The sequence below is a fragment of the Gopherus evgoodei genome, unplaced genomic scaffold (assembly GCF_007399415.2).
Source record: "Gopherus evgoodei ecotype Sinaloan lineage unplaced genomic scaffold, rGopEvg1_v1.p scaffold_36_arrow_ctg1, whole genome shotgun sequence".
NCBI classification, from domain to species: domain Eukaryota; kingdom Metazoa; phylum Chordata; order Testudines; family Testudinidae; genus Gopherus; species Gopherus evgoodei.
Genome location: NW_022060038.1, coordinates 1149846 through 1221934, shown reverse-complemented (window position 1 = coordinate 1221934; position 72089 = coordinate 1149846). Strand labels below are relative to the sequence as shown.

At 45.3% G+C, this 72089-nt stretch overlaps 2 protein-coding genes and 1 pseudogene across 2 annotated transcripts; all 3 read left to right on the top strand.

The window, feature by feature from the left end:
* The first annotated feature begins 3526 nt into the window (after positions 1 to 3526).
* Positions 3527 to 4498, top strand: LOC115641886 (olfactory receptor 52N2-like). The gene has a single exon (XM_030545245.1). The coding sequence runs from the start codon at positions 3527 to 3529 to the stop codon at positions 4496 to 4498; it is 972 nt and encodes a 323-aa protein (XP_030401105.1).
* A 34689-nt stretch (positions 4499 to 39187) lies between these two features.
* LOC115641885 (olfactory receptor 52E2-like) lies at positions 39188 to 40126 on the top strand. The gene has a single exon (XM_030545244.1). The coding sequence runs from the start codon at positions 39188 to 39190 to the stop codon at positions 40124 to 40126; it is 939 nt and encodes a 312-aa protein (XP_030401104.1).
* Positions 40127 to 67979: 27853 nt separating this feature from the next.
* LOC115641884 lies at positions 67980 to 68926 on the top strand (annotated as a pseudogene).
* The last annotated feature ends 3163 nt before the right edge of the window (positions 68927 to 72089 follow it).

Genomic DNA, 72089 nt, shown 5'->3' with positions numbered 1-72089 from the left:
TTGTTGTGGAGGAGACGTGTCATTATTCCACCACCACTTAGATCACAGATGTTAGAACAGCAACATTCTGGTCACTGTGGAATAGTGCGCATGAAGGAAATTGCACGAAGCTATTTTTGGCGGCCTGGATTGGACAGTGCTATTGAAGAGAAGGCAAAAGCTTGCATGTCATGTCAGTGTGTGAGGAATGCACCCCAGTGGGCACCCCTACACCCATGAGACTGGCGTGAAAACCCGTGGCAACGTATTCACATTGACTTTGCTGGCCCCCTTGAAGGAAACATGTTCTTGGTGGCAGTAGATGCCCATTCTAAATGGCCAGAAATCTCTATAATGCAGTCCACTACTGCAGAGTACTATCCAAAAACTACAGGGACTCTTTAGTCGTTTGGGTCTGCCAGAACAACTTGTGAGCGACAATGGACCGCAGTTCGTCTCTCACGAGTTTCAAAATTTTATGAAGGCAAATGGGATACACCACATCACGTCAGCATCCATCCACCAATGGATTAGCTGAAGGATTTGTGCAGACAATGAAACACGCTTTGAAATCAGCAAGGGGACAACATTCCATTCAAAAGCATCTCGATACCTTCTTACTTTCCTACAGAAACACACCTCATGCTGCAACCCAGGCATCCCCGGCCTTTCTAATGATGAGACGACAGCTGCGCACTTGCTTTGATCTGCTGAAACCTTCTGAACCCCGACAAATTGTGCAACATCAGCAGCAATATCAAGTCATCAGATAGGCACCCAGAGCAAAAGACCAAACCTTTAGCCCGGGACAGCCAGTTTTGGCTCGGAATTATACTTCCAGAGCTAAATGGGTCCCTGCTATGATCATCACTCAAACAGGACCTGTTTCCTACACAGTCCAAACTGCAGAGAATCTTACCTGGCGGCGACATGTAGATCAGCTGTTGGCAGGTCATGCCAGTCCTCAGGACACATCTGCAGTTGAGTGGTCTGACTTCATCTCTTCCGGTGAGACACTGAATCACCAATCACCTGTTCCTGACTGTTCTCCTCCATTATTGCCAGCGGCTGAGATACCCCTTTGCCCAGCACAAGCTGATACCACCTCCTCACCTGTTTGTGCTGCGGACCCTGAGCCCATGGTACTTACGGGTGCAACAACACCAGAAGTTCGCCATAATCCACCTAGAGACAGAAGGCCTCCTCATCGGCTGGATCTTTAGCTAGGATGAACCCACGGTTATGGGGCAAAATAATCCCCAGGGTTTAGCCGGGAATGGAGGCAGTCTAGCCACCTTCTCTAGTCTAGTGTGTGTTTTATTTAGGGGATGTTCTTATTGGGGTGGGAGGAATATGTTGTGTATTTGGGTGTCATGGTTTTTGTTCCTATGGCAACTGAGTTAGATTATTAGGGGATAGCCCAGCCAGCTCCGGCTAGTTAGGCGAGCTCTGTGTCTGTAAATAAATGGTAGTTTTACTAGCTGTCTGCTGTCTGGCCTCAAGTGATTTCTTCCTAAACTGGCTGCCCCCAAGGGTATAACACCCCTTACACGACAACCTTTATACAATATTTGCTCAAAATATATAACAGATGTCACAACAGAGATCTACACAGTTACAGATTATGTCAATAACATCACACCGGGAAACTAGACAAAGGCTGGAGGAGGAGCTGCGGTGTGTCTGGGGTAGACTGCTGGAGGGAGTTTCAGTTTGGAGCTGGCTGGGGAAATGGAGAGAGGCCCACGATGGACCTGACTGAGGGGGTCCTGTTGTCTTACCTAAAAGCTCTATATTAGACTCTGTTCCTGTCATCTAATAAACCTTCTGTTTTATTGGCTGACTGAGAGTCACGGTGAATGGCAGGAAGTGGCGGGTGTAGGGCCCTAACTCCCAAACACTCCATGACAACCAGTCATCTCCATAAGGAGTGATGCTGGTGGCAATAATGGGAAACTGGATCTGACTGCCCCGCTCTAAGCAATTTGTCCCGAATTGATACTTTGAGTTATGTCCTGCCAGAGGCAGCATTGTTGCACCTGGATCCTGCAATCTCAGACACACCCCACGTTCCCCACAGTTCTTCCTCTGCAGGGGGTGAGGTGCCTTCTGTCACACCTGCTCCCTTGGCTGAGGAGTAATCAGTGAATGTGTCTCACCAGTGAGAAATCTCACACACAAGGGGCAAATGCTAAGATAGGCACCTGTACGGCTTCTCTTGTTACAGAAAGTGCCTCACCAAATGAAACAGGAAGTAACAGAGGTTCAAACCCATAGCCCTAAATACCAGGACCCTTGTGCCCTTCATGCCCATTCTGTGGAGCACAACATTATAACCCAGCATGACAATGTCTGTTTCCATGGGGGAAACTTCGCTCATTTCCAATGTAGGAGTGGCCTAGTGGATCAGACCTGTAGTCCATCTAGTCCAGTGTCCTCTCTCTGACAGTGACAGCCCCAGGTGCTGCAGAAAAAGGTGTAAGAAAACAGCAGTAGACTGATGGGGTGTGTGTGATTTGACCGCAATGATACTGTCACCCTAAAGCCTGACACTGAGAGATTGGCTTGTGCCCTGATCCACATGGGCATATAGATTTTCAAAATATCTATTTAGTGTAAAACTGTAACTGAATTGATACTGAATAGTCTCACTATGTCCAAATTCTTTCTGATTCTTCCTTAACTCATGGCCTCAACTACTTATCTGCCAGTCGGTATTGTAGAGTTTGAATTTGTCACATTTTAGTGTAATTGGATATCTTCTTGATCTGGTGTTATAAGACAAGGGAACACATTCTCAATGTACTCTGTACCAGTCAGTATTTTGCAGACTTTTCTCATGTCCCCTTTAATTCATCTCCTTTCTAAGGTAACAATCACAATGTTTTCAAACTCTGTCTGTGTGATAATTTCCAAGAGTCCTTCTGTATTCTTGTTGCCGTTGCCTCAATCCCTATACCTCTGCAATATCCTGTGTGAGAAGGGTGCCCAGTACTACACAGAGGAGTCTAGAGGAGCATGAAATATTGACTTAAATGACCACATGACATTGTATTTTCTGCACAATTCCCCATCCCACTCCTCCTGGAACCCAGTGTTTTGTTTAGTTTCTGTCCGTGCTTGCACTGTGGTTAGGGTTTCTTGGAGCAGTGTATCATGAGGCACAGATCTCTGCCCTGGGCTCATATGTTTAAATTAGAACCTTGTTAGGTGTTTGAGGAATTCAAGCTTTTACCTTCCAATGGGCAAACACATTGCAGTTAATGACATCAAAGTTCATCTGCCAGCTTGGTGCCCATTCCCCAGATTTGGTTAGCTCCCTCTAAGGGCTTTTCTGGAGTTGACTATGGACAAAATAATGTGCTACTGTCTGTAAATCTTGCCACCTCACTGGTTAACCCCCCCTTTCTTGATTGTTAATAACTATAAAATAGTTACCATTCTATTTGTTATAAACTGTGTAAACACCCCCCCACACACACTGTGCTTCTCTCCCTTCACAGACACCTGGAGCATTTCTGAGCCTGATTGAGGCATCGTCCACCTCATGGCAGCTTTCAACCTCACCCTCTCTGAGTCTTCAATGTTCATCTTAGCTGGCATCCCTGGCCTGGAAGCTGCCCATGTCTGGATTTCCATCCCTTTCTCAATATTCTACATTATAGGTCTGTTGGCAAATTTCACAGTTCTGTTTATTGTAGGCAAAGAGCAGACCCTGCAGAAGCCGATGTACCTGCTGCTTTGCATGTTGGCGCTCACAGACATCATCTCATCTACTTCCTTCGTGCCAAAGGCATTGTGTATATTTTGGTTCAATATGAAAAGCATTACTGTGAAGGGCTGCCTCACCCAGATATTCTTCTTTTACGCACTTTCTACTATACACTCAGCTGTGCTAGTGACAATGGCCTTCGATCGCTACGTTGCCATATGCAGTCCTCTGAGATATGCCACCATCCTCACCAATGCACGAATAGCTAAGCTAGGGCTAGTGAGTTTCATAAGAGCCGTACTCTTCATTCTGCCCCTGCCCCTGCTTCTGAGCAGACAGCCATTCTGTGCCAACCGCATTATCCCCCACACGTACTGTGACCACATAGCGGTGGCAAAGATGTCATGTGGTGACATCACAGCCAGCAGAGTGTATGGCTTGGTGATGGCATTTGTAATCATTGGATTTGACCTGTTGCTCATTGGCTTGTCCTATGGTTTGATCATCAGGGCCATCCTCAGAATCTCCTCCAAAGAAGCCCACCAGAAAGCCCTCAACACCTGCACAGCTCACATCTGTGCGCTACTGATGATTTATCCTGTTGGACTTTTCTCCAGTCTGACACACAGATTTGGCCAGGGCATTGCACCACACGTTCACATCATCTTGTCGAACCTCAGTTACCTCCTTCCCCCCATGCTCAACCCTATCATTTATGGCATCAAAACCAAAGAGCTTCGTGACAATGTGCTCAAATACATCTGCAGAATGTACTCACCTCGTGCTGTTGACTTTAAACCTGCGTGACAAGAGAGAGTTTTGGAACTGCACTAGGTTAGTCTAGATTTGTTACCCCAGAATGTGATCAGTCTAAACTGCAACCATTTGATATTCATTGGCCACAATGAATTAATAATATAGAATACCACATAGTTAAGGGTTGATTAGAAACTGGGCTTTCAGATGCAAGATCAAAATCTAGCAGGGAATTTCTGCTAATTACTGTAGGAGGACTGGACAGACAAGTAAATATGTGAGAATGAGAGAAGATAAATGGATGTGAAGATCCAATAGGGGTGACTATGACCTATGTGTTTTATAGAAGTTATAAAAAATCAGCTAATATTTTGCACTTTGGAGCAGCCCTCTGAAGCCATGTTGAGAGACCTTTTTTTCTGGCACCCTTTACGCCCAGTGAATGACCAACTGGCCACTGCGAACCTGCTGTTTAGTACTCAGTTCCATTCCAGATGTTAGGTAAATATCTGGGAAGTTCTAGACCTATTGCTTATGTCTCTGTGTGCTTCAATCTAATAAACCGCAGTGTTAGACAAGAGCATGCTAACTTGCATTTAATCCTTGATCAGACAGAATTTCTGTGTTCTCATTAATTTATTCCTGCCTGGAGTAAAATAGTTACATTGCCCCCGCTGGAGGTTCTGAAGACCCAGTGTTACAGACTGCTCTGTTAAACCACGGCATCACCTTGGAGTCAAATAACTTACTCTTTTATGCAGTTGATTTTGGATTTGCTTTCAGCTGGAAGTTTTAAAACACACACTAGCCATTCCTGTGTGAAAGATATCAAAAGTAGGTGTTGAGATTTCATCTTGGAATTTGTAAAACACATGAAAGAGCGTTTGCCATGAAATGTCCAGGTGATTAAATTGCTTGCAGTTCTAAATTCTTCATGACCTATATTCATTGATATCTCATTTTTGCCATTGCTTTATGGAAACCTTGGACAGCTGGAGCATCAATGGAGTGTCTTGACTATATTTCTTGGCCTCACTCTCTGCACAGCCAAATAGAGCACTTCAAAGTTGAAGGTCTCAAACACATGGATGCTGCAGAGGACAGAGACTTTAGTTAACTTTGCATGTTTGCGCTTTCATTGCTGTTGTTACCTTTTGGGAATGCTACAGATGAACTTGATAAAAACAAAACTGTGCAACAAGATGCAAGGGGAACTTTCAGAAAACATTTAGAATACACTGTTCCTGTTAGCGCATGGATGCAAGGATGCCAAATCTGTTGTGAAGAGTGCACCAGTGTAAGAAATGATTACACTGGTCTCTGCTTTGTTTTGGGCTACTTCTGGCCTATTTTTAACACCACTATTCATCATTTTTTATTTGCAATGGGTTCCAACTTTCAGTCAGGATACAAGTACCGGTACTGGGTGTTTGATATTGAATGTGATTGTCATCCTATAGCTTTGTTGGTAATATGGACAAACTCTTGCTGGAGCTTGTAGCTTTTTTTTTAATCAAAATTTTATTAAGTATCTAACGAAAGCTTTCATTTGTAATTTGATGTACTGACCAATGTGTTAATGCAAAAAAAAAAAACACCTTTGTTTCAAGAAATAGATTGGGCTACTTTTGGATTAATTTTTAAGTGATTTGGGGCTATTAATTCAGTAGAAAACTGGCAAACCTGTCCACCTAAACCTGAGCTGAAGGAAGAGCAGCAGTGATGAGGCAGATCTGGGGAGCTGCAGCTGGAGCAGACCAGAACCGCAAACGGTCTTGGCAAAAACCAGCTGTGTGAACTTGGAACCAAGGCTGAGCTCCCAGGGGCAGCAGCAGGGACAGAACCAGGCAGGAACCTGGGACATGAGAGGAACTGACAGTGAACTTTCCTTACAAACCAGAGACAAGTGTTTGTGATGTGTCCATGCCACAGAGCGGGGTTCCTTGTTTCCTTGAACCATTCCCAGTTTTTCCTTATTTTTCCTATAGTTGCTCTTTAAAAAATTATATTTGGTTAGAATTTAATTTAGTGATCAGTAGGTCAGGAAAGTGTTCGGGGTAGAGAGAGCACCCCAGAGTGGGGAAACCCAAACCCCTCTCATAAGTGATCATGATGAAACTGGGATTTGGCCTCCCAGGTGCCGTGGGCCCAGCTGTTGCCATTATGAGGACATTGCCACACAGGAGCGTGGAAGGGGAGTCCTTGAGGTCAGGCAGGCTTCTGGGTAAAGTGATTTTGGGTGGTGACTCAGACCATTTCACTAGCCAATTCCCCTGGGGTAATGTGGAAGCCAGAAAAGTTCCCGGCAGTAGTTCCCCATTCACACTGGGGAACTGAGACAAACTGATGGGCTGGAATTTAGTGATGTATAACAAGATGTTTAACTTGTGACATCATCATACCCTTGACAAAACAGAAATCTGTGACTTTGGGGAGCACACTTTCTGTGTAAGGTGAATATAAGAACATAAGAACAGCCATACTGGGTCAGACCAAAGGTCCATCCAGCCCAGTATCCTGTCTTTCAACAGTGGCCAATGCCAGGTGTTCCAGACGGAGTGAACCTAACAGGTAATGATCAAGTGATCTCTCTGCTGCCATCCATGTCCAGCCTCTGACAAACAGAGGCTAGGGACACCATTCCTTACCCATCCTGGCTAATAGCCATTAATGGACTTAACCTCCATGAATTTATCCAGTTCTCTTTTAAACCCTGTTATAGTCCCAGCCTTCACAATCTTCTCAGGAAGGAGTTCCACAGGTTGAGTGTGCGCTGCATGAAGAACTTCCGTTTATTTGTTTTAAACCTGCTGCCCATTCATCTCATTTGACAGCCCTTAGTTATTATGTTATGGGTACAAGTAAATAACTTTTCCTTATTCACTTTCTCCACATCACTCATGATTTTATATACCTCTATCACATCCTCCCTTAGGCCATGTCTACATCTAAAATTTTGCAGCGCTGGTTGTTACAGCTGTATTTGTACAGCTGTATAGGGCCAGCGCTGCAGAGTGTCCACACTTACAGCTAGCAGCGCTGCAAGTGCTGTTAGATGTGGCCACACTGCAGCGCTGTTGGGAGTGATGCATTGTGGGCGGCTATCCCACAGAGCACCTCGTCCCACAGCGGCGCTGGGGCTTGTGGGAAGGGGAAGGAAGTGTGATTGTCTTTCCGCTTCCTGTTCCTGTTCCAACGGCCAGCGTTGCTTTGGTACACATGCGGAGCACTGTGGCAGCATTGTGACTCTACAGCGCTTTTTCTGCATTATCTTTCAAGAATGGATCCTCAGCTACTGAATACCTTACTAATGACTATTGCCAGCACATCTCGCCTGGCTGTGGAGCTATTCCTTCAGCTGCTAAATGTGAGTGAGAGTGACATTGAGGAGTCAGACGATGATAGTGAATCGCATCAATGTGCAGACAGTACATTGCTAGTGGCAGTAACAGACGTGCTCTGCTCCGTGGACCGGCGCGTTTGGGCTCGGGAAACCAGCACTGAGTGGTGGGATCACATCGTCCTGCAATCATGGGATGACGAGCAGTGGCTGCAGAACTTTCGTATGAGGAAAGCCACTTTCATGGCACTTTGTGATGATCTCGCCCCCAACCTGCGGCGCATGAACACGAGATTTAGAGATGCCCTTTCTGTGGAGAAGCGGGTGGCTATTGCAATCTGGAAGCTGGCAACTCCAGACTGTTTCCGATCGGTGGCGAACCAGTTCGGAGTGGGAAAGTCCACCGTTGGAATGGTGCTGATGCAAGTTTGCAGGGCCATTAATCAAACACTGACAAGAAGAACCGTGACTCTTGGGAATGTGCAGGACATTTTAGATGGCTTTGCAGAAATGGGGTTCCCTAACTGTGGAGGGGCAGTAGATGGGACGCATATTCTTATTATCTCTCCACCCCACCTGGTATCAGAGTATGTTAATCGCAAGGGGTACTTCTCCATGGTTCTGCAAGCACTTGTGGATCACCGTGGGCATTTCACTGACATTTACTCTGGATGGCCTGGAAAGGTGCACGATGCACGCATATTTAGGAACAGTGCCCAGTTCAGGAGGCTTAGGGCCGGGACCTTTTTCCCAGATCACAAGATAACAGTAGGCGACGTGGAAATGCCCATTGTGATTCTGGGAGACCCCACTTACCCATTAATGCCATGGCTCATGAAACCATATACAGGGAAGCTTGACAGGAGCAAGGAACGGTTCAACTACAGGTTGAGCCGGTGCAGAATGACTGTGGAGCGTGCTTTTGGCCGTTTGAAAGCTCGCTGGCGCAGTCTCTATGGGAAGCTAGATTTGATGGAAAGCAGCATAACCGCTGTTATATCCGCGTGCTGCACCCTCCATAATATTTGTGAAGGGAAAGGTGAAAGGTTCAGTGAGGAATGGACCTCCGAGGTTAGACGCTTGGAGAATGAGTTTGCTCAGCCAGAGAGCAGGGCTAATAGGGAGGCCCAGGAAAGGGCTTCAAGGATTAGGGATGCTATAAGGGAGCAATTTGATGCTGAGAGCCAGCAGTAATGTTTGATGCATGTGTTGTGCTTTGCTTTACCTTGCTGTGTATAATTTACCATTTCTAGCACCAATTAAACGTATTGAAAGAAATACAAACCAAAAACTTTTATTTGTCATACAGTAAAAAACATGCAAGGGGGTGTGGGTGGTTCACAGTACATTAAGAGGTTTTACTATGTCCTATTTTACTCAATTGTCACTGTCTGATGCAAGTCACCATTACTTTGCTGCAGAATGATGGGGGTGGAGTGCACTGGGTAAGAATTATAGATATCTTGGTTAGTAGGTGATCTTATAGGTGTTGTGGGCAGCTGGTGATAATAAGGAACTGGCTGCTGCAGAAAGCTGTTTTGAGGATACACAGGGGGACAAGGAAGAGTGCTTTGGGAAGCCTGTGGGCTATCACGGTATATATTTGTCTGCATGGCTACAAGAGACTCAAAAGACTTGGTTTGGCGAGACAGGAGGCTCATCATCTGCCTGGCTATTTTTTTGGCAGACAATTCCTTTCTCCTGCTTTCTCTCTGCCTCCATTCATGTACAGTATTTCTCCATTCCTCAGTCTTCCTACTTTCCCTGTTGTAGTGGTTCAGAACGGTCTTGATCAATTCCTCTTTTGATTTCCTAGGATTGCGCCTCAAGTTCTGTAATCTACGTGAGGCCGGTGATACAGCTGCATTATTCAAGTTCCCTAGAAAAAATAGAGATAGAGACATGTAATACACAGGGGCATCATTGTTTATTATCAAAATTTGAAGGACATTTGAAACTTTAGGTAGCATCCCTCTCACATACCTCACATAACACTGTATAGGTCAAGAAAGCTAAGTCATGTCGAGAAATGGGGTGAGTACTTTTGCTAAAATTTCTCCCATGTTAGTGGGATGCCTTGGTTCCTGCTTGGACTGGTGGCTGGGGAAACAACAGAGCACACCGCGGGGCAGGGTGCCTGCTTGGACTGCTGGCTGGGGGAACAACAGAGCACACCGCGGGGCAGGGTGCCTGCTTGGACTGCTGGCTGGGGAAACAACAGAGCACACCGCGGGGCAGGGTGCCTGCTTGGACTGCTGGCTGGGGAAACAACAGAGCACACCGCGGGGCAGGGTGCCTGCTTGGAAGGGGGGCTGGGGGAACAACAGAGCACACCGCGGGGCAGGGTGCCTGCTTGGAAGGGGGGCTGGGGGAACAACAGCTAACACCGCGGGGATGAGTGCCTGCTTGGACTGCTGGCTGGGGAAACAACAGAGCACACCGCGGGGCAGGGTGCCTGCTTGGACTGCTGGCTGGGGAAACAACAGAGCACACCGTGGGGCAGGGTGCCTGCTTGGAAGGGGGGCTGGGGGAACAACAGAGCACACCACGGGGCAGGGTGCCTGCTTGGAAGGGGGGCTGGGGGAACAACAGCTAACACCGCGGGGATGAGTGCCTGCTTGGACTGCTGGCTGGGGAAACAACAGAGCACACCGCGGGGCAGGGTGCCTGCTTGGAAGGGGGGCTGGGGAAACAACAGAGCACACCGTGGGGCAGGGTGCCTGCTTGGAAGGGGGGCTGGGGGAACAACAGCTAACACCGCGGGGATGAGTGCCTGCTTGGACTGTTGGCTGGGGGAACAACAGCTAACACCGCGGGGATGAGTGCCTGCTTGGACTGCTGGCTGGGGAAACAATAGAGCACACCGCGGGGCAGGGTGCCTGCTTGGACTGGTGGCTGGGGGAACAACAGAGCACACCGCGGGGCAGGGTGCCTGCTTGGACTGCTGGCTGGGGGAACAACAGAGCACACCGCGGGGCTGAGTGCCTGCTTGGACTGGTGGCTGGGGGAACAGCAGATCACACCGCGTGGATGCTACGTGCTGGGAAGGGCAGGGGGGGGTTGGGGGAGGGGAAACAGAGCGCCTTGGGCTGGGGAGCCATGAATCTAGTTCCCTGCCCTCAATTATCCCTAAACTATCAACAGGCTTTCGTACTGCCAGACATATCACTGCTGCGTGTTACCTGGAAAGAGAGGGAGGGTCTTCTACAGGAATGTGGATACCGCCCTGGCCCCTATGCAGCTTGCCTGTGTGCAGCCATGGTCTCCCCACCCCTCGCTGCACAGTGGATCGGACAAGTTAGCCTGACCGGGACAGGGACCACGGTGGCTCTCCCTATAAACTTGAGAAAGCACATTGCCCAAGATCTAGCTGCAACTTTTCAAGACATTACTGAGGCAGATTACACAGATGTCGTAGATCACATCAATGGGCTATTCCACGTTTAGGCATGCATGCAGGCAGCCATAACGAAAATCCTCCTCTCCCAAAACATTGCAATCTACTTACCACGAGCACGATCCTCAGCTTCCTCATCAACGTCCGCTTCCAGCTGCTGCGACTGGCTAGTCTCCTCAGGGCTAGAGAAGAGCTCCTGGCTGCCTGTGTCCTGAGACTCCGGGGTGTCTCCCTCCACGCCAGTAGTATCACTGTATTCATCCTCTACACCATCCCCCACGTCTCCCTGCTCTGAACTCTCCATCGTGCTTCTAGGATTCACGGTGGGGTCACACCCAAGTATGGCATCCAGCTCCTTGTAAAACCTGCAGGTTGTGGGGGCAGCTCCTGAGCGTCGGTTTCCCTCACGGGCTTTGCAGTATGCACTCCTCATCTCCTTAATTTTAACTCTGCATTGCAAGGCGTCCCGTTTGTGGCCCCTTCTCATCATGGACTGTGATATCTGACCATAGGTATCGTAGTTTCTCCTTCTGGAGCGCAGCTGTGTTTGAACAGCCTCATCTCCCCACATACTAATTAGATCCTGCAGCTCTGCATTGGTCCATGCTGGGGCTCGTTTGGTGCGTGGAGGCATGGTCGCTGAATGATTGATTGATTAATTGCACTCCACGCCTGGCTGAGCAAACAGGAAGGTGATTTTTGAAATTTCCCGGGGCATTTAAAGGAGGGGTCAGGTGAGCACAGGGCAGAGGAGTTTTCTTGATTACAAGAGAGGTATCCTCAGGTATGCTGGGATACCTGCTTATTCCACGGAGGTCAAGAAAAGCGCTGGTAAGTGTCTACACTTAATTACCAGTGCTGGATCACCAGCGCTGGATCCTCTACACCTGAGACAAAACGGGAGTACGGCCAGCGCTGCAAACGGAGTTGCAGCGCTGGTGATGCCCTGCAGATGTGTACACCTCCTAAGTTGCAGCGCTGTAACTCCCTCACCAGCGCTGCAACTTTGTGATGTAGACAAGCCCTTAGTCTCCTCTTTTCCAAGCTGAAGAGTGCTAACCTCTTTAATCTTTCCTCATATGGGACCCTCTCCAAACCCCTAATCATTTTAGTTGCCCTTCTCTGAACCTTTTCTAATACCAGTATATCTTTTTTTGAGAAGAATGTAACATTACTGCATAGGATGGCTTCCCAGAGACTGGTATCATATAAACCTTTTTGTGCTAGAGCACTAAACTTGAGATAGTTTATTTGGCCTCTTGAACATATTTAATAACAAATGAAAGCTTGGTGAAGGAATTAACGACACAATTGATCAACAACCAGTATGAATCACTCCTTCCTCTCAGATTCACTATTTAGTCACAATGAAGGCACCCACAGAAATAACTCAGTGAGGTGGCAAAGTCTGCAGATGATACTAAACTACTCAAGATAGTTAAGACCAAAGAAGATTGTGAAGAACTTCAAAAAGATCTCACAAAACTAATTGATTGGGCAACAAAATGGCATATGAAATTTAATGTGGATAAATGTAAAGTAATGCACATTGGAAAAAAATAACCCCAACTATACATACAATATGATGGGGCTAATTTAGCTACAACGAGTCAGGAAAAAGATCTTGGAGTCATCGTGGATAGTTCTCTGAAGATGTCCACGCAGTGTGCAGAGGTGGTGAAAAAAGCAAACAGGATGTTAGGAATCATTAAAAAGGGGCTAGAGAATAAGACTGAGAATATATTATTGCCCTTATATAAATCCATGGTACACCCACATCTTAATTACTGTGTACAGATGTGGTCTCCTCACCTCAGAAAAGATATTCTAGCACTAGCAAAGGTTCAGAAAAATGCAACTAAAATGATTAGGGGTTTGGAGAGAGTCCCATATGAGGAAAGATTAAAGAGGCTAGGACTCTTCAGCTTGGAAAAGAGGAGACTAAGGGGGGATATGATAGAGGTATATAAAATTATGAGTGATGTTGAGAAAGTGGATAAGGCAAAGTTATTTACTTATTCCCATAATACAAGAACTAGGGGTCACCAAATGAAATCAATAGGCAGCAGGTTTAAAACAAATAAACAGAAATTCTTCACACAGCGCACAGTCACCCTGTGGAACTCCTTGCCCGAGGAGGTTGTGAAGGCTGGGACTATAACAGTGTTTAAAAGAGAACTGGATAAATTCATGGTGGTTAAATCCATAAATGACTATTAGCCAGGATGGGTAAAAAATGGTGTCCTTAACTTCTGTTCTTCAGAGGATGGAGATGGATGGCAGGAGAGAGATCACTTGATCATTGCCTGTTAGGTTCTCTCCCTCTGGGGCACCTGGCATTGGTCACTGTTGGTAGACAGATACTGGACTAGATGGACCTTTGGTCTGACCTGATATGGCCGCTCTTATGTTCTTATGTTCACCTGTTCACCTGAGCAAAAATGCCAATGAAGTTTAAAAGCCTTCACATAAGAGATATTAAGGAAAATTTTGTTCTTATTATTCTCCAAAGAAAGATTCTGGAAACAGTAAATGCTAATTCAAAACTGATATAACCCAGATTCACCGATCTATGCAAAGCAACAGTATTACTTCCCAAAGCCATCAAACTTGTAGCTACATTTCAAATTGTGTTCAATGAAGCCAAACATTTAGCAAGTAAATTATCATGAAAATAGAGCAGACAAATCAAATATGAAGAGAAGCGCTTGAGATAGGCAAAAAGGCAGGGGAGCAGCTCCTTTTATGGCAGACCAGGGAGGAGAGCAGACCTACTATAGGCCATTCCAAGGGAGACGAGCTGAGGGAAGGCAGAATCTCCCCTTAAACAACTGCCCAAAGGTCCCTCCCTCTGGGAAGGGAGGGCCTGTAGCAGGGCCAACCTGAGAAGGAAGCATTCATCTCTCATCTGAATGCTGGGCTTTACTGATCCCCTTATTTACTGTTTGGCCTACCCCAGCAGGGGAGAGCCCTTGGACTGAGCTGGTCCTCAGAGGCTGGGCCATACCACAGGAAGAGGCAGTTGCTGCCCGAGAAGAAAGGAAAAAGGCCTCGCTACATGCAGCCATCAGAAGGTTCCTTGGAGTGAGCAGACACCCTTCATGCTGCCCCAGATGGAGACATTGGGACAATCTCAGAGATGTGTTAGGAAATGGCCCAGGGAGGGGCACCTTTCATAGGCAGTGCATATAATAAGCTCTGCAGTTCAACTACTGATCTACCACCTTTGAGAACACAGACGCTTGGGCTGTGGTGGCCACACCTGCTCTCTGCTCCCAATGCCCCTCCCCTCTTTTCTTCCATGGCCCTATCCATACTCAACCGCTTCCTGTCCCTGCTATGCCCTGTCCCCAATCCTTCCTCCCCTCCAACACCCTTCTGTTCTGCCTCACCTGCCACTCACCAAGTTCTTCCTGTCTTCCACCCCTTCCTCCATGGCCCTCCTCTCTGCCATTTGCTGAGTCCCTCCTTTCCTACACCCTGATCCTTCATCCCCCAAGGCTGCTACCATTTGCCACTCACCAGTGAAAAACAAAGCATATTTTAAAAATGGGCCCTGAGCTCCTGGCCCGCTGTGTTCCAGCCCCCTTGACAGAGTTGGTCCAGCATCACCAGGTATAGCAGCAGGAAGAGTCCCACAGCTGGGCCAGGCATAAGAGCCAAACATCAACCAAAGAGCAGAGGCATATGAATGCCATAGACGATTAAAGGTGTATCTAAAATACACATTTAGGTTGATTTTATTTAAATTAGCCTCTGATTTAAGTCACTCGATTGTGCATGTCCCCCCCCATGTGCATTGTGCCGGCTGAGCACATCCTCACTACCAGGGCTTGCATCGACACACGGTGCTCCTGAAATCAACAGCAAACAAACCAAGCCATTTCCATGCCTTTTTTCCAAAGCCTGGCTTACCTGTGCAGATGCCATAGCATGGCAAGCACGTACCCCGCCCAGCTTGTTGTAAGCATTACAAACCCCTTGCACCTTATCCTGCAGTATTTTCCCAGCCAAAGCAGGTTGTGCCAGGTACAACAATATGATGCAACACAAGCAACTCTGGTGGAAGCCATGGAGTGGAGCATTTTGCAGATGCTGGTGACCATCGCTTGCCACCTTGACATGGCGGAGCACCGCTTCTGGGCCCAGGAAACAAGGACTGACTGGTTGGACCACCTAGTTATGCTGCTATGGGAAGATGACCAGTGGCTGCAGAACTTTCGAATGCATAAGGGCACTTTAATGGGACTGTGAGAAGTACTTTTCCCAGCCCTGAAGCACACCTATGCTAAAATGAGAGCTGTTTTGAGAGTCGAGAAATGAGTGGTGATAGCTAAGTGAAAGCTTGCAATGCCAGACTGCTACTAGTCAGTGGGGAATCAATTCAGAGTGGGTAAATCTGCTGTGATCCAAGTAGCCAGTGCAATCAATACATTTCTGCTAAGAAGGATATTGATTCTGGGAAACAGACAGGACATAGTGGATGGTTTTGCCACAGTGGGATTCCCTAACTGTGGTGAGGCAACAAAACAAATGCATATCCCTATTTTGGCACCCGACCACCTTGCCGAAGAGTACATAAACTGAGAGGCATACTTCTCAATGGTGTTGTCAGCACTTGTGGATCACAGGGTCATTTCATCAACATCAACGTGGGATAGTCCAGAAAAGTGCATGACACACACATATCTTTAGGAACTCCAGGCTGTTCAGAAATATGCAAGCAGGGGCTGTCTATCCAGACAGCAAAATAACCATTGATTATATTGAAATGCTAATTGTGATTCTGCGAGACCCAACCTATCCTTTGCTCCCATGGCTCATGAAGCCATACAAAGGCAGCATGGACAGCAGTAAAGATCGGTTAACTCATAGGCTAAGCAAGTACAGAATGGTGGGGGAATATGCCTTTGGACATTGAAAAGCACACTGGCATAGTTTGCTTGCTAGGTTAGACCTCAATGAAAGCAATTTCCTCATTGTTATTGCTGCCTGCTGTGTGCTCCATCAAGGAATCAATTCTGAAGCACTTAGAGGAAAGGAAAGTGATCAGGAAAAGTCAGCATGGATTCTCCAAGGGCAAGTCATGCCTGACTAACTTAATTGTCTTCTATGAGGAGATAACTGGCTCTGTGGATGAGGGTAGAGCAGTGGATGTGTTATTCCTTGACTTTAGCAAAGCTTTAGATTCGGTTTCCCGCAGTATTCTTGCCAGCAAGTTAAAGAACTATGGGCTGGATGATTGGATATAAGGTAGATAGAAAGCTGGCTAGATCGTTGGGCTCAACAGGTAGTGATCAACCTCTCCATGTCTAGTTGGCAGCCGGTTTCAAGCGGAGTGCCCCAAGGGTCAGTCCTGGGGCTGGTTTGTTCAATATCTTCATCAATGATCTGGAGGATGGCATGGCCTGCACTCTCAGCAAGTTTGCAGATGACACTAAACTTGGAGGAGCGGTAGATACGCTGGAGGGTAGGGATAGGATACAGAGGGACCTAGACAAATTAGAAGACTGGACCAAAAGAAACCTGATGAGGTTCAACAAGGACAAGTGCAGAGTCTTGCACTTAGGATGAAAGAATCCCATTCACTGTTACAGACTAGGGACCGAATGGCTAAGAAGCAGTTCTGCAGAAAAAGACCTAGGGGTTACAGTGGATGAGAAGCTGGAAATGAGTCAACAGTGTGCCCTTGTTGCCAAGAAGGCTAATGGCATTTTGGGCTGTATAAGTAGGGGCATTGTCAGCAGATCGAGGGACATGATCATTCCCCTCTAATCGACATTGGTGAGGCCTCATCTGGAGTACTGTGTCCAGTTTTGGGCCCCACACTACAAGAAGGATGTGGAAAACTTGGAAAGAGTCCAACGGAGGGCAATAAAAATGATTAGGGAGCTGGAGCACATGACTTATGAGGAGAGGCTGAGGGAACTGGGGTTATTTAGTCTGCAGAAGAGAAGAATGAGGTGGGATTTGATAGCAGCCTTCCACTACCTGAAAGGGGGTTCCAAAGAGGATGGATCTAGATTGTTCTCAGTGGTGGCAGATGACAGAACAAGGAGTAATGATCTCAAGTTGCACCGGGGGAGGTTTAGGTTGTATATTAGGAAAAACTGTTTCACTCAGGGAGTGGTGAAGCACTGGAATGGGTTACCTAGGGAGGTGGTGGAATCTCCTTCTTTAGAGATTTTTAAGGTCAGGCTTAACAAAGCCCTGACTGGGATGATTTAGTTGGGAACTGGTCCTGCTTTGAGCAGGGGGTTGGACTAAATGACCTCCTGAGGTCCTTTCTAACCCTGATATTCTATGATTCTCTGATATCTGTGAAACAAAGGGAGAAAATTCTCTGGCGAGGTGTGGGGTTGAGGCAGATCACCTGGCAGCCAACTTTAAGCAGCCAGAGACCAGGGCAATAAGAAGAGCACATCAAGGCACACTGCATCTTCATGCAGCTTGGAAATCTGGTTTCATCGATGGCCCACAGTAATGTCACTTATATGTGTGTTGTTCCTTATCAAACTGTCCCCTGCACTCCCACTAACCAGTGTGATGAATGAATAAAGGGCCTTTTCGCCTCAAACCCTTAAGTTTTATTATGATCACAAATGAGAAATAACAAAAAAAGTAAGATAACCTGGGGCAAAAGGGCTGATAAAACCGGGGCGGGAGGACAAGGACAGCTTGCTTACAATTGCATTGCAATATGAGAGAATCTGAGAATAACAGAATTGGAAGGAAACTTGAGAGGTCATCTAGTCCAGTCCCCTGCACTCATGGGAGGACTAAGTATTATCTAGACCATCCCTGACAAGTGTTTGTCTAACTTGCTCTTACAAATCTCCAGTGGTGGAGATTCCACAACCTCACTGGGCAATTTATTCCAGTGCTTAAACACTCTGGCAATAAAACTGATTGGGTGCCTTTGTCATGGAATCGTTCCTGTGTTTTTTCTTTACGAATAACATAGAGGTTTGCTGAGTTGGCAGATTGCCTTGGCTGTGACTGCTGATAACACTGGAGTTCCAAGGACAGAAGTACTGAGCAGCCTGAACAGTGTTATCGAGGCAACAACATTTCAGGTTTCAGCACTTAACAACAGCCAGCTGGTACTCTGAATCCAGGGGTGAGTTGCACACTGCTGACTTATATCCAGCTTCTTGTGCAATGTAATCCCCAGGTCTTTTTCTTCAGAACTGCTGCTTAGCCAATCAGTCCTCAGCCTGTAGCAGTGCTTGGGATTCTTCCATCCTAAGCGCAGGGTGCCCTTGTTGCCAAGAAGACTAATGGTATATTGGGCTGCATTGGTAGGAGCATTGTCAGCAGATCGAGGGAAGTGGTTATTCCCCTCTATTCAGCACTGATTAGGCCACATCTGGAGTATTGCATCCAGTTTGGGGTTCAGGAGGGAGTCCATGACCACCACCAACTGTCGCCTCTTCTTGGGAGTGGTGGTCGTGGAACCTCCATCCCTAGAATAATGCATCCCATGCCTTCCCGTTGACGGGGTCTCCTTCTGAGCCCTTCCCACAGATGGCTCATCCAAATTGTCATCAGTGTTCGTTGAGAGCGCTGACAGATGTTGTGCTGTGTGCGTACCCCTCTGTGTATGCTGTCACAGTTTCTGCAGGTAACTGACACAACACTCCTCGATCGAAGAAATTGACACAACCACGGATTAGCTGAGCAGCGAAGGCACATGAGCCCCAATTTATTATAGTGAAGCACAATGAGTAGTGCCCTGTCTTAGAGGACCCTTCAAATATGAGCCCTCTGATACAATAAAACTACTAGAACACTGGTGGGGGGAGGGATAGCTCAGTGATTTGAGCATTGGCCTGCTAAACCCAGGGTTGTGAGTTCAATCCTTGAGGGGACCACTTAGGAATCTGGGGCAAAAATTGGTCCTGCTAGTGAAGGCAGGGGGCTGGCCTTTTGAGGTCCCTTCCAGTTCTAGGAGATTGGTATATCTCCAATTATTACCTATTACCTGGACGGACCTGCCAGCATCCCCTGGGCCGAACAAGTTGTTTTACTGTACACTGTTATTTATACCATACTGCGAGTAGGGCTTGTACTGCCCCGCTGATGCTTATGCTCATCATTCTCTGACGAGGTCATGTACTACCCTGTGATGACACCTAAACCTACCCATCCCCAACATGTGGGGTGGTATAACCAAAACATCTCTGGTCATCATGTCATGATACCTCGGAGGTCAGAAGGTTTTAGTTATCTCTCTGATGTCAGGATGTCTTAGTGATTCGTGTACTAGGGGCTCCTAGTGCTAGGTACAGGAGCCAATGATTCTAACCTAGATGTGTTTATTTTGCAGCCTCAGCTCTTTTCCTGCCAGAGGCTGTACTTTTCCTCACACTCAGTCTGACTCAGAGGCTGACTGAGTTATGCTACACCTGTGAGCAGCACTTGCTTCTAGCCGCAACTCTTGCTCAGGCTGAAGGCCTCATACTGGGCCTCTAGTGCAGGGTCTTGTTTCAGACCCTCTTTCTATTATAGTAACCATTCTCTGCCATAGTACCTGTGCAAAGAGCCTGAAAATGATTTCTGACCTCTATGTGCAGGACAAAATGAAGAAAGTCTTCATTTTCTCTGATGCAATGCAGGGTTAATACTTGGGTCTCTAGTCCTTTAAACTTTTCTTCCAATATGGAGACCAGCTTGCAGTTCATACAGACAAAGTCGCTTCTGTCCTCCAGGAGAAAGACAAACATGGCACATCCTGTGGAGGTCACAACAGCTGCTTGCTCACTATTCATATTGTCTTCTTCTAAAAGCCTCTTCAGATGTTGTATTTACTGTTCACACAAACCTGAAAGGTAAAAAAATACTCTGTGGGAAGTCCCCCCAGGCAAATTCCTTGTGTTTGCCTATCCTCTGATTGCCACTTCAGATAGCCTTTGGGTAATGACTGCTTTAACTCAGCAGGGCATGCAAGGTCATGTGTCCAGACCACATGACATGGAACTCCATTATGGATGCCTGTATTTTTCCACAAACTAGATGGGGAATTTTCTTGTTTTTGAAACAAAGGGTTTCCTCCATATGTTAAAGCTATATAAGGTTGGGTGTGACATCATCTAGTGGCCTTTCTCCCCACACAACAGAACTCCTGGAAACACCTGAGAAAGACAACGAGGAGTCCAGTGGCACCTTAAAGACTAACAGATGTATTTGAGCATAAGCTTTGGTGGTTAAAAAACCCACTTCTTCAGATGCTAGTTGCATCTGAAGAAGTGGAGTTTTTTACCTGCAAAAGCTTATGCCCAAATCAGTCTGTTAGTCTTTAAGGTGTCACCAGCCTCCTCGTTGCTTTTGTGGATACAAATGGCCATGGCTTCCCTCTTATACTTGTCATCTGAGAAAAAAAGACTGAACTGGGGGAAGTGCTGATTCCAGGCTGAAAGCATTTCTAGCCCGTGTATGGAAACCTGGTGGACTGCTTGTATCACCAGCAAGGGTGAGAAATTGCTAATTCAAATCTAATCTTTCTAGTATTTTATGCTTAGTTTGCAGGCTTTTTTATTTGCTAGATAATCTGCTTTGACCTGTTTACAATCACTTTTAATTGTTTAAAATCCATCTCTTTGTAGTTACACTTATTTTTCTGTTTATCAAAATCAGTGCACCTTTGCATGTCTGGGGAAACTCTCGGCTCAATTAACACAGACGTGTTAAATGTCCTTTCCACATCAAGGGGAGGGGAGCTATATTAGTGAGCTCACATTGTACAGATCCCTGTGCAGAGCCAGACAATATAAAGGTGGGTTTATACTTCAGTGGGGGTTGTGAGCCTCAGGAGCTGGGAAATTGGCTAATGCCCACGGTTTGCACGTGGGTGGCTCAGGTAATCCCTCAGGTAGCTCAGTTTGGGTGTGTTGTCACCCTCTGCTGTCATGGTGGGTGATAACAGGGCCAGGACGGGCTGAATCACCAACACATCAGGGCGAACAAGGGCCAGTCCAGTTCAGCGATTAGAGGGGCAGAGCAGTTTGCATGGCCCAGACTGCTCCGTGGAGGTCACATCCCCTAACACTCATACCCTCTAGACCACAAATTAAGCCTCCAGGCTTCTGTAATGCAAGTGTTGGGGAGGGATTGTAGCTCAAAGAAAAGATCCAGACATTGCAATTGTATGGTTCCTTTACCACTTTGTTCTCACCCCAGCAGGGCACGCCTACCTAAAATAAAATAATAACATAAAAATGGCCCCTGGACAACAGATTTGGGAATTTCAGTGAATTTCAGGTGATTCTGGACTTTGGAGTGGTGAAGGAATCGCAGAGAAGTCCCATTGTATTAGTTCTGACAGAGGTTAGCACAACCCATTTCCGCATGGATTTCTGAAAGATCAACACAGTATTGAAATACTTACCTGCTGCAAAGAGTAGATGAACACTGGGAGCTGACAGATGTATATTCAGATTTAGATCTCACAAAGGGACACGGGCAAATACCTTTGATGCCATAATCCTGGGAGAAGAAAGCCTTTTCCAGGCCCTTCACCTTGTACCAATTCAGGATCATGTCACCTCACAGTGTGACATGACTTTTCAGAGTCTACACACAGAAAACAAAGCCATCGTCAATTACTAGGCTGAACAGTCTGCGAGATTCAGTTTGCCCTGAAAATCTGAGCTCCTGCTACCTGCAAATCATTTGTTCACTCCCTGGGGAGGGTCTCAGGATGATTTTTCCAGGGTCTATTTTCCACTCTTCATAGAGCTCAGGGAATTCTCCGGGAGTCTTAGCCAACCAGAGTCCTCAGGGACTGTACAGGAGACATAAAGGATGCTGTCCAGTATGCCGAGCGGGAGATGCAAAACTCCGAAACCGATTCTCAGGACTCTGCCTTTCTATCACTGTAAGGAGATTTCCTCTCTCTGCTGAGTGGGATTTTGGTGAGTTGCTTGTTTCTGCACTAAGATTACTGCTCAGGGCTCAATCAGAGACAAGGAGCTAATCTTAAAAACAAGAATTTGTCTGAACTATTTCTAGTAGATTTATAGTTCCAACTTACCAGGTAAATGCCTTGGTCTTTCTAACAGTACAAAAAAGTTCAACTTGGCATGCTGGTGAATTTCTGCCCTGAACCTTGGAATCCTTCCAATGTCCTTCTTTCTGTCTCATTAGCTGTCTTTGTGGGGGTGTCTGGTTTTTCCTATGGTTTGATCAATTTTCCAATTCAGCAACTCTACTGCCCTGTTAGGAAGTGCAGTCAAAGCCTCTGCAGTGGGTATCTGTGTTACCAGAGAGTTCACAACAAGAATGGGTCACACGCTGCCCATATTCTGCTCCCACATTCTGCTTTCAGTGGGTCACTCCCATTTGACACTGGCCTCCCTGAGAGCAAAATCAGGGCCCACATGTTTGAAATCCCCATCTTTCATATGCAATCTCAGAACGCCACATAAACTGGGGATTTTCTTTAGACTCTTTCAGCACAGTGACCCTAACCCTAAGCCTAACAGAACAGTACTGTCTGGAGCAGGACCTGAAGCCATGATTTTCACATCTCAGAGCTGAAAGTTAAACAGTACAGGTGAATCTGGTTCCACTGATTTTAATGGCAAATCAACCAACAAGGGCAGGAGTTCACTCTAAATCCACGTGTAGGGACTTAAATAAATGGCCTGATTTACACCAGGCATGATCCTCCAGTGACTTCAACTGGAGTTGTTCCATGGCCTCTAAGAATGAGTGAGCTTGTTTGGCCTAAAGAAGATCTGAGAGGAGAATTGCTGAAATCTGAAACTCACAGGCTTAAAGGTTCAGAACAGGAAGGATAGTACATTTTTCAGGAAGGGGTCTACTTTCTCTGTGCCCCTGCATCTCTGGTTCTGGAGAGGATGAGAAGCACCAAAAAGCAGTAAAAAGAAAAGTGTGTTTCTGTCATGGAGGAAACCAGGCAGGGTTGTAAATCTCAGCAGAGGAGGTCCAGAAATGCAGAGTGTGTGTGGGGGGGAGGAGTATCATAACAACTCTGATGCAATAAACAGTGATAATAGAGTGAATGGTCCTGCCTCCAGTGTCAATCCTTCCCGCTCTCTCTATTCCTACCTCCCAACACCCTGCACAGGCTGAGAAGCTGTTGGGGTTCCCTTCGCCCCCAGAGAGGCTGTTCTTTCTGATCTCCCCCATTTCACTGCGGCAGGAAGATTCTCAGTTTAACTTGTCTTAGAAGGTATTTTTGTGAACTGCCGCTGTGGGATCTGGCCCATGGTTTTAGTCCTGGGTGAGGGGTGTCACTGTGTAGCAGCCCTGGAAGTTGTGGGTGTGGTGGACCCACATGGAGAGGCAGAAAATGCTCAAGGCTTTGGGGGCAGGAAGGGGGCACGTACACAGACAAGTGGGCAGTAATGAGGGTTGTTGGGGCATGCAGGTGGTACATGGAAAAGCCGCAGTGCTGGGTCTTGTGGGGAAGGAAAGGGGGTGCATGGACAGGCAGGCAGCGCAGTTGGTTGTGGGGCAAACAGCACAGTGTACACAGAGAAGCAGCAGCATCTCTGGGGGCTGTGGAGCAGTCGGGGTATACACAGGCAGGTAGTGCTGGGAGTTATGGGGGCAGGCTGGAGGTGTAAATGGACAGGTGGGAAGTTCTGAAGGCATGTGGGGTATATGGACAGGCAGGCAGAGATGGGTGTTGTTGGAGCAAGCAGGGGGTACACAGACAGACAGGCACATACAGGAGCATGTGGGGAGACAGGGGTATCTAGACAAATAGGTGGGGAGCACTGGGGGCTGTGGGGCAGGCAGAGGGTGTGACAGGTGGGCGGCACTGCTGAAATTCATATTTTCATTTTGATTGCTGGTCCAAGTTCAGTGCTGGGACCTTTCCTGGCCCCAAGCATGTGTGAGCGGGTCTCAGGGTCTCTTTGCCCCTGCAAGCCACAGAACTCCAGCCTGGGTGTCACAACCTTGACTCAGTTTGGTTTCCAACTGTTGTTATTGAATGTTATTTATGTAACTTCAGTCATTTCAGCAGTGGAAAGAATGATGGATCTTTCCTCCTCATATGGTTCAACCTCCCCTCATATTCTGACCCCCCGTCTATTCCCTCCCTCCATCCTAGGCTAGCTCGATTCGAGCAGCACCCTGATCACTGTGGTTAGATGTTGGGCTGTGTGTGTGTGTTCTCCCTGTGTGCTGGCCCAGCTCTGCAAACACAAGTGGCACAGCAGACCTCGAGTGAACTCCCCACTGACCAAGACAGGTTTGTTGTTGATGAAGCTCAGTACTAATATCCTGCAGACTCCAACGGACCACTAATACGTGTATGCCTGTAACAATCAACCAGCTCAGTAAACAGTGGGACTTTTCATTTTTCCCTAGACTAGACAGAGACACCCTGTCATAACATATTCCCAGATTTGGACCTTAGCATCCAAAATATGGGTGTTAGCATGAAAACCTCCAAGCTTAGTTACCAGCTTGGACCTGGTAAAGCTGCCACCACCCAAAAAATTAGAGTGTTTTGGGGCATTCTGGTCCCCCCAACAACCTTCCCTGGGGACCCCAAGACCCAAATTCCTTGAGTCTCACAACAAAGGGGAATAAACCATTTCTCTTCCCCCCTCCAGGTGTTCCCTCCCTGGGTTCCTGGAGAGATATACAGAAGCAAGCTCCGTGAATCTAAACAGAGGGACTCCACCCTCATTACTTCCAGTCCTGGAAAACACAAGTACCGAGAGAGAGCTAATCTCTCCTCTTCCTCCCTCACCCAGAGGGTATGCAAAGTCAGGCTAGTAAATCTAAGACACAGAGATTTTCTTTTCCCCCTGACTTCTTCCTCCCACCAATTCCCTGGTGAGTTGCAGACTCAATTCCCTGGAGTCCCCACTAAAGAAAAACTCCAGCAGGTCTTAAAAAGAAAGCTTTATATAAAAAGAAAGAAAAAGTACATAAAAATGGTCTATCTGTATTAAGGTGACAAATACAGGGTCAATTGCTTAAAAGAAATATGAATAAACAGCCTTATTCAAAAGAACACAATTCAAAACACTCCAGCAACTACACACATGTAAATACAAAAGAAAAAAAACAATAACCCCTATTGTTTTATGATCTTTGTACTCACAACTTGGAAACAGAAGATTAGAAAGCAGGAGACAGAAAAATCCTTCCCATAGCCAAGAGGGACAGACACAAGACAAATAACAAAGAACTCACATCCAAACTTCCCTCCACCCAGATTTGAAAAAGTCTTGTTTCCTGATTGGTCCTCTGGTCAGGTGTTTCAGGTTACTCCTTTCCAGGTGAAAGAGACATTAACCCTTAGCTATCTGTTTATGACACACCCCTTCTGAGATACATCTTTATATACCGACACAAACAGGTTACATACTGCCTCTCTGACATAATTAGATACTATCCCCTGTTAGGGCTAGTTGTCACTCATCTCCTTCTACATGCTGGTTTGATAAAAAATCTGTATTAATTATTGTCATTCTGACCTTATCTTTTCACAGGGGTCAATGTGTTCCTGTTGTCCTTGGGGAATGTTTTTGAACCATCCATAATATTGGAATGTTCTGGTACCACTTGATATTTGGATGTGCTTGTGTGAACACTCTGTGCCTAGCACTCCTTAGGAAGGTGTATTTCTGCAATATCAGCCCCGTTCTTGTCAGATTCTCTGAGCAGGTCCTACCTCTTCCTCACAGTTTGTCTTTGCTTTATGTAAGTAAAGCTTTGTCTACTTTAGCTCAGGCCTCAAGCTTCATACCAGGCCTCTGATACAAGGTCTTGTGTCTCAGGCACCTGTAGTTTTGCTGCATCAGGATTTAATATTGATAGCCAGACAATGAACAAGACTGTTTTGAATAATATGTGCCTCACTTAGCATCAGTCACAATTTGGCTTCAATAACACTACATTGTATCAGGCATTTATTCACCCAATTTATAGTTACCGTGTAACTAATTCATTTTAACCAATTCGTTTTTGTTTTGAAACCTTTATGTTCTTTATTGCCATTCCTTTCTTGATTGTTACCTGGTGTTGGGAAGGTGAGTCAAGGAGGGGACAAGCAAGGGGGAGAGGGTTCAGAGATGCACAGCGGCCCACCACAGTCGCACACTGCATCCCAGGGGTCCAGTCACAGAGTGTTGTGGTTCTTTTAGGGATTGGCTTCTACTCACCTTGTTTTGAAATGGGATTAGCTTGATTTTTAGCTTCTTGTGAAAGTTGGAGTTCTTATATACAGTGTGATAGTTGGTAATGCTTAACACATATTGTTTGCTTTGACTCAGGTTACCAACCAATCCAGAGTTACCAACCAATCAGTGACCTGTCCTCTTCATTATTTACGATCCCCCAATTTTTGTGTTGTCTGCAAATTTTACCAATATTCAGGCATGAGAAGTGTAAGCAGCTGAGTTGCTGACATGTGTTGCTGCTTATACTTCTCAGTTAACAACTAACATTGTGATGGGATTTCCGGGGTGCAGCCTGGGACTGTGGGATGCCTGTGTCCCCTTAAGTCTCCAGCCTGGGCCGTCTCTCACAATCCTTTGCTAGTGAAGAGCAGGAAACCCCTCCAGGTGCTGTTATCACACAGCACAACCAAATGTGGTGCTCCATACCTAGCTAGATTGCATGAATGCTTCCAGAGCCACTTATGAATTACACAGAGAAAGGCACCAGCCAAACCCCCCAGTTCCCAGCCTTGTACCTCAGGAATGTACAGTCTCGCACTGCTCAAGACGAGCAGTGCACATTTATTAATTGTTTCACTACATCATCAGTGGAAAGTGGATATACACCAGCCCTTGTAAACTTGAACAGATTTACCAAATACTTCAGGAAAACTCACTGGTAAAGATAAACAGTAAAACAAATTTGTTGACTACAAAAGGTAGATTTTAAGTGACTATAAGCAATAGGAAAAAAGTCAGTCAGTTACCAAAAAAAAATATAAATAAAATATAAGCATGCAGTCTAAACTCTCAACCCTATGACACCTGTCAACATCTAGATTAAGCAGTTTTTCTCACCTCACTGGATATTGTAGTTCTTAGTATAGTGTTTTCACCCTTGAAACATCATCCAGACTCCTCTGTTGGAGTCTTCATTCTTCTGAGCATCCTTGTTGCTTGCAGCATAGATGGGGGGGAAGAGAAAAAGTCAAGCATTCTGTTTTACACCCTAAGTTCATGTGCTTGGAGAACACAAGTCCAGCATATCTGGAGGGCATTGCATAAGCCAAGGTTTAGAAATTCTCCTGGTATGGCATTCTACAGGTGAGTCATTGCAGTGTAACTCCCTTACTGGACAATGACTGTTGATGGTTGTTCGACACCCACCCAGGCGTTGGAAACATTTCCTTGCTGTTGTGTCTAGGGAGCAGCTGATTTCCAACTTTCAGCATGATTTAGCGACAATCATGCAACGTGATCTCACAACGTCACTTGCAGTACCGATATACATATTTAGCTAGAACATTGATTTTCAGCAGCTCAGAACCTTTCCCCTGATATCTCACATGGCATGCTTTATATGCAATATCACAAATATATATAAATAAGGAGTATAAGAGTTACAGAGTGCTCCACTGAGGTATAGGAGTGTCACACTGATGTCTCTGAGAAAGATGTGTGCCTGCACGAAAGTGTCTCACCAAAGGGAAAAAAAGTAAATAATGGAAGTGCAGGCCTGTCAGGGCAGTTTATAAGTAGTTGCTGAGCCCAGGACACTCCCCCCACTCCATCCCAGGCCCTGACCCCACTCCACTGCTTCCCCCAAACCCCCGCCTCTTCCCGTCCTTGCTCCACCCCGTTCCACCCTTGCCCCTAAGCCCCCACCTGTTCTTCTTCCTCGAGCTATTCAAGGAGCTGGTGGCCAGAGCAGGGTCTGACAAGTAGAGCTGCTGGAATCCCCTGGCCCTGCACGGCCCTGGCCTCTACCCATCCCCTAAAGTGAGGGGTGGGGCAGTGAAGCTGGGGTTGGCCAGGCCAGGCCGGTAGCACTGCTGCCCAGCCCCATGCCGCCCTGACCCCAATGCACCCCCCTGAAGTGGGGACAGGGTGGAAAAGCAGAGCCATCCAAAAGTGTGAGGCCTGGGGTGACAATCCCTACCTATCCTATGGATGGGATGGCTCTGAGGCCTGCAGCCTTAAATACCAAGACCCTTGTGGCCATCATGCCCATTTTGTTGAGCACAAAGTCAAAGCCCAGCAAGGTAATGTATGTTTCCATGGGGAAAAGTTGGCTCCTTTCCAATATAGGAATTGCATCGTTGATCAGACTTATGGTCCATCTAATCCAGAGTCCTCCCTCTGACAGTGACAGCCCTAGATGCTGCAGAAGAAGGTGTAAGAAACCAAGCAGCAGATGGATGTGGGAATGACCTGACTAGCCTGAGGGGGTGATCTAATTTCTAAAAGCTAGAGATTGGCTTGTGCCCTGAAACACGTGACCATTTAGGCTTTCCAAAATATTTATTTAGCTGGAATGATTGTAACTGGATAGTCTCATGCAACCTTGTCTGGAAATGAGTTTCTCAGCCTAATTCCATATTTTACATGGTTTGAATTTGCCACATTTCAGTTTCATTGAATGTCCTCTTGATATTCTATAATGAGACAGGGGAAATACATTCTCAATGTACTCTCTACCAGTCAGTAATTTATAGACTTTTCTCATGTCCTCTCTTATTCATCCCCTTTGTAAGGTAACAATCCCAGTCTTTTCAATCTCTCTGTCTATGAGAATTTCCCCAAGCAGTTGATCATTGTCATTGCCCTTCCCTGAACCCTTCTAGTTCTGTAATATCTTGGGTAAGACCAGTACTACGCAGAGGAGTCCAGAGGAGGGTGAAACATTGACTGACTGATCTCATGGCATTGTATGTTCTTTAGGGTTACCCATTTTCCTGTTCCTGGATCCCGATGTTTTTCTCAGTTTCTGTCTGGGTTTGCAGTATAAATAGAATTTCACAGAGCTGGGCACCATGACACTCAGTTCTCTGTCCTGAGCTCATGCAGTTAAATTAGAACCTTGTCAGGCATTTGAGGAGTTCAAGCTTTTCCCTCCAATGGAAATACACATCGCAGTAACTGACATCAACGTTAATCTGGCATCATATTACCCATTCACCTGGCTTGGTTAGTGTCATCTGAACTTGACTATGATGTAAATATTCTAGTGCCATCTGTAAATGTTGGCAATGTACTGCTCACCACCTTTTTAGATTGTTAATAACTGTGTAATATTTACCATAGTATTTGTTATAAAGCATGTAACTCCTGTCACTCTGCTTTTCTCTCTTCACAGACACCTTGACTTTTTCTAAGCCTAATCAAAGCATCAATCACCTCATGGCAGCTTTCAGCCTCACCCCCTCTGACTCTTCAATATTCATCCTAGCAGGCATCCCTGACCTGGAAGCTGCCCACATCTGGATGTCCGTCCCTTTCTTTATGTTCTACGTTATCAGCCTGTTGGGAAATTTCATGGTTCTATTTGTTGTAGGCAAAGAGCAGACCCTTCACAAGCCAATGTACCTGCTGCTCTGCATGCTGGCACTCACAGACATCGGCATCTCTACCTCTGTAGGGCCTAAGGCACTGCTTATATTTTGGTTCAATTTGAAAGGCTGGTAATGCCCTGCAGATGTGTACACCTCCTAAGTTGCAGCGTTGTAACCCCCTCACCAGCGCTGCAACTTTGTGGTGTAGACAAGGCCTCTCTCTCATTAGCTTTCTTTTTGGGCGTGTCTGGTTTTTCCTCTCTTTCACTCAAGTTTTGCAATTCAGCAACTCCATTGCCCTGTTGGGAAGTGCAAACAAAGCCTCTGCAGTGGCTATTTGTGTTACCAGAGGGTTCACAACAAGAATGGGTCACACACTGGCCAGATTTTGCTCTCACATTCTGCCTTCAGTGGGTCACTCCCATTTGACACTGGCCTCCCTGACAGCAAAATCAGGGCCCGCATGTTTGAAATCCCCATTTTTCATACCCAATCTCAGAATGCCACATAAACTGAGGATTTTCCTCAGACTCTTTCAGCACCATGACCCTAACCCTAACAGAACAGTACTGTCTGGAGCAGGACCTGAAGCCATGATTTTCACATCTCAGAGCCAAAAGTTAAACAGTACAGGTGAATCTGGTTCCACTGATTTCAATGGCAAATCAACCAACAGGGGCATGAATTCACTCTAAATCCACAATAAGGGACTTAAATAAATAGCCTGATTTACACCGGGCATGATCCTCCAGTGACTTCAATTGGAGTTGTTCCATGGCCTCTAAGAATGAGTGAGCTTGTTTGGCCTAAAGAAGATCTGAGAGGAGAATTGCTGAAATCTCAGACTCACAGACTTAAAGGTTCAGAACAAGGAGGATAGTACATTTTTCAGGAAGGGGTCTACTTTCTCTGTGCCCCTGCATCTCTGGTTCTGGAGAGGATGAGAAGCACCAAAAAAAAAAAAAAGAAACCTCACTAAAAAGAAAAGTGTTTCTGTTATGGAGGAAACCAGGTGGGGTTGTAAATCTCAGAGGAGGTCCAGGAATGCACAGTGTGTGGGGGCGGTGAAGGGGGGAGTGTAGTATCCATAGCAACTCTGATGCAATAAACCATGATAATAGAGTGAATGCTTCTGCCTCCACAGTCACTCCTTCCTGCTCTCTAAATTTCTATTCCCAACACCCTGCACAGGCTGAGCAGGGTCTGGTTCCATTTTGGTTCATCAACAATAAACCTGGCCAAGTGCCTTTGCCTCTGAACCGAACCTCTAGTCTGTCTGTATGAGTAACATCGATGTCTGCTGAATTGGCAAGCTGCGTCCTCTGCTCAGGCAGCTAACACTGGAGCTCCAAGTACAGCAGCACTAAGTGGCTGTGACAAATTAGCAGCCTTAACAACTCTCCACAGCTCTGACAACAAGGGTAAGAAGGAAGATAAAGGATTACACACATTCCATTACTGAGTTCATTTTCCCTTCACCCATCTTCACTCTTCACCCTTTGGCTGAAGGACATTTTTGTTTTGTTTCAACATATATAGGGCAACAAATATGTAGATTCTCAAAATAAAAAGGTGTTTGGTTAGTCACTTTTTATGATTTTTATGTGTTAAGCGTTTGTACTTCTTCTAGATACTAACACACCTCAGCTGGGCAGAGAAAAAGAACCAGGAGTCTGGGGGACCAGACACTCAGCCGGTGTGGGAGAAGGAAAAGGACAAAATGCTGAAGGATGGTGTGGCCAAGGCAGAGGAACAGCTGGAGTTCAGAGAGAGACAGAGGGAAGAGAGGCAGCTGCAGAGGATGAGGGAGATAACCCAGCTGGAGGAGAGAATGGGAGTATGTTTCCTGGAACATGGCTAGAGGTTGAAGGAGGAGGGCAGAGCACAGCAGAAGAACTTCTTGGCAAGGGGTTACACTAGATGACCCTTGCAGTCCTTCTCATCCTGTGATTCTATGACTTTTTTGAGAGGTTGGCCACCAAGGTACAGGCCCCAGCTATAAGCTCATGGGATGATTCAGTCAGACCCCCAAACAATTTTAAGCTCTCTGCACTCCCTGCTCCCCATGGTGGCTGCCCACTGTGAGGCTGCTGCTGGAGTCTCCTCCTTGAGAGCATGTTTTTGGCGCTATTGCAATCAATGCAACGGCATCAGTTTTGCAGGTCTGATGAAGACATACTCAATCAATGGGAGAGAGCGCTCCTGTCAATTTCTGTACTCCACTTCCCCGGGAAGCATAAGGTAAGTCATAGCATGGTGTCGCTCCACCGTAATTGTGGCATGCTCTGAGCAGAGCTCTGCATTGTTTTTATCGTGGCATTTACTTTCTGGATTTTACACCTGTCACATTAAAATGTGATGCAACCATAATCTAAACTAAAAGTGTGACAGGCTGGATCACAGAGACCCCCTTGGGACTGCCAACTGATTTGCTGAGACTACCTCTGAGCCCATTTTCCCTGGCAGCTTGGGACTTCAGAACTTTACCAGTTTGAGCCAGACATGCTAGCTGGCTACAAACATAGACCCTGGTCTGAATAACATCCCCCAACAGCTGTAGGCTTAACTGAAAACAGCTTGAGAAGAGTTTTTGTCTCCAACACTCAGATGCCCAGCTCCCAATGGTGTCCAAACCCCAAATAAATTCGTTTTACTGTGTTCAAAGCTTATATAGAGTAAACTCATAAATTGTTCGCCCTCCATAATGCCGATAGAGATGCACAGCTGTTTCCCCTCACTCCCCGCCCTCACCAGGTATTAATACATACTCTGGGTTAATTAATAATTAAAAAGTGATTTTATTAAATATAAAAAGTAGGATTTAAGTGGTTTCAAGTCATAACAGACAGAACAAAGTGAATTACCAAGCAAAATAAAACAAAGCATGCAAGTCTATCCCTAATACAGTAAGAAAGTGATTACAGACAAAACCTCACACCCAGAGATGTTCCAATAAGCTTCTTTTGCAGACTAGCCTCCTTCTAGTCTGGGTCCAGCAATCACTCACACCCTCATGGTTACTGTCCTTTGTTCCAGTTTCTTTCAGGAATCCTCTAGGGATGGAGAGGCTATCTCTTTAGCCAGCTGAAGACAAAATGGAGGGGTTTCCCACAGGCTTAAATAGACTTTCTCATATGGGCGGAGACCCCTACTCTCTCCTATGCAAAATCCAGCTCCAAGATGGTGTTTTGGAATCACATGGGCAAGTCACATGTCCATGCATTACTCAGTTTTTACAGGCAGCAGCCATTGCCTGCATGCTATCTTGAATGTCTCCAGGAAGACTTCTTCTGTGCATTGGAGTGTTGCAAGATCCATTGTCAGTTAAGTGTTTTTTGATTGAGCACTTCATTTGCACATTCCTTTCTCAAGAAGCTGACCAAATGCTTTACTAAGGCTACTTAAACTTACACAAGTACACAGCCAATATTCATAACTTTGAATACAACGACATATGCATACAAATAGATTCAGCAGATCATAACCTCTATAGAGATATGTTATATGGCATATAAAGCGTAAAACATATTCCAGTAATGTCACATATACATTCATAAGCATATTTCCATAAAGAATGATGGGGTGCAACGTCACAAAAGAGTTCAAGTAACAGCAAGTAGGAAGAATGTTATGTGGTCACTGAAAGTAATGGACAACCACAGGACCTTGCTTGCCTACAATAGCTGTGTCAGAGGAATACAGTAACAGCTGACATTGCGCCATAATCCAAAAACCAAAATAAAATATGTGATGTAACAGTAATCTAAGTGCAAGAGTGCAAGTAATGGCAGTGGCTGCCGTTAGGGAAAGAAAAGCTGATGCAGAGAACAGAGCATTTCACACTAAGTGGGAAGAAAAGTTACATGGTCACTGAAAGTACAGGACAACAGTGCTTTGTGTGCCGACAATAGCTGTGTCAAAGGAGAACAATGTCAGCGAACATTACATGTATCGCTCTAGTTAAGGACTGGAAAAACAAACATCAAAAGCAGAGAAAGATGCTGACAAAACCTGCAACTATGCAAACTACAAGACTGGCTGCATTATACAAGGCCTCCCTTGAGCTACAGAAACGTCAGAAGCCTTTTAGGGATGGGGATGTGATCAAAAGGTGTCCAGTCCAGATGGCTCAGGCATTTGGGGATGACAAAATAGCAAAAAGTATCAGAGGGGTAGTTGTGTTAGTCTGGATCTGTAAAAGCAGTCATGCATCTGACGAAGTGGGTATTCACCCACGAAAGCTCATGCTCCAAAACGTCTGTTAGTCTATAAAATAGCAACAGATTTTGAAAGCATGTATGTGACAGAGCATATAACCCCAGACTAGAGTGGCAGGAGTTCAGGAGCTGCTTTGGGCCAGAAAAGCCCTGCTCCACCACTCTCACAAATACTACCAGAATTGGAGGAAGAGCTAAAAAGAGGGAATTCCAGTTTGATGAGGCCATCTCTGGGAAAGGGGTGGCTCTTGAGCTTCCCAGGGGACCAGCAGAGCCTCTTCCCTTGAGGAAATAGGACACGGATAAGCAGCAATGCCTGGTGCAACAAACACTGTCCTTTCTCCAGTCCCCAGGGGCAGTGGGGAATCTGACAGTGAGACTTCAAATCCCAATTTGATCCTGGTACGATCATTAAGATGGACCCTGACAGCCAGTTTATATCCATTTGTTCTATTAAAATAACCACACCTCAGGCCTCCCCTAGGCACACAAGTCAAATGTGAAAAGGATTCCTGAAAATCTCATTTAATCATATAAAAGAAAAGTTTCTACCGTTCCCAAAGGATTGAACACATGACCTCCCAAGTTGTTGAGTATTCCAAGTCTTATCCAAATACAGGCTTACAGCCAATTGTTAGTAATTAGATTAAAATGTATTAAAAGAACCAGGAAAGTGTATGGTTAAAAGATTTGTATATGTACAGACATGAATTCAATTCTTGAAGTTCAGATACATAGGAGAGATGGTGAGCTTTGTAGTTGCAAAGAGTTCTTTGAGAAATAGTCCATAGGTTGTAGTCCAAAGTTTATATTTCAGGGCAGCACAGTCAGAACTGGGATCCCTGCCCTTGTCGCTTAGACTTCCCCTGCATGAAATCTCAGTTAGATCTGAGTTAAACAGCATCAGGACCCAAGGGGCTTTTATACATTTTCTAGCATCCACTTGCCCATACAGTCCTGGGTAAACAATAGGCTTTAGATGTAACCTTCTGTTTTCTAAACACCACTGGGAATCAGTTACACAGATCAACAAAGGGCAATTTATCCGTTAGGCAAACTATCATCACAAACTGCAAAAAGACGTATAGACAATGATCTTATTTCACCCAAGAGTCACCTAAATGTTAATATTCCCTTTTGCCCTGACATTTTGAGCCTCTGTTAACAGCAAGTCACTTCTTATTCCTGAGGCTCACAGGCTGAAGCTCTCCAAAGTCTATTTTCTGCTCTTCCCGCTGCTCACAGAGCAGAGGGAATTGCCTGAGAGTCCTGGCCAACATGAGAGTCCTCAGGGACTGTACAGGGGAATCATAAAGGTCGTTGGACAGCACAACAAGTGACAGACGACTGAGACTCATACACTGATTCTCAGGGTCCTGCCTTCCTGTCACAGTAAGGAGATTCCCTCTCTGCAGAGTGGCATTTTGGTGAGTTGCCTGTTTCTGCAATAAAGCTAGTGCTGAGGGCTCAAGGAGGGCTCCAGGGTTCATGTCAAGAACCATGTGGGCAGGAATTCATCAGCACAAACATCTTGAACTGCTTAATATTGATTTACATGGAATAATTGGAACTAAAAATGTATTAGAAATAGTTTAGATAAATATTTGTTTTTCAGGTCAATTCCCTGTCTCTTGCTGTGTCCTTCTATCTGTCTCAGTAACTTCCTTTTTTTGGTCCATGTGGTTTTTCCTCTGGTTCACCCAAGTGTTCCAGTTGAGCAACTTCATTGGTCTTTTAGGAAGTGCAGCCAAGACCTCTGCAGTGGGCATCTGTGTTATCAGATTTTGCACAAGAAGAATGTGATATTACACAGGATTTCACACAGTGGAAAGACTCTGCTCTCACATTCTGTCATTGGTGGGTCACTCCAGATTTACATTGACCTCCCTGAGAGCAAAATCGGGGCACCTGTGTTCTTTTGGAATCCCCATCTTTAACGCCTTGTCTCAGAACACCACATAAATTGGGGGTTTCCTTCAGACATTTTCAGCACCATAGAGAATAGTGCTTTCAGTAGCAGGATGTGAAGCTGGGTGTGATTTTCACAATTGGGGGCCGAAATTAAACACTAAGGATGAAATATTGGACCATTGAGTTCAATGGCAGAACTCCCAGCACGGCCCAAAGTTCACCCTAAATCCCCAAGCAAGGACTTAAATGAATGTCCTGATTCACACCGGCCACGAACCTCCAGTGAGTTCAACTGGAGTTGTCCTGTCTCTGCTAAAGATTGGGTGAGCTCATTTGAACCAAAGAGGACCTGACAGGAGAGTTGCTGAAATCCTTAGAGGTTCATAGAATCATAGAAGATTAGGGTTGGAAGAGACCTCAGGAGGTCATCTAGTCCAACCCCCTGCTCAAAGCAGAACAAACCCCACTAAAAGAAGCCAGCCAGGGCTTTGTCAAACTGGGCCTTAAAACTCTAAGGATGGAGATTCCACCACCTCCCTAGGTAATACATTCCAGTGCCTCACCACACTCAGAGTGAAATAGTGTTTCCTAATGTCCAATCTAGATCTCCCCCACTGCAACTTGAGATCACTGCTTCTTCTTCTGTCATCTGCCACCAGTGAGAACAGCCGAGTTCCATCCTTTTTGGAACCCCCCTTCGGGTAGTTGAAGGCTGCTATCAAATCCCCACTGTTCACTCTTCTCTTCTGCAGACTAAATAACCCCAGTTCCCTCAGCCACTCCTTGTAAGTTAGGTGCCCTGGTCCCCTAATCATTTTTGTAACTGAACAATTAGGATAACATTTTTTTTCCAGGGAGGAAGGGAGGGTCTGCTTTCTCTGTGGTCCTGCATCTCTGGGTCTAGACAGGATGAGGAGCATCAAAAGGGAGTAAAAAATAAAAGCTTGTTTCTGGCTTACAGGAAACCAGCGGTGTTGGAAATCTCACTGTGGGAAGCTCAGGGATGCACAATATTTATGTGTGTTGGGGGTGGGGGGAGAGGGGACATGCAGTATGTACATCACAGTGACACAGGGTCCTGAAACTGGACAAAATAGGGACTGGACATCCTGCCTAATGCACAGAGCAAAGAGGCATAATGAGGCCCCCTTGGATAGAGAGTGTCTCAGACTGTAACGGAATGTGGACGACATTACAGCAGATTGTCTATGACCAATCCCCCAGCTGGACCATCCCTCCTCCCGTGAGCAGCCCCACTACAGTCTTGTGGGAACGTCAGCAACTACCAACATGGAATAGCTGCCTCAGGAAGGGGTGTCTGGGTTTCTAGCAGGCTGCAATATGATAAAGCTTTGTGTAGCTTTGAGGAAGAGTTACTCATACTGGCTCATTTTAGTCTCCGCATCCTCTCTCCCTCCTGAGGGGTCGGTCCCTCTCCTTCCCTGCACAGGCTGAGCTGCTGCTGGGGTTCCCTTCACTGAATAGGTTCCTTTTCCCTGGTGCAGGCAGACACTGAGTTTAACCTAGTTTGAGGAGGTATTTCTGTGAGCTGCCTCTCTCGGATCTGGCACCTGATTATGGTCCCGGCTGAGGGGTATCATTGTGTGGCAGGACTGGAAGTTGTTGGGTGGAGAACATACATTGACAAGTGGCCAGCACTGGAGGTTTTGTGGTAGGGTCTGGGATATATACTCAGGTGGGTAGTACTGAGTGTAATGGAGGTGGGGAGAAGGGTATAGATCGACAAGCAGGCAGTGCTGAGGGTTGTGGGGGTAGGTAGGGAGATCTATACAGAGAAGCAGGCAGCACTGTGGTTTGTTGGGAGAGGCTGAAAGTGTAAAGTTTCACTATCCATGTACATGTCCAAATCCTTCCTCATTCTTGCTTAGTTCATGGCCTCAAATACATCTTGTGGCAAGGAGTTCCTCGGTCTATTTAAACATTAAGAGAAGAAAACATTCTATTTTTATCAGTTTTGAATTTACCACATTTCAGCTTAGTTGAACGTCCTTTTAATCTTGTGTTATGAGAAAGGGAATACAGATTCCCCATGTACTCTACCAAGGAGTATTTTCTCATATCTCCTCTTATTCATCTCCTCTGTAACCTAACTGTGATGAAGTGGGCCTGGTTTTAATGTTCCCTCTGAATACTGTGTGGGGGCCTCAGCTCTGGCCGACCTTCTGTCTCTGTGGCAACTAATGGCCAGGCCCTGCCCCCCTGCAAGGGGATGCTAAAGATGTTGGAGACAGAGAGATCAGGTGACCTCCTGGCCTGGGAAAGAGACACAGCTCAGAGAAGAGGGGCTGGAGGGGGTTTGGTAGTTTTTGGAAGCTGGCTGGGAAATGGAGGGGAGCCCCGAGGAGGCTCGGGCCTCCCAGCGGTGCTGTGGCCTCCCTGGGGCCCCAGATGGACCTGACTATGGGGGGTCCTGTTGTCTGTACTGGCAAGACCTGTTTTGGACTGTGTTCCTGTCATCTAAATAAACCTCTGTCTTACTGGCTGGCTGAGAGTCACGTCTGACTGCAAAGTGGGGGTGCAGGACCCTCTGCTTACCCAGGACCCCGACTGGGTGGAGTCGCTGTGGGAAGCACACGGAGGAGCACATGCTGAATGCTACGTGTGAGCTTCCTGCCCTGCAGACAGTCTGCTCCAAGGGAGAGGAGGCTCCCTAAAGTCCTGACTGGCTTTGTGGGGAGCAGTTCCAGAGCATCGCCCAGGGACTCCGTGATACTAACAATCCCAGTCTTTTCAACCTCTCTCCATATGAGAGTTTCCCCGGGCCCTTGATCATTCTCCTTGCCCAGGATTTAACCCTCTAGTTCTGCAATATCCTTTGTGAGAAGGGTGCCCAGTACTACAGAGAGGAGACCAAAGGAAGGTGAAACATTGACTGACCGATTCATGGAATTGTATTTTCTGTATGATTTCCAATCCCACATCTCCTGGATCCCAATGTTTTGCTTAGTTTCTGTCTGCTTGTGCTGTGAAAAGGGATTCACAGAGCTGTGTAACATGACACCCCGGTCCTTGTCCTGGGTTCATATAGTTAAATCAGAACCTCGTACAGTGTTTTAGGAGTTCAAGCTTTTTCCTCCAATGGGCATACACATCACATTTTCTTGACATTGAAATTCATCTGCCATCTTGCTCCCCATTCACTTAGCTTTTTCAATTCCCGCAGAGGACTTCTCTGGACTTGACTCTGACCTAAATAATGTGATGCCATCTGTAAATGTTGGCACTTCACTGATTAATTCCAGTTCTAGATTGTTAACTATACAATATTTATCATACTATTTTCTATAAAGTGTGTAACCCCCCTTCACTATGCTTCTCTCCCTTTACAGGCACCTGAAGCATTTCTGAGACCAGTCGATGCATTGACCACATCATGGCAGTTTTCAACATCACCCACTCTAACCTTTCAACATTCATCCTAATGGGCATCCCTGGCCTGGAAACAGCCCACGTCTGGATCTCCATCCCTTTCTCTATGTTCTACATTATCGGCCTGTTGGGAAATTTCACAGTTCTGTTTGTTGTATACAAAGAGCAGACCCTGCACAAGCCAATGTACCTGCTGATCTGCATGCTGGCGCTCACAGACATTGCCACACCTACTTTCGTCATGCCAAATGCACTGTGTATATTTTGGTTCAATTTGAAAGGCATTACAGTGGGGGGCTGCCTCACCCAGATGTTTTTCCTTCACACTGTTTCTGTTATGCACTCAGCCGTCCTCGTGACAATGGCCTTCGATCGTTATGTTGCCATATGTAACCCTCTGAGATACACCATCGTTCTCACTAACACTCGAATAGCTAAGCTAGGGCTCCTGGGCTTGATAAGAGCTGTTCTCTTCATTATGCCCCTGCCCCTGCTCCTGAGCCAGCAGCCATTCTGTGCCAATCGCATTATCCCCTACACTCAATGTGAGCACATGGCTGTGGTGAAGATGGTATGTGGGGACATCACAGTGAACAGGACATATGGCTTGGTGCTATTCTTCGTAGTCAACATGTCAGACCTGACGCTCGTTGCCCTGTCCTATGGTCTGATCATGAGGGCCATCCTCAGACTCTCCTCCAAGAAAGCCCACCAAAAAGCCCTCAACACCTGCACAGTCCACATCTGTGTGATGCTGATGTATTATACTCCCGGCCTCTTTTCCAACCTCACAAATCGGTTCAGTCAGAGCATCGCTCCCTACATTCACATCATCTTGGCTGACCTCTATCTCCTCATCCCTCCCATGCTCAACCCGATCATTTATGGGGTCAAATCCAAAGATCTTCGTGACAAAGTGGGCAAATACATTTGCAGAAAGTGATCACATAGGGTCACTGCCTTGAAACCTGTCTGACAAGAAGGAGAAAGTATATCCCCTCATTAATCAAGGATGCTCTTTCCGAGTTTGGCTGAGCTCAGCATTATAGGAAAATTTACCTGATTTTACCTGATTTACCAAAGACTAACAATAACAAACTAATTCAATACAAAATATGGACATTCACTAGCATCATAGAATGCAATTAGAAAGAATTAATATGATAATGTTATTACTGTTTTTCAAATATATAAATTTTGGGATAATCTGAGGCTATGTTTAATGCCCCCATTTGTCATTTTTTGTGTGAAACACCTGCAACCCTCAATCAGGATTCAAGTATCTGTACTGGTGTTTTGATTTGGAATTTGATTGAGATTGGGCTACGTGTAGGTTAGTTTTTCAGTGATTTGGGGCTATTAATGCAGTTCTCAGCACCTCAAGCTGGGCTGGGGGCAGAGCAACAGTGCTGAGGCAGAGTTGTGGATCTGGAGCTGGAGCCGACCAGAGCCAGGAGATGGGGCAGCACAAACCATCTGTGACAATGGGGAGCCAAGGCTGAGATACAGTGGGGTGTTGCGGGGACATAGCCAGGATAGTGGATGCCAGCCATGCCACAAGTAACACATCAGCTAAGTGTGATGCACAACCATGGAGAGTAAGATGCCGTCGCCATGCAGAAGATGTCATGTGATCGGAGATACTTGAGGTCAGACTTGGTGGGGGGACATGAACCCAATGGCAGGGTGGATACTGGGAAGAAGGGCTTTGCCACTAATCTGTGGGTTCTCTTGTCCTTCTGTAGCAGTTGGTTGCCACTCCCAATATCTTGTGGATATTCTTCCACTGTGAGTAAACAACAAAGGAAAAGAAGAGGCACAAAGGCATCTGTTAAAAAGTGGAATTTAAATTCAACTGAAGAAAATAGAAAAGAGCATAAACTCTGGCAAACAAAGTGTAAAAATAGAATTAGGAAAGCCAAAAAAGAATTTGAAGAACAGCTGGCCAAAGATTCCAAAAGTAACAGCAAGTATTGTTTCAAGTACATCCGAAGCAGGAAACCTGCTAAACAGCAAGTGAAGCCACTGCATGATTGAGATGGTAAAGGAGCACTTAAAGACAATGGCTTCATGGGCAGAGAAACTAAAGGAATTCTGTGCATCAGTCTTCATGGCTGAGGATAAGAGGGAAATTCCCAAATCTGAGCCATTCTTTTTAGGTGAAAAGCTCAGGAACTGTCCCAGATTAGGGGTCATTAGAAGAGGTTTTGGAGCATATGCATAAATTAAAAAGTAATACATTGCCAAGACCAGTTAGTGTGCTAGGAAGGATACTATTCAACATATTCATAATGATCTGGACAAAGGGAAAACTGTGAGATGGCAAAGTTTGGAGATGATACAAAACTACTAAAGATAGTTAAGTCCAAAGCAAACTGCAAAGATTTACAAAGGGATCCCATAAAACTGGGTGACAGGGCAATAAAGTGGCAGATGGAATTCAGTGTTGAGAAATACAAAGTAATGCACATCTGAAAACATAAACTCAATTCTACATAAAAAATGATGGGTCTAGTTATGGTGTTAACACTCAAAAAAGGGATTTTGGAGTCACTATAGATAGTTCTGTGAAAACATTCACTCAATGTGCAGCAGCAGTCATAAAAGTGAACAGAATGTTGTGAATCATTAAGAAAGGGATAGATAACGAAACAGAAAATGTCATATTTCCTCTGTGTAAACCCATCATATGCCCACACCTTGAATATTGCCTGCAGATTCAGTCGCTCATCTCAAAAAAGATATATTGGAATTCGAAAAGGTTCAGAAAAGGGTAACATAAATGATTAGGGGTATGGAACGGCTTCCGTATTAGGAGAGATTAATAAGACTGGGAATTTTCATCTTGGCAAAGAGAAGACTATAGGGAGATATGGCAGAGGTCTATACAATCCTGACTGGTGTGGAGAAAGTAAATAGGAAAGTATTATTTATGGTGAAATTTGGTTATGGTGTGTCACCCTTCCCCGCCTCCTGATTCCAGCTATACAGCATAGACAGGCAAGTCGCCTTGTCCTCTGAATATGATATAGGGAATTGGTTCTTATCTGTCTCCCAATTTCTGTCTCCCTTTCTTCTCCCTGGCTGTTATCACCCTGTCTGCAGGAGTCAGTGGAGCTTCTCAGGTTTGGCAGTCATAGTACTGTTTCTGGGGTATGGGCTCTGGGGTGGGGTTGGGGATGAGGAATTTGGGGTGCAGGCAGGATGCACTGGAGGTGGGGCAGAGGACTGCTCACAGCCCTCCCCCTACTAGCAGCAGTTAGCTCCAGGGAAGGGGCCTCTTCTTTTCCCCTGCCGGCAGGCAGCTCAGAGCTCTGAGGGAAGGGGCCCCTTCTCTTATAGGGAACTTAGGGAGATGCACTTAGGGTCGATGGGAGCCACTACTGGTTCCCTGGCCTTGCAGTGAAGAATCAGATAAAGGGCCACATTTTATAGGAGATTTGGCAAATTGTTTTTTCTCCATTCCAGCACTGTCTATGATTTGGGGAGTGTGTCATAAACAGACAGCTAAGGGTTAATTCCTCTTTTACCTGTAAAGGGCTAAGAAGTTCACAGTACCTAGCTGACACCTGACCAGAAGGACCAATAAGGGAACAAGATACTTTCAAAGCTGGGAGAGGGGGAAACAGTCCTGTGTCTGTTCTGTGTGTGCTTTTGCCGGAGTCAGAGATCCAGAAAAGAACCATCTAACCTTTGTTTAAATTAGTGAGTATTTAGATAAGAATGTGGTAGATTTCTTTATTTTTCTCTTTGTCAATTCTTTTGCAAACATAGAGACAGAATCAAATTGGGTTTTTGTGTAACTTTAAGGTTTTGCCCAGAGGGACATTCTCTGTGTTTTGAATCTGTTGTCTGTGAGATCATCTTGCTTTCTGATCTCACAGAAGCATTCCTTTCACCCTCTTTCTTTAATTAAAAGTCTTCTTTTAAGAACCTGATTGACTTTTCCTTGTTTTAAGATCCAAGGATTTTGGATCTGGGCTCACCAGGAATTGGTGGGGGGAATTTTCTTGAGTCTACCCAGGAAAAAGGGTATAGAGACTTGGGGGAGGGAAATCAGTCAAATCCTGCCAGGAAAGGGGCGATAACAACTGGGGAAAATTGGGGGAAGGTAGAGTTCCCAAATGGCTCTCCCTCAAACATTTTTTTAAAAACATGTTGTGGTGGCAGTGACTGTTTTCCCTAAGCTGGTAAAAATAAGCTTAGGGGTTATTTATGCAGGTCCCCACATCTGTACCCTAAAGTTCAGAGTTGGGGGGACACCTTGACAGGCCCTCTTTACGTTTACTTTTAAAGGACAACAATACTTATTTAAAAGAATTCCCTGGGGCCTGCATTACTTATTTAAAAGAATTCCCTGGGGCCTGCATTGTGCTCTGGCTTTTATGCACCATCATCTAGTGCAAATGCTGGATTATCCTAAAAGAATTGGGAGAATTGTCACCTCATATGTAGATGACATATTAGAGTGAGGAGACATTGAAGAGGAAGTGAACGAACAGATTGAAAAAGTGTTGAGACTCATCCAGGAAATGGGTCTCAAGGCTAATAGAGAGAAAGCCCAATTAGTGCAAAGAAGGGTAAATTATTTTGGGGTGATGCTAGGGGAACAAGGAATTCAGGCTGATCAACAAAAGGTGACATCATTCATGAATTTACCAAGGCCAGAGGATTTTTATGCATTGAGGGTGATATTGGGAGGATTTAACTATTAGTGAGTTCAATCCTTGAGGGGGCCACTTAGGGATCTGGGGCAAAAATCAGTACTTGGTCCTGCTAGTGAAAGCAGGGGGCTGGACTCAATGACCTTTCAAGGTCCCTTCCAGTTCTACGAGATCAGTATATCTGGAATTAGTATTTGTATATTAATTCAAGTTCAGAAGTCTCTTTTTGGAGTCTGTTTTTAAAGTTTTCTTGTTGCAAAATTGCCATCTTCAAGTTTGTCACTGAGTGGTTAGAGAGGTTGACGTGTTCTCCCACTGGTTTTTGAATGTTATGATTCCTGATGTCAGATTTGTGCAAATTAGATACAATTAACTCAGGCCTAAACAGAAACTGGGAATGGTTGGGTCATTACACTAACTGAATCTATTTCTCTATGTCAAGTTCTCCTCACACCTTCTATGGGTCATCTCAATTATCACTTCAAAGGTTTTTTTTCTTCTGCTGATGATAGCTCATCTCAGTTGATTAGATTCTTCCAGCTGGTATGCATACTTCCACCTTTTCATGTTCTCTGTATGCATAATGTTCCATTCTGTGCATCCGAAGAAGTGAGCTTGCACGATGCACGAAATTATTATGGTGAAATAAATTTGTTAATCTCTAAGGTGCCACAAGTACTCCTGTTCTTTTTGCAGATACAGACTAACATGGCTGCCACTCTGAAACCTATCGTATCTACAGAGTCACTGTGTGTATAGTAATGTGAGTATTACAGTAATTTAATATCTAAAAGTGGAAATAAACCACATTAAAACAGGTTTCAGAGTAGCAGCGCATGAAAGCTCATGCTGAAATAAATTTGTTAGTCTCTAAGGTGCCACAAGTACTCCTGTTCTTTTTGCACACTAAAGCAGAGTTTTTCAAACTGTGAAGGCACAGAGGAATGTTTAGGGGCAGTGAGAGGCAATGTCAGGCAACTCAGGCTTCAGTCCCGCACAACAGGGATAAGGCTTTGGCCCTGGGACTTGGGCTTACACCTTTGTTTCTGACCTGGGCCTCAGCGAGTCTAATACTGGTCCTGATTACCCCAGAGATAAGGCCACTGTCCTTGATTTTTTGGATGTCATGAAAAGACACACTTGTGTTGCTTTCATGAACACAAATATCAACTGTGGGCTTGGCACCAAGTGGTAGTGCTCAGGCTAAAACCTGAGTTCAGCACCAGCCGCCACTTTGGCTGGCAGCTCGGGGGACCACGACCCCTACAGTGGCTGACAGCTTTTGGGCCCCCAACCGGCGGACAGTTCGAGCTCTGCCATTCCAAGGCTGACGTGGAAAATGTCACAGAGGTCACTAAAAGTCACGGATTCTGTGACCTCTGTGACATAATTATATCCTTAGCCGTGCCTGTGAGCAACTTGCTGTGGTGAATGGGGAAGTGGCGGAATCCCAGTGACTAAGACAGTGGCCAGTTGAGCCCATGGGTGAACAACTCCACTTTCTTGAGCAAGTCAGTGACTGTTGTGCCTCCTGCACAGTGGCAGCTGGGCCTTTCTTAAGTGCTGAAGGCTGGAATGTTGTTACCGCAATAAGGCTGTTTAGGCTGCTCACTACTTCTGTCCTTGGAGCTCGAGTGTTAGCAGTATTAGCAGAGAAGGCAACCGGCTCATTCAGCCGACATCAGTGATACTCAGAAAGAATGATCGCGGGCACGGTTCAATGACAAAAGCACTCAGCCAGGATTATTGCTATTAAGGCACAGTCCTCGTGCTCTGTCCCCATTGTTATAGGTACACTAACATGGGTGCTGAGTGGCTCAGTCAGCACTAGGAGTCTCTGCTGCCACTAAACCACACAAAGGATTAAGGTGTTTGTATACTGAGACAAGCAACTTAAATTCCATCTCGTGTTTCATTGCACTTGTTTGTTGCCTCCTCTTGTTCCTGCTATCTTTGACAAAATAATGAATAGGGATATTTTGTCTCAGCATCTTATCTTGTACTAGATTGAGATGGATCTTCAGTAGCTTGAATATAGCAAAATATCTAGTGCCTAGTACACTAGCAACAACATTGCCAAGTTCATGTACTGGACAGTGAACTTGTGAGTATCTGCTTTAATACCTTTGGTTCTGATAAAGAAAAATAACCCCAGGCCCCAAAGCCAGGTCTTGATGCTGCCAAAAATTAAATCAAGACAATAGGCCTCAATCAATACTAACATATAGAAAAGTAAGGACAATAATCAATCACTAACTCGCCTGAGGCTCACTCTCTGATGTAATACACTATCATAACACTATTAAATGCTACTAACACTACAATAACCACCAAATGCTGCTAAACAATAAAAATGCTGCTAAAAAGGGGTTAAAACTGGAAAATCCCTAAAATAACCAGTCTATCACTGTCAGAAGACTAACAGATGTTGGGTCATAATAGTTTATTAAGTAGCTCATGCAAGCATAAAAGATAACCCCTAATAACTTGGCCAAAAGAACAAACGTATTTTTGGACCCAAGTTCCTCAAAATTTGCTTCAGAACACAGATGCTGAAACCACAAGTACAAGGTAACCGGGTGTCAAGGTCTTGGCAATAGCAAGATCTTCCTAAGAGGAAGTAAAAACGGACAAGCTTTGCAATTTTTAGCTCTTTTTGCAATATATAAAAATAATTAATAGCAATTGTTTTGAAAAGATGTCATTGTATTAACCAAATATGATATCCTCGGATGTATAAGTTCATATGGTAATTTGCGGTTTTTGGCTATATAAACCCAGGCATCACTGCTGTAAGGTAGAGCGACTTACCTCTTGCTAGAGGACCTGTCGTCTCTCCATGCATATGCATGTATTCTCTGATTAATCAATAAAGGAGCCTCAGGCTGTTTGATCAACTCAACACGGTGGTGGTCCTTTTCCACGACAATTCACAGCCTCTCGTTCAGGCCTCAGATCTTGCACCAGGCCTCATGCTAAAGCCTCTCTCTCCCTCTACTACAGTATCCAGTCTTAAGGTAATATCTAAAGCCCCTCTCATTCCATTCCCCCATGGTGATAACCAATTGGAAATGATAAGCATGGATTTTTTGGGGGCATCTAGAGAGGAGCCCTGTGAGATATCAACATATCCTCATTATTCTTGACTACAGAATACATACTCCAAAGCCACCCACTTGTGCTTCTTCAGTGCACCTGTAGCCCAAGGTCCAGTGTGCTTCAACAGCAGCCCTGGGATCTACAAGCTATGAACTAAAAACTGAGGCATGTTGGGAGAACTTCCTGGTTAATTATGTACAAAGTCTCAAGTCAGGCTTCCTATATCTTGAACAACCTCATACTGGGCCAGTGAGCAGGGGAGGTGACTACACACCTGCCATCACAAATGAGCTTATGAAATTCTTCTCCCAGGTGGAAATACCCTGAGAAATCCTTACTGATCAAGGACCTAACTTTATTTTACAACTAATGAAAGAACTGTGTAATCTACTGAGGGTGATGTCACTCAGCACATCAACTTACCATCCCCAAACTGATGAGCTGGTTTCACAGAACTTTCATGGTGATGGTAAAGAAGTTTGTAGCATTGGATCCCCAACACAAACACTGGGACACAACTCTTCCCCTGCCTTCTTTTTGCTATCAGGAAAGATCCCAGTTTGTGAGTGTTCAAACTGGGTGATTGAGTGTTTTTGTTACTGTCAAGTTTCAGTTCCAACTACTGGTTCAATGTCAGGGAGCATTTGAGGTACTGAGACATGTAGGACTCATTGACGATGAGGTACAGCACCCAGGGAAGAAAAAGGAGACTTTGATAAGAACATAAGACTGGCCACATTGGATCAGACCAATGGTCCATCTAGTCCAATACTCTGTCTTCTGACAGCGTCCAAGTGCTTCAGCGGGAAAGAACAGAACAGGGCAGTTATTGAGGGATTCATCTCCTGTTATCAAGTGCCAGCATCTGGTGATCAGAGGCTAGAACACCCAGAGCATGAGGTTATGTATCTGAACAAACTAGCTAATAGACATTGATGCACCTTGTTGCCAAGGCCACAGGCTTAGTGGGCTGCATTAGTAGGAACATTGAGTGTGTGGGGCAGGGGATTTGATAGCAGCCTTCAACTACCTGATGGGGTGGTTCCAAAGAGGGTGGAGCTTGGCTGTTCTCAGTGGTGGCAGATGACAGAACAAGGAGCAATGGTCTCAAGTTGCAGTGGGAGAGGTCTAGGCTGGATGTTAGGAAAAACAATTTCACTATGAGGGTGGTGAAGCACTGGAATGGGTTACCTAGGGACGTGGTGGAATCTCCATCCTTCAAGGTTTTTAAGACCTGGCTTGACAAAGCCATGGCTGGGACGATTTAGTTAGGGATTGGTCCTGCTTTGACCAGGAGTTGGACTAGATGACCTCCTGAGGTCTCTTCCAACCCTGGTATTCTATGTTTCTATGAACTATTCTCCATTAACTTTCTAATTCTTTTGTGAACTCCGTTACAGTCTTGACCTTCACAACATCCTCTGGCAAAGAGTTCCACAGGTTGACTGTGCGTTGTGTGAAGAAATGTTTCCTTTTGTTTGTTTTAAACCTGGTGCCTATTAGCACAAGAAGTAAATGGCACCAAATGAAATTATGTGAAGAAGTAAACAACACTTCTGTATTCAATTTCTCCATACGAGTCAGTTTTATAGATCCATACTATATCCTGTCTTAGTCATAAGAATGGCCAGACTGAGTCAGACTGAAGGTCCATCTAACACAGTATCCTGTCTTCCAAGACTGGTCAATGTTAAGTGCTTTAGAGCGAATGAACTGAACAGGTAATCATCAAGTGATCCATCCCTGTCACCCACTCCCAACTTCTGGCAAGTAGAGGCTAGGGACACCATCCTTACTAGTCCTGGCTAATAGGCATTGATGGACTCTTTACCAGAGGATGTTGTGAAGACCAAGACTATAATTGGTGCCTATTGCCTTTGTGCCTTTAACATCATGAATCCCACTCAATGTGGATGGAGACTGGACACTTATTTCACATCTGTGCCTCTGATCATCTCCCTCCACCCTCCCTATGCTAATTACAGCCTGTGCGTTTTCTCTAGCAGCCCACAGGCTTCAGGGCACATGCTGATCACTGAAGGGGCTCAGGAAGCTGTTTCTGCCAATTGCACGGTACAACGCTATGGGGATTTATGACTAAGCAGGGGCAACCTGTGCTGCCTTCGGTCAGACAGAGGCTATCAGATGGGAGCGGCTGTTACTCTGTGTTTGAAACAAGGATCTGTGAGAGCCTTTCCATTGCATGTCACATTCCTGGGGATTCAACGCAGGGCTTGTTAGACAGGAGGGGAGGAGAAGATGTTCACATTCTATGACAATGAGCAGCAGCAGGGAAATGCTCATAGATAAATGAGTACGTCTAAGTTTTGGCCCTTCCTTTTCTCTCTGCACCACTCTATCAAGTCTGCAAGATTCAGTTTGCCCTGACAATCTGAGTGTCTACTATTGACAAATCATTTATTCACTCCCAGGGGAGGCACCTGAGCTGCAGTTCTCCAGGGTTAATTTTCTGCTCATCCCACAGCTCACGAAGCTGAGGGAATTGTCTGGGAGTCCTGCCAACCCAAAAGTCCTCAGGGACTGTACAAGGGAATCATAAAGGTTGCTGTCCAACACAGAGTGTCAGACATGTGAGATTCATATGCTGATACTCAGAGCTCTGCCTTCCTGTCTCAATAGGGAGATTTCCACTCTCTGCTGAGTGGGATTTCTGTGAGTTGCCTGTATCTGCATTAAAGTTAGTGCTAAGGGCTCAGGAAGTGTTCAAGGGTTCAAGTAAAAAACCATCTGGGCTGGCATTCACCAGCACAGTTAATTGAACTGTTTAGTATCGTCAGAAGCACCAAGAGATTTATCTGGTAAAACTGGAACTACAAAATTATTGTAATTAGTTTGGACACATATTTGTTTTTAAGATCAGTTTCTTCAGACTCTTTCTGAGCTCCACACAATAGCGCTCTCTGTAGCATGATGTGAAGCTGTGATTTTTACAGCTGAGAGCCAAAAGTTAAACACTAAGGTTGATATCTTGATCCCATTCAGTTCAATGACAGAATTCTCAACAGGACCCTAAAGCCAAATGTAGGGACTTAAATAAATGGCCTGATTCACACCAGTCAAAAGCCTCCAGTGACTTTAACGGGAGTCGTCCGGTGGCCTCTATGGATGGGTGAGCTTGTTTGGACCAAAGAAGATCTGACAGGAGAGTTGCTGAAATCTCAAGCTTACAGGCTTAGAACTGGTGTGAGAAGGAAGTTTTGAAACAAAGGGTTCCTGTCATACACTAAAGCTAAATAAGGCTGTGGGTGACATCATTGGTTGTTCACTCCGCACAGGAAAGGACTCTTGGAAACACCTGAGGAAAAAAGACTGAACTGGGGGAAGTGCTGGATCTAGGCTAAAGGGATTTCTCGCCTGCGTATGGGAACCTGAGAAACCCAAGCTCCAAAGCAAATGCAGGTTGTGTAGCCTGATTTGGGGTGTGTTAGTAATGTTGATTTGATGTATTCACTTAATCTAATTGTATTTGATCAATTTTAATTAATTAATTTATTAATTATTATTATTATTATTATTATTATTATTATTATTATTATTATTATTATTATTATTATTAATTAGTATGGGTTTTGGCTCACCAATTTGTTTGATCAGAAGATAAAGTTCATCCTGAATTAGGCTTCACAGAGTTTATAAAAGGACCTTTGGGGGTATGACAGGAAGCTCACACAGAGACACATATAGTCATAAAGACTTTTTATTCAAATCAATGAAATAGTGAGCAAATGGCAAAACAGTTAGAATTACAGAGTTACAATTGTATTACTGTTATTCAAGAGATGCATATGATAATACAATATTATGTGCTGCAAACATTGTTAATACTCACACTTTGTTTTAATAACCGGGTGTTGGAAGGTATCGACCATGCCTGTGGCAGGTTCTTTTTCACACCTCTAGCAGAGGAAGCTAAAGGCAGAGCTGTTAAAGCTGTTTGCTTTTTAACTTAACTCAATAAGTTTTAAACTGAAATAAGGCTTAGGGGAACCCAAGCTTAGTCTAGTTCCTTAAAACAAAGTTTGAAAAGAAATAAAGGACGGCTTATTAATAGTTAATAGCCATCATAGAGGGGTAGCATTGTTACGTTGTTGAAGGTGGAGGCAAAGGAAGAGTAGACAGAAGTAGATAGGCTGGTAGATTGCCTCCCTAATGGCGAGATGCATTGCTTCTTTATAGGGTATTGGTCAGAAATCCTTCCTCTTATTCCCAAATTTCATTCTTCCCCCACATAAATGTTAGGGTACACTTACCCCATAGGCTAATATGTATGTACGTATGGATGACTGGGATGTACGCACTTGTGGTGTACTTGTTAGGTCTGTGGAAAAATCCCCTTTGCCATCCTCCCTTGTCTATTGGTTTAGGCAAAAGGTCTCTAGACATCTGCGTGGATGTTTTATCTATTTTTACTTTTCTTGGTAAGGGTCCCCAAATCTGCTAACTTTGCCTTAGCTTAACATACAGGATTTTGGCTTATAGGTCTTTTGCATTACAACCAAACTATATAAATTTAAAAGCCTATTACATCAAATACTCAAATTTATAAGAAAAGATATAGTTATACAAATAAGCAGATTAATCCTTAGGGCTACAGTTGTGCCTTGAGAATCTGCCAGATGGCTTGTATTATCAATCAGGTTGAGAAATTGCTAATTCATAGTCAATCTAATTGGGAACCCATCACACTTTGTCATCAGCTGCTTCAGTCTCCCATCACACTCTGACCCCTCTGTCCATACTCTCCTTTCACAACCCAGCTTGCCCCAATTCCGACAGCACACTGGTCTCCAGTATCTCCTCCATGCTCCCCAGTCATTAATGGCTCCAACAATCTTGTAGCCTCCCCACAGCTCTTCCTTTGCAGGAGCTGAGATGCCTCCTGTCACACCTGTCCCTTTGGCTAAGAGCTAATCAGTGACTGTGTCTCACCAGTGAGGAATCTCACACATGAGTGGCAAAATCCAAGTCACTTGTATGGCTTCTCTTGTTACACCCATACACAAGGCATGGTGTTTCAAGGACTATTAAACAGGAATAACTCGCAAGCTGAGAAGTATGCACGTTATATAATGAGTGTGGTCAATTTTGGAACATGGTAATGTGAGGGCCTAGATAAATACAGCTGCAATATGGAGAAACTACTGGGACACAGATGTTAAACCCAGAATGCTTTGGGACCATTTGCTAGCCAGCCCTACTAGCCATTCGTGGGGATTGTTGTACATTCATTCCTCACTGCAGACACTTTATAGGGTCAAATCATTATTTTTCTCAAGCTAAATGTTCATCCGTGTAGTGCCTCATGGGATCCCTCAGCCTCATGAAATACACACCTAGTGTAACATTTTCATGTCGCCATGGTCACAGGACAATTTCTCCTTATAGGGCTAAATTCAACCTGGTCACGAATAGAAAATTTGCCTTCAGTAAGCTGAGACATGAGCTTGCAGGAAAACGCCTCATGCTGACCTCAGATGACATGTTAGGAGATGCAAAAGCCAGAAGAGACCATTGTGATCATCCTGTCCATATAACACAGGCCTGAGAATTTCCTCAAAATTATTGCTAGAGCAGATCTTCTAGAGAAACATCCAACCTTGATTTCAAAATTCTCAGTGATGAAGAATGTGCCAGGATCCTTGGAAAATAGTTCCAATGGTTAATTACAGACACTGATAAAAAATGTATGCCTCGCTGTTTAAAAATGTCATCCTATTTCAATTGTTCAGCTTCAGCTTCCAGCCATTGGAACCTGTTACACCTCTGTATACTAGGCTGAAAAGCCTATTATTAAATATCATGTTCCCCATGTATGTACTTACAGACGGTTATCAAGTTAACCCTTGACCATCTTTGTTAAACAATATAGATTGAGATCTTTAAGTCTATTACTGTAAGGCAGGTTTTCTTATCTTGTACTAATTCTTATCACAATTATCTGAACCCTCTTCAATGTACCAACATCACTCTTTAATCCTGGACACCACAACCGGACACAAGATTCCAGCTGCAGTTAAAGCAGTGTAAAATACAGAGGGAAAATAAGTTCTCTGTTTCTCCTTGCAATTCCTTTGGTTATCAGCCAAAGATCATATTGGCTGTTTTGGCCGCAAGGGAAGTAACAGAGACGCAGGCCTGTAACCCTGAATATCAAGACCCTTGTGCTCTTTGTGCCCATTCTGCTGAGCACAGAGTCATAACCCAGCACGATAACCTCTATTTCCCTGAGGGAAACTTGACTCTTTTGCAATATATGAATGGCATTGTGGACTAGACCTATGGTTTGTCTAGACCAGTGTCCTCTCTCTGACAGTTACAGCCCTAGCAGCTGCAGAAGAAAGTGTAAGAAACACAGCAGTAGGAGGATGTGGGTCGGATAACCTGACCGTCCTGAAGCAGCAAAGAATCCTGTGGCACCTTATAGACTAACAGACGTTTTGGAGCATGAGCTTTCGTGGGTGAATACCCACTTCCTCAGATGCATTCACGTCCTGAGAGCACCACCCTAATGCCTAACAGCTAGAGATTGGCTTGTGCCCTGAAACACAACAGCATACGTGCTTTCCAAAATATTTAATTAGCTGTGACTATTCTAACTGGATAACATCACTCTCTGTGTAAATGTCCAAACCCTTCTTGATTCTTACTTAGCTAGTGGCCTCAACAACCTCTTGTGGTAATAAGTTCCTCGGTCAAATTAGGCACTGAGTGAAGAACACATTATTTTTGTATCTGTTTTGGATTGGCCACGGTTCAGTTAAATTGAATATCCTCTTGATCTTGTGTTATGAGACAGGGAGAACACATTCTCCATCAGCTCTCAACCAGTGAGTATTTTATAGACTTTTCTCACGTCCCTTCTTATTCATGTCCTTTCCAAGGTAAAAATCGCAGTCTTTTCCACCTATCTTCATATGAGTTTCCCCCAGGCCCTTAATCATTCCCATTGCCCTTCCCTAAACCTTTCTGGTCCTGCAATATCCTGTATGAGAAGTAAAAGCAGCAAAGAATCCTGTGGCACCTTATAGACTAACAGACGTTTTGGAGCATGAGCTTTCGTGGGTGAATACCCACTTCATCAGAAAGCTCATGCTCCAAAATGTCTGTTAGTCTATAAGGTGCCACAGGACTCCTCGCTCCTTTAACAGATCCAGACTAACACGGCTACCCGTCTGGTACTTGATGCCATGCAAGGCACTGCATTTAGCCATATGGAGTGGAAATCCATCAACCTCATGAAGAAACTTGCACAAATACAGACAGACTTAAAGGTTCATATCAATCAAGATAACGTTTTTTTTCTGGAGAAAGACGAGTCTTCAGGAGAGGACGAGAAGACTGCAAGGCAGTAAAAAATAAAAGCATTATTCTGGCATGGAGGAAACCAGACAGGGTTGGAAATCTCAGTGGAGGAGGTCCAGAAATGCAGAGTGTGTGTGTGGGGGGGGTGGGGGCGGGATGTAGTATCCAGTTCACAATGGAACTGAGTACTGAAACCAGGTGAAACAGTGAATGAAAGTCCTGCCTAGCACAGAACAAAGAGGCGTAACATTTAATGAATACAAGAGACAAGCCAAGAAGCGCCGAGTAGACACTGAATAGGACTAAACTATGTACATCATAGATTTTTGCCTTTTGTTTCATAATACATTTTATTTAGATAACCCTTTTGCTGATTTTTAAAGTCTTACATAAACAGGACAGGTGAAATCTGATCATGTAAAACAACCATAAACACATGAAAAGACCTAGGTTTACAATTTATGATTAAAACTCTACTATCTACACAATATACCTAGACATAAAATGTAAAAACTTCTGTTAATGTTAAAATATCTTAGAAACAGTAGCCAATCAGTTGTTTTAATTGTCATATTTGAATTCAGCACATCAAAATACATAATAAATATCACATTTTATATCTGAAGCAGACGACTTCTCAAAAATTGTAGACCAGTGTTATCAATAGAGGTGAAATCATCATTTCTGTATTTTTCATAGAATCTCAGGGTTGGAAAGGACCTCAGGAGGTGTCTAGTCCAAACTCCTGATCAAAGCAGGAACTATCCCCAGACAGCTTCTTACACCATTTCCCTAAATGGCCCCCTCAAGGATTGAATTCACAACCCTGGATTTAGCAGACCAATGCTCAAAACACTGAACTATCCCTCCCCCAGTGTTTGAGTACAGTAGTCTCCACTTCCCTTTTGTTTGTCTGTCTAATCTCTGTCTGGTTCTGTGATTGTTTCTGTCTGCTGTATAATTAATTTTGTTGGGTGTGAACCAATGAAGGTGGTGGGATATAATTGGTTAAATAACCATGTTACAGTATGTTAGGATTGGTTAGTTAAATTTCAGTAAAATGATTGGTTAAGGTGTAGCTAAGCAGAACTCAAGGTTTACTATATAGCAGGAGTAGGCAACCTATGGCACGCGTGCCAAAGGCGGCTCATGAGCTGATTTTCAGTGGCACTCACACTGCCGGGTTCTGGCCACCATTCTGGGGGCCTTTGCATTTTAATTTAATTTTAAATGAAGCTTCTTAATCATTTTTAAAACCATATTTATTTTACATACAACAATAGTTTAATTATATATTATAGGAAGAGACCTTCTAAAAACGTTAAAATGTATTACTGGCACGCAAAACCTTAAATTAGAGTGAATAAATGAAAACTCAGCACAGCATTTCTGAAAGGCTGCCCACCCCTTCTATATAGTCTGCAGTCAATCAGGAAGTAAGGGGTGGAACTGGAATCATGTTTTGCTAAGGGGGGGGATTGGAACAGGGACACAGGCAAGGTTCTGCGGTGTCAGAGCTGGGAAGGGGGACACTGAGGAAAGAATTGGAATCATGCTTGCTGGAAGTTCACCCCAATAAACATTGAATTGTTTGCACCTTCGGACTTTGGGTATTGTTGCTCTCTGTTCATGCAAGAAGGACCAGGGAAGTGAGAGGATGAAGGAATAATCTCTCTAATACATTGGTGCCGTGACTCGGATGCAGTGCTTCCGACAAGTGACTCATAGCCTGTAAGTCCCCCTCCCCAACCGTCCGTGCAGCTGCTTGGAGGGGATATGGTCAACTCTCGTGATGGTAGTTGTGGGTTCTGGCAAGCCAGGGTAAAGAATTTTTTGGATAAATGGATAAAGAAGAACCAGGGTCCATACCAGGTGCAGGGGTCAGCCTGGGATGAGACTGAAAAAAAATGAGGGAAGTGTCAGGGGACCCAGAGGGATAGGAGGTGGCTGAGAAGCCCACCCTCCTTTGGTATATGGGTAGTGGAAGAATGTCCCTGCCCATGGGGACTGGATGCCTTCCAGGGAAAGGAGGCACTTCAATCCACTTGTGAGAGGTTTGAAGTAAGGGCAGCATTATGGAAAGCTGCCAGTAACCTTTCAAGTTTGGTGCTGTTTCAGCAGGGGCTGCTGCAGTGTTGTACATTAGTTAGGGTAGTTAAAGATCATTTGGCACAACAGGTTTTAGAGTCAGAAGCAGAGTTAACAGACCAGCTTTAGAGATAGGAGCTGAGACTTGGTCCTGGGGGAGTGGAGGGAAAAAGCAAAGGTTGCAAAGTGGCAGGGTTTGCAGGAGCATGTAACAACCCCCAGTCTTCTCCCAGAACCAGGATGAGAACCTGGGGGTAGGGGTTCCCAGCTGTTTCAACCAGGGAGCCTACTCTTGGCTCAGAGCTAACTATGTCCTTCACTTCTTTTCCTTCTTCTTTCTCTCAGTGAACTTAATTTGCTGCTGGTAGCCTGTACTTTAAACTGCCCTAACAGGCTTAACTGGTATCTTTCCATCTCTTCCCCTCTGCTCCCCCCGCCTTTCCACACTTTTGTTTTTCTGATGTTTCAATGGAGGGTACTTTGGATACTTATGTGAAATGTTTTTGTTTTTGTTTTGTTTGGGACAAAGGATGAGAGAGGTCTGCCGTATTCCTGGAATTTTTGAAGTAAAAGATCCGTGGGCAGCCATATAGACAAATGTTTTACTGCCTTTTGAACAGTCTCAAGGTAAAGACAGCACAGGTTAAGGCAGCTGTGTGGCAATGATTGTACTTGGTGGCTGAGTTGTTACAGACAAATTGCACCATCTGAAAGAACTAAATGTAGGAGTAAGTGATTTAAAGAAGTAAGTGACCTATTCGGGCTCCAAAGGAGCCACAAGTGGTTGTGATCTCTTTTTCAGATCTGTGTGTGTTTTGGAGCAGGAAATGAAAGTGGAAAGTCATCAGAACTCGGAGGGAAGTGGAACATGTCCCTTTTAAGACAGTCTCTGAGCTGCTGATAGCTTTGGATCCAAAGGCAAGCCAAGAAAGCCTCTGTGTGGATGCAAATTACCTAGCTGACAGAAGAAGGTGGAAACTGCCCATAAGTGGCAGCACAAAGAACCTGCAAATAATGAATACATCTGGTCAGCAAAAAAGCTACTAGAAGACTCAGATTATGGCCCTCCAGAAAAGAGAGGTGAAAAAGCAAATCAAACCTGAAAATAAGGGGGACAGGTTAACCCTAAGAGGAGTATGTGTGTGTTGTACAAGAGGGGAAACTGAGGCATACCACCTCATGAATTTCATAAATGACCAGTGAATGGAGTAATTCACTAGCCTGACTATAGAACAAAATAAAGACAGCCTGGAGGTAATTCTTCTGTTTTTCCTGCAATTAACAAGGACTTTTTTAAAAGGAATTGGTTTTATAATTATTAAGCAATAATCTGTCCCCACCAGGGGGGTGGAAATTGTTTCTTTTGTTTTGCAGACACTCTACAAGCATGCTGGTGCCAGAGGAAGAATAACGCAGAATACCAGGGATCTATGTTTTATGTTGTTTGTCTGTAGTGTTTATCTTGTTACTAGCATTGTTGTGTTTCAATGAACAGAAAACCTTGGTGACATGGGTGGGGGATGGCTTCAAAAGGCTGACCTGGGGAGGAAGAGGGAGATGTGTGCGTGAATGCAAAATGCTCAGCTAGGAGGCCAGCACCACTGTAATAGCTACCATGGTGCCTGGAAATAGAAACCCTATGGGAATAATAAGAAGGGGAGGCGCTCGCTGGGAATCAATGGAGGGGTGCGTAAAATGGTGTAAATCCAGAGAAGATGTTTGACTGTGCCCCTCTCCTATGACTATGGAGGAGCAGGATCAATGGCCTATGGCAAGGGGTGGACAATTGGGTGTACTGGGTATGAAGAGTTTTGCTGTAAATTTACATATTACTGAGGGCACAATTATACCAGCCCCCAACCAAACTACACACGTCTACACGCTGCTCTCTGGACTTTGGTGCACAAATGGATCTGTAAATCTTATTGCTGTGAATAATCAAACCGGGGCATACTGCCTGATTCCATACCACCTGGTTAACTTGGTTTGGACAATGACCCATTTCTCTCTGGATATTCAGTGGGCTTATGATATGGACAAAAGCACATAAAACCTGCAGGGGCAGCTTGTTGCAACTGCCAGCAACTGGACACACTAAGATCTTGACCCTGTTGAAGGAGGAGAAACAGCGTTTTGGTGGAGGCCAGGATGTCGGACTGTACTGCAGTGGTCAGGCCTCTCAGTGTTGCTGTGGATTATCATAGCAGCTGGTGTATTGTTAACTGTATTTGTGTTACGTTGCATATGGAAACGATCACGGGGGAACAACCCCCTAGAAAACAGCCACTATTATAACCTATAAGTAATGTAGTACGTCCTCCCCCTTAGTGCACTAGACAACCCGGACACAACCTTCTCAGGCCCAATATAATGGGGAGTCTGGACACTAATTGGAATACGTGTGGTCTGCCCGTATGAGAGACGGTGCAGGGCACTGTACTACACAAGGGGCAGTGGGACAAAAGGAATATCAGCACCTTCCACCTTGGTGCCTGGCCCTATCAGGAAATGTGTCACCATATGTCCTGTGCTTTTCCAGGGATACCTGGGAAGGAAGATCCCAAAGGGGGGGAAAAATGGGGTGTGGAGTGTTAGGGTATAGATATTCAGGCCTGTCAGCAAAGGCCTATACTTTAAGTGTATGTTTATCACTTAGCTAGTTATAGAGGTATAAAAGAAAGGCCTTTACTCAAACAATGATTTTTGTTTCTTTCTCACTGTGAGGCCCTGTTCTTAAGCTAAGGCCTTTGGCTAAGCAGCAGAGGCAGCCATAAGCTGGGAAGTGAATGGTCACATCCTCACATCTCAGACTAGTCACATTGAAATACGGTGCTATTGGGCTGTTAGGAATACAATCCTGTCCTGATATTCCATCACCTCCAGAGAAAGGGAAGAGCCTAGAAGATGTAAAAGGAAACTTAGTTTGATAGCATCCTGTCTGGCAAGAACTCACTTATCAATAGCTGGGATGTGAAATCCTCATTTCTATATTGTTCTATCACTGTAGTCTCTACTTCCCTATTTTTTGTCTGTATAATCTCTATCTGGTTCTGTGATTGTTTCTGTCTGTTGTATAATTAATTTTCCTGGGTGTAAACCAATGAATGATGTGGGATATAGCTGGTTAAATAACCATGTTACAATACGTTAGGGTTGGTTAGTTAAATTTCAGTAAAATGATTGGTTAAGGAATAGCTAAGCAGAACTCAAGTTTTCCTATATAATCTGCAGTCAATCAGGAAGTAAGTGGGGGGGAAAGGGAACAGGGAATGGGGGTGGTAGAATTGGAATCATGTTTTGCTAAGGGGTGGGAACGGGAACAGGGACACAGGCAAGACTCTGTGGTGTCAGAGCTGGGAAGGGGGACACTGAGGAAGGAAACTGGAATCATGCTTGCGGGAAGTTCACCCCAATAAACATCAAATTATTTGCATCTTCGGACTTGGGGTATTGTTGGTCTCTGTTCATGCAAGAAGGACCAGGGAAGTGAGAGGGTGAAGGAATAAGCCTCCTAATAGCGTTATCCCCATGTTATTGATGGATTGAGCCACGCAGAAGTAAAGTGATTTACCCAAGGCCACCCAACGAGCCAGTGGCAGAGTTGATAATAAGCACCGGGAGTCCTGACCCCACAGCACCACTGCTCTGGCCATGCACTGGCATTGGTCCTCTGCATTGTGTTCTCTTAAAATCATACAATATTAGGGTTGGAAGAGAACTCAGGAGGTCATCTAGTCCAAAGCAGGACCAACACCAACTAAATGATCCCAACCAGGGCTTTGTCAAGCTGGACCTTAAAAACCTCTAAGGAAGGATTTTCCATCACCTTCCTAGGTAACCCATTCCAGTGCTTCACCACCCTCCTAGTGAAATAGTGTTTCCTAATATCCAACCTAGACATCCCCTACTGCAACTTGAGACCATTGCTTCTTGTTCTATTATCTGCCACCACTGAGAACAGCTGAGCCCCATCCTCTTTGGAACCCCCTTTCAGGCAGTTGAAAGCAGCTATCAAATCCCCCCTCATTCTTCTCTTCTGCAAGCTAAACAACACCAGTTCCCTCAGCCTCTCCTCATAAGTCATATGCCCCAACGATTCTCTCCAGTATGTCCTCATCCCTTCTGTAGGGGGAGGGACCAAAACTGGATGCAATAGTCCAGGTGTGGCCTCACCAGTGCCAAATAGAGGGGAATAATCACTTCCTTTGATCTGCTGGCAATGCTTCTACTAATGCAGCCCAATATGTCATTAGCTTTCTTGGCAACAAGGGCACACTGCTGACTCAAACCCCGATTCTTCTGCACTGTAATCCCCAGATCCTTTTCTGCAGAACGGCTGCTTAGCCAGTCGGTCCCCAGCCTGTAGAGGTGCCTGGGATTCTTCTGTCTTAAGTGCAGGGCTCTGCACTTGTCCCTGTTGAACCTTATCAGGTTTCTTTTGGCTCAATCCTCTAATTTGTGTAGGTCCCTCTGTATCCTATCCCTACCCCCCAGCTTATCTACCTCTCTCCCCCAGTTTAGTGTCATCTGTGAACTTGCTGAGGGTGCCGTCTATCCCATCATCCAGTCATTAATAAAGATGTTGAACAAAACCGGCCCCAGGACCGACCCATCTTGCTTGTTTACCAGGGACCACATGCATAGAGAGCCTGTGCCTAAGGTCACCCTGTATGTCCGTGGCTGAGCTGGGACCCTTCACTCCAAGTTTCCTGGTCTCTGCGGATGCTTTGTCTCTAGTTAAATGTCTTGGGCCAAATCCTCATCTTATAAGCTCCTTCCGGCAGGGTCTGTTTCTCCTTCAGTGTTTGCGAAGGGCCCAGCACAAGGGGCCCTGAACTTGAGCAGGGCCTCTGGAAGCATCCACAACACAATTAATGATCACAAATAATTAACACACTAATCCAGCCAAATCAGAGCCTCCCCCTCCCTTTGCCTTCAGCTACAGACGAAGGTCAAACCATTCTTGCCAGGTACAGAGCATTAGTAACTTGAATGCAGGTGAATACGGCGTCCCTATTGCCCTTGGAAGGAGAATTCATTCAGTCTCATTTCAGTGCTTAAAACCTCGGTGCTCCGCACTGGAGAAATACCCCAGAGGAGCCAGAGGAGCATGCAGAAAGTTCAGCTGTGGGAATCCAAGCACCTTCCAGTCGGGACAGTGCTGGGAAGACAGACTCAGCCTGGAACATTCGATTTCAATTCCACCTGGGAGAGACTGGGAGGAAATGAAGCAAGAGAGAGAGAACAAACCCAATGCAAACATTAATCCAATCTATATCCTGCCTGTAGCCACACACACCCTTGTTCCATGGCAGCTTTGGGGGGAGGGAGGCCTCTGTCCCCAGGCAGGCCCCCAGCTGCCCTCTCTCCACAGGAACATTCTGTTGGTGTTGCTTTTTTCTAAGTCTGTTCTCCTGAAGCGACCCCAGTGACTGTGATGCGTTGGCAGGTTTCTGAAGGGCAGTGGAAGTGGAGTCCCGGAGTTCACACCTCAGAGGAGCAGGGAGCTCATAAACAGCAGCTAGTTGTGAAAAACTCAGATTCCCCTTGACAGGATGGCAATGGCTAAAGACTCCCTCTTCCAGCCTTTCCTCTTCATCCCACCGAATGAACAGCCCCTGCCAGAGCAGGAGTCCATTTCCCTCCCGGTGTGATGGAGAGATCATGGTTACGGCAGGGAACTCAATATGCCTGGGTTCTGTCTGTCATCCTACCACTCAATCTCTGTGTGACCTTGGCCAAATAATGTCTCCCCATACCTCAGTTTACCTATCTGTTTAATGGGGCATGACCATAGTGAGTTTCCTTTGCTAGGTGTTGTGAAGGTCCTTCAATGAAAGTTGCTGCACAGTATGATGAGAGTTACTGGGGAGAATTTCTGATCTCTGATCCCTTAGTAACAGCCCTGTGTGCCTGCAGAAAGTGCCTGTGTCTCCCCTCAGGTATCTTCCTATAGATGTGTCTCTTTAGTATCTACCCATCCCACCTGGGACTTACAGGGTATCAGACACTATGAAGTTTAAAGCATTATCCCTAGTTTTCCTACTAATCAACTATAATTTTTAAATATGCACAAATGCACAGAGCAGCCAATTCTTCTCTGACTCAGCGCAGAGCCCAAGAGTTCTCATTTCCCTTTGGAAAGGTCACTTAATTATTGTTTACTCCTAAAGTTGGATAAAGAACCAAGAAGCCCAGACAGGCTAGTCTTCAGCCTGTTTATATTCAGATGCTCACTTTTCCTCTAGAGACTCCTCAAACCCCCCTGGGATTGCACAGAGCTATATTATAAATGGAGCACGTCTCTGTGTCAGCTCTCGGCGTGGGATGTTGCTGCAGATGCTGGAGTGAGAGAGGTGTGGGACACGGCTACCTGAGGGGGATTCCCTGGGAAGACACTTCTTGTTAAGGATTCACAGGTACCCACTTCTTGCTGAGGAGCTCACCTGCGTGACAAACCCAGTACAACATGGATGTGATGCGACAGAGAATAGGCCTGTGGTCCTTTCCACTCTGCACAGCCATTAAACATCCAAGGGCCTTTGCCACAGGGGATGAGTTCGCTTCAGTATCATGGGTTAAAATGTCCCTCTGCTGTGCCCTCCCGGGCTGATGGCCTCCAGCCCAAGGTGGCTGCATTTCAATGCCACAGTAGACTTTTCAGGATGAAAGGTGTTAGCAGATGGACAATACAAGGCCAAATTCTGAGGCCCTGGCCCATCATTCACCCAGACCCCACTGAGGCAAAACTCCCTTTGGAGTAAGAACTGAGTAAAGACCTCGGGAGCCAGCTGTGTGTTAATGCACAGACACTGTCACCTTGTCCTCCTTTTGCATTTCAGGGCTCCGGTTGTTAACGGGGGAGCGGGGGCTGTTCCCTGACTTTAATCTCCATGGAGGTGCTTGGGCTCCTCACTCGAACAATTATATGAATGTTTCAGCATGGGCAACACATCTTTTCTCCTAGCTGCATTTAAGAAGTCAGCTCAAACGTTATGCTGGAAACTCAAAAAACAATTCAGCCGGAAGCAAACATCCGGCATGTGAAATTTCAGTCCAATTTTTTAAAGTTTGGCAAATTTATAAGCAACTTAAAATGAGGTCTCCTAATTGAAGATGTTAGACACCCTTAACCAACGGTGGTGCTGTGCCACCAGCACCTTATACAATGGCCAATCCATTTGTGAATCCCTTGTGTTTGACTAAGGCCTGGTCTAAACTGGCATTTTATATCATAGAATCCTAGAGACATATGAGGAGAAGGAACCACAAATGTTAGCTAATCTGCCCCCCTGCCAAGGTGCAGGATTTGTTGTGTCTAAACCATCCAGGACAGATGACTGTCCAGCCTCCTTTAGAAAACCTGCAGTTAAGCAGCCTCCATGATTTCCCAAGGCATCTGTTCCATTGTCCTTCTGTTCCTACATTTAGGCAGTTTATGCTGAGGTTTAATCTAAATCTGCTATGCTGTAGTTTGAACCCATTGCCTCTTGTCCTGCCCTTTGTGGCAAGAGTGAACATCTTTTCTCCATCTTCTTTATTTCAGAGTGATAGCCGTGTTAGTTTGTATTAGCAAAAACAGTGAGGAGTCCTTTTGGCACGTTAGAGACTAATACATTTATTTTGGAATAAGCTTTCATGGACTAAAACCCACTTCATCAGATGCATGAAGTGAAAAATACAGCAAGCAGAGTATGTATTCCAACACATGAAAAGATGGAAGTTGCCTTACCACGTGGGGGTTCAGTTCTGACAAGCCAATTAAATTAAGGTGGATGTGACCTATTTTCAACAGTTTAGAAGAAGGGGTGAATACCAAGTGAGGGAAAATTACTTTTGTAGGGCTAACGAGGCCAATGCAATCAAAGTGGCCCATTTCCAACAATTGACAAGAAGGTGTGAGTATCAGCAGAGGGAAAATTACTTTTGGTGGTGACCCATCCACTCCCAGTCATTATTCAGGCCTAATTTGATGGTGTCCAGTTTGCACATTAATTCCAGTTCTGAAGATTCTTGTTGGAGTCTGTTTTAATTTTGTTGTTGAAGAACTGCCAGTTTTAAGTCTGTCATTGAGTTTTCCAGAGAGATTGAAATGCTCTACTACTGGTTTTTGAATGTTACAATTCTTGATGTCTGATTTGTGTCCATTTATTCTTTTGCATAGAGACTGTCCGGTCTGGCCAATATACATGGCAGAGGGGCATTGCTGGCACATGATGGTGTATATCACATTGGTAGATGTGCAGGTGAACTAGCCCCTGAATGTTTGGCTGATGCGGTTAAGTCCTATGATGGTGTCCCTTGAATAAATATGCTGACAGAGTTGGAAATGGGGTTTGTTGCAGGGATTGGTTCCAGGGTTAGTGTTTTGTTGTGTAGTGGCTGGTGAGTATTTGCTTCCGGTTCGGAGGCTGTCTGTAAGCAAGGACTGGCCTGTCTCCCAAAGTCTGTGAGAGTCAGTGATCATCCTTCAGCACTGGTTGTAGATCCTTGATGATGCGCTGGAAAGGTTTTAGTTGGGGGCTGTAGGTGACGGCTAGTGACGTTGTGTTACTTTCTTTGTTGGGTCCATTGTGTAGCAGTGACTTCTGGGTACCCTTCTGGCTCTGTCAATCTGTTTCTTCACTTCCTCGGTTGGGTACTGTAGTTTTAAAAACGCTTAGTAGTGATTCTGTAGGTGTCTCTGTCCGAAGGATTGGAGCAAATGAAGTTGTATCTTAGAGTTTGGCTGTAGACAATGGATCGTGTGGTGTGTCCTGGATGGAAGCTGGAGGCATGCAGGTAAGTATAGGGGTCAGTAGGTTTCCTGTATGGGGTGGTGTTTATGTGACCATCGCTTATTTGCACTGTAGTATTGAGGAAGTGGATCTCTTGAGTGGACTGATCCGGGCTGAGGTTGATGGTGGTGTGGAAATTGTTAAAATCCCGGAAGACTGCTGCCATGTCCCTCTCAGTCTCCTCTTTTCCAAACTAAACATACCCACTTCCTTCAGCCTTTGCTTATATGGCTTGAATTCTCTCCCTTTCATCATGTTTGTCGCTCGCCTCTGGTAATTTCCAGTTTCTCTACATCCTTCCTATACATTTGTGACCATGTTAGACACAGTTCTCGATCCGTGGCTGAACCAGCACCCAGTGCATCGGCACTATCACCTCCTTTGACTTGCACGTGATGCCTCGGCTAATGCATCCAAAAATTACATGTTATTTTTCTTGCAACAGCAAAAAAATCTACACCCCTGAGAGATGTAGCTATACCAACCTAACTGCGATATAGTTGGCATGTGGTCAACAGAAGAATTTTTCAGTCCACTTAACTACCACCTCTTGGGGAGGTGGATTACCTGTGTGGATGCAAAACCCCCTGCCATAGGTGTAAGTGATAAGGAAGAACCTCTATAGCATTTTAAGTGTAGACAAGTCCTCAAGCAGATCTTCCAGAAAAAAACATCCAGTCTGGATCTACAGACATGCGGAGTTGGAGAATTCACCACTTCCCTCTGCAGTTTGTTCCAGATGTTAATCACCCTCAGTGCTAAAAATTTGGCCCTTACTTCCAGCTGCTATTTGTCTGGCTTTATCTTCCAGCCATTGGGCCTTGCTCTGCATTTCTCAACCAGATTACAGAGTCAGTTATTTGTGTTTGTGTGTGTTTATATATTGCTTCCCCCCACAACTCCTGCTTTCACCTTGCTACTGAACACAGTTTTTAGCCAAAGTTGTTCACGCTCTTGACTGAGGAATTGTGGCTTCCAAGCTGTCTAATAATCTCTTTGTAAAGAACACCCAATTCTCATTCACATATTTCTCTCAAAATTTTTCCTCCCAATCAGTTTTGTTGATAATTTGCTTCACCTTAGAAGAATTAGCCCTTTTGAAACAAAAAGTGTCCATAGATGTTAATGGTTGGGAACTGTTCTCTGTTTGTCCATTTGAATGTAATCAGACCCATTCATTATTTTCCTTTCCTCTATCATAAGCCCCCTTCTTTGTATCTTCTGTAAACTAAACAGTCCCAAACTTTTCAGTCTGCATATGGCAGCCTCCCCCATTCTCATAGCCTGTCTCAGAAATCCCCTTTCTACCTGCTATATCCTTTATAGAGACTTAGTGACCAGATCCAGAGCAGGATTTTCTCCATCCCATTCCTTAGGCATCCCATAGACTCATAGACTCATAGACCAGAAGGGACCAATATGATCATCTAGTCTGACCTCCTGCACAAGGCAGGCCACAGACACCCTACCCATCCACTTTTATAACAACCCCTAACCCAGGACTGAGTTATTGAAATCCTCAAAATTGGTCTGAAGACCTCAAGCTGCAGAGAATCCACCAGCAAGCGACCCGTGCCCCACGTTGCAGGGGAAGGCGAAAAACCTCCAGGGCCCCTGCCAATCTGCCCTGGAGGAAAATTCCTTCCCGACCCCAAATATGGCGATCAGCTAAACCCTGAGCATGTGGGCAAGAGTCACCAGCCAGCACCCAAGAAGGAATTCTCTGCAGTAACTCAGTTCCCATCCCATCCAACATCTCCCCGCAGACCATTGAGCAGACTTATCTGGTGATAATCCAAGATCAATTGCCCAAATTAAACTATCCTATCATAACATCCCCTCCATATACTTATCAAGCTTAGTCTTAAAGCCAGATAAGTCTTTTGCCCCCACTACTTCCCTCGGAAGGCTGTTCCAGAACTTCACTCCCCTAATGGTTAGAAACCTTCGTCTAATTTCAAGTCTAAACTTCCTAATATCCAGTTTGTATCCATTCTTCCTCGTGCCTACATTAGTACTAAACTTAAATAATTCCTCTCCCTCCCTAACGTTAACCCCCCTGATATATTTATATAGAGCAAGCATATCCCCCCGCAGCCTTCTTTTGGCCAGGCAAAACAAGCCAAGCTCTTTGAGTCTCCTTTCATAAGGCAGGTTTTCCATTTTCTTTGTTTTGACCACTGCTATGAATGATGCCCAGGTCTTTCCTCTGAGGTGTCTTCTAGTTGGGATGTTTCTCTCTGGTACGTGTTTGTTAAAACTTTGTTTTTCTTTCCACTCTCAGATTTTGAGCAACTGAGTGAATGGGGAACTCCCTTTAGCATGGACTCTCTAGCCTGGCTTTCATTGCATTAAGGAACAATGATGGATAACCAATATTCACACTCTTGTTTCCTTTTGGTGCCTATTAAGGTTTAGTTGGGAATTGGCCCTGCTTTGAGCAGGGGGTTGGACTAGAAGACCTCCTGAGATCCCTTCCAACTCTGATATTCTATGATTCTATGATTCTAAGGTTTCCCACACAAGGATGTACAGGAATTATTGAGGCGGGGGGGCACCATAAAATATGGAATTGGCATTGATAGGGTCATGTGTTCACAATTAATTTACCTGAATAATGAAAATGTCATTTTTCAGTGTGTGAAGAGCAACCAATCTGTTTCATCCATTAGAAAAACCTCCAACGGTACATTTAATGTCTCAAATTAACATTGTCTCTCCATACAGACATTTATACTGCGAGCATCACCCTAGACCCTGGGCACATGCTGGAAGTCAAGGGAACGTATAGTACCTTCAGGAGACACCGTTCTGTCTCAGAGTTGGACACCTCCTCTTCTATTCCATGTCAGATTCCAACACAACTGCTTTCAAGAACCCCTCCACCTTCATCCTGCTGGGCATTCCTGGGCTGGAGGCAGCCCACATCTGGATCTCCATCCCCTTCTGCACCATGTACACCATAGCCATCTTGGGGAACTTCACCATCCTGTTCATCGTGAAGACAGAGCCGAGCCTCCATGGCCCATGTACTATTTCCTCTGCATGCTGGCCGTCACTGACCTGGTCCTGTCCTCTTCCATCCTGCCCAAAATGCTGAGCATCTTCTGGTTCAATTCCAGGGAGATCAATTTCAGTGCCTGCCTCACCCAGATGTACTTCATTCACTGCTTCTCAGGGATGGAGTCTGGGATCTTCATAGCCATGGCTCTGGATCGCTATGTGGCCATCTGCAACCCCCTAAGACATTCCGCCATCCTCACAAACCACTTTGTGGCCAAGATCGGCCTGACCGTGCTGCTGCGCAGCTGCCTGCTTATACTGCCCATTCCTATCCTGGCGAGGCAGTGGCCATATTGCAGAACCAACATCATCCCCCAACCATACTGCGCACACATAGCCATGGTGAATCTGGCCTGCGCCGACACCCGCATCAGTAGTTACTATGGGCTCTTTGTGCTATTCTGTGTGATGGCTCTGGATGTGATTTTTATCACCATGTCCTATACCCAGATCCTCAGAGCCATCTTCAGCCTCCCTACAAAGGACGCCCAGCTCAAGACTATTGGGACCTGCAGCTCCCATCTCTTTGTCATTTTATCCTTTTATATACCAGGTCTCTTCTTCTTCCTCAGGTACCGGTTTAGCCAGAATGTGCCTGGGCATTTCCATGTTCTCATTGCCAATGTGTACCACTTGATACCCCCCATGCTAAATCCCGTCATCTATGGAGTGAGGACGAAAGGGATCCGAGGCAGGCTGCTCCGTCTCTTTACTCATGAAGGAGCCTAAACTTTTCTCCTGCTGCTCTGTCCATCAGACTGAACTCTGTGCAGAGCTGGCTGGTGACATGATGCTTGGCCTCCTTCCATGAATCACTGACTGGACAGTCAAAGTGACATTAATCAGTTTCCTGGCCTTACTGTGCTGTGTCAACCTGACAAACTGAGGAATCGGTCTGCGTACAAATCACTGACTTACAGGATTAGAATCATTCTAGTTGCTGGTAACTGCACTGCTGAGGCCATGTGCCCTTGTCATAAACAGATAGCTAAGGGTTAATGTCTCCTTCACCTATAAAGGGTTAACAAACAGTGATCTGCCAACACCTGACCAGAGGACCAATCAGGAGACAAGATACTTTCAAATCTCGTGGAGGGAAGTCTTTGTTTGTGGGTTTGGGGTTTGGCTTTGTTCTCTCTGGGTCCTGGATGGGGCTAGAGGTGCAACCAGGTTCTGACAATCTCTCTGCTACAGTCTCTTATCTATTCAGAATTGTAAGTAAGAAAAGGCGGTCATAGTCTTTTAATTTGTTTTTTTTCATTTGCATATGTGTACTTTCTGGAAGTAGCTTAAATTGTGTTTCTGCTGGAGAAAGTTTCTTTCTATTGTTTATAAGTTGAAAGACCCTGTAACTGTTTACCATCTAAAGTGCAGAGATAAACCTTTTACTTTTTCTTTCTTTTTTATTAAAAGTTTTGCTTGTAAGACCTGTTAATTTTTTCTCCTAGTTAAGGTTCAAGGGAATTGGTGGGAAGAAGGGAAGGATAAATTTTCTCTTTGTGTTAGATTCATGCAGCTTGAATTTGTAGTGCCTCTGGGTGAGGGGGAAGGTAACACTTCTCTTGGTGTGGTGATTCAAGAAGTTGAATCAGGTGATCTCCTAGTGTTCCCAGGGCGGGAAGAAGGGAGGGGGAAGGGAATGGTTTATTCCCCTTTGTTGTGAGACTCAGGGAATCTGGGTCTTGGGGTCCCCAGGGAAGGGTTTGGGGGAGACCAGAGTCTATCAGGCACTCTACTCTAAGTCCTGATTGGTGGCAGCCTGTCAGATCTAAGCTGGTAATTAAGCTTAGGGGAATTCATGCTAGTACCCATATTTTGGACGCTAAGGTCCAGATTTGGGAATTATACTATGACAGCCCTTCCCTGCCTATTCCCCCAACCCCACCTCTTTCCACAAGGCCCCTCCCCCATCCCAAGTATTTCCACAAGGTCCTGCTCCTTTCTCCATCTCTTCCCTCACATCCCCACCTCTGTTCTGCCACTTTCCCCAGAGTCACAGCCCTGTTGCTTGCTCCTTTCCTCCCCAACCCCATAAACTTTGTCCATCATCTCGACCTCCCTTCTTACCCAGGTGAACTCCCTCTGCTTCAGGGCTGGGACAGGAGCTGCTGCAGGCTGACAGAGAGCCTGGAGTGAGTGCAGCAAGGACGCAGTGCTGGGGGCGACAGGCGGATGAGAAGTGGAGAGGGAAGCCAGGAATTCATACAAAAGAAGCTGGGGGCTGGAACCAGGGCTGTGTTGCAGGCGGATGAGACTGTGCATCATGCAGCTTATGGGCCCTAAAGCTCAGCTACAGAGTCCTGAGGACAGAAACCATCGTGTGGCTTATTTCTTTAGCTTTTGGTTCCCTTTTGTTCCTCCTGACTGGGGCCTGTAGCTGGCAGGATCCCTACACTAGGTTTGGGCAGGGAGCCCTTTGCTCTGAGCCAAGCCTCTGTGGCACGGCCAGGGATTAGCTTTGAAGCTAGGAGGACAATAGCTGGGAGAGGCGGAAGGATGGTCCCCTGCATTAGCGGAGAAGGTGAGATTCTGGGCAGAGGTTGGGTTTTCTTCAGTGCCCCATAGGGAGGGAGATAAGAAGCAGACCTACCTTTAGTCAGATATTAACACATCTAAACAGCATCTTATCTAGAACTACAGGACATCCATTGCCTAGGGCCTGAAGCTGAACAGTGAAGCTGAGTCTAACATACCCTCTGCATGATGCTTTTGATCACTACGTCTAGAATCTCTTTAGCAAGGCTGCTAGGCAGCGTTATCCCCATGTTATCAATGGACTGAGCAACGCAGAGGTAAAGTGATTTACCCAAGGCTACACAAAGAGTCAGTGGCAGAGCTGAGAATAGAAACCAGGAGTCCTGACCTCCCCCCGCACCCGCCCAGCACCATTGCTCTGGCCATGAACTGGCTTTGCTCCTCTGCTTTGTGTTAGAAGCAGGGAGACTATTTTTGTGTCGTGATTAGTAGAATTTCAATCCTCCTTAAACAGGAGGAATTTATTAAAGAAACAGCTAAAAACTACAGCCACAAAAACAGGTTTCCACACAGCTCAGTCTTCAGCCTTCTCTTAGAATCATAGAATATCAGGAAGGGAAGGGACTTCAAGAGGTATCTAGTCCAACCCCCCGCTCAAAGCAGGACCAACCCCAACTAAATCATCCCAGCCAGGGCTTTGTCAAGCTGGGCCTTAAAAACCTCTAAGGATGGAGATTCCACCACCTCCCTAGGTAACCCATTCCAGTGCTTCACCACCCTCCTAGTGAAATAATGTTTCCTAATATCCAACCTAGATCTCCCCCACTGCAACTTGAGACCTTTGCTCCTTGTTCTGTCTTCTGCCACCACTGAGAACAGCTGAGCTTCATCCTCTTTGGAACCCCCCTTCAGATAGTTGAAAGCAGCTATCAAATCTCCCCTCACTCTTCTCTTCTGCAGACTAAACAAGACAGTTCTCTCAGCCTCTCCTCATAAATCATGTGCCCCAGCCCCCTAATAATTTTTGTTGCCCTCAGCTGGACTCTCTCCAATTTCTCCACATCCCTTCTATATTGCAGGGACCAAAACTGGATGCAGTACTCCAGGAATGGCCTCACCAGTGCCGAATAGAGGGGAATGATCACTTCCCTCAATCTGCTGGCAACAATCCTACTAATGAAGCCCAATGTGCCTTTGGCCTTCTTGGCAACCAGGGCACACTGCTGACTCCTATCCTGCTTCTCATCCACTGTAATCCCCAGGTCCTTTTCTGCAGAACTGTTGCTTAGCCATTTGGTCCCCAGTCTGCAGCAGTGCATGGGATTCTTCTGTCCTTAAGTGCAGGACTCTGCACTTGTCCTTGTGGAACCTCATCAGATTTCTTTTGGTTCAATCCTCTAATTTGTCTATGTCACTC

What these genes read in the sequence shown, in the direction of transcription:
- LOC115641886 (XM_030545245.1), top strand. Translation starts at nt 3,527, where the DNA reads ATGGCAGCTTTCAACCTCACCCTCTCTGAGTCTTCAATGTTCATCTTA.
- LOC115641885 (XM_030545244.1), top strand. Translation starts at nt 39,188, where the DNA reads ATGGCAGTTTTCAACATCACCCACTCTAACCTTTCAACATTCATCCTA.